The sequence below is a fragment of the Cornus florida genome, unplaced genomic scaffold (assembly GCF_030987335.1).
Source record: "Cornus florida cultivar Cherokee Brave unplaced genomic scaffold, ASM3098733v1 CherokeeBrave_3.0.0_Hap2_Chr09, whole genome shotgun sequence".
Classification (NCBI taxonomy): Eukaryota; Viridiplantae; Streptophyta; class Magnoliopsida; order Cornales; family Cornaceae; genus Cornus; species Cornus florida.
The window spans coordinates 49,066,885-49,138,973 of NW_026775579.1; the positions used below are offsets into that span (position 1 = coordinate 49,066,885).

At 34.3% G+C, this 72,089-nt stretch overlaps 2 protein-coding genes across 2 annotated transcripts; both read right to left on the reverse strand.

The window, feature by feature from the left end:
- Positions 1-12,242: 12,242 nt before the first annotated feature.
- On the reverse strand, positions 12,243-12,887 carry LOC132272585 (uncharacterized). The gene has a single exon (XM_059773705.1). It carries the CDS (start codon positions 12,885-12,887, stop codon positions 12,243-12,245), a length of 645 nt encoding a protein of 214 aa, XP_059629688.1.
- A 21,319-nt stretch (positions 12,888-34,206) lies between these two features.
- Positions 34,207-60,166, reverse strand: LOC132273852 (protein ACCELERATED CELL DEATH 6-like). Its single transcript, XM_059774937.1, has 3 exons — positions 59,470-60,166; positions 57,706-58,229; positions 34,207-34,825 (listed from the first exon to the last, which is right to left on the reverse strand). The coding sequence occupies exons 1-3, from the start codon at positions 60,065-60,067 to the stop codon at positions 34,310-34,312; spliced, it is 1,638 nt and encodes a 545-aa protein (XP_059630920.1). The 5' UTR covers positions 60,068-60,166; the 3' UTR covers positions 34,207-34,309.
- Positions 60,167-72,089: the final 11,923 nt, after the last annotated feature.

The following is a 72,089-nucleotide window of genomic DNA, read 5'->3' on the forward strand; positions in this document are numbered from 1 at the left end:
AAAAATTGGAACTTAATAAAGTCTGTAGACTAAAAAAATCTTTATATGGTCTCAAACAGTCCCTTAGAGCTTGGTTTGAGAGATTTATGAGAGCTGTAAAGAATTGTGGCTACTCTCAAAGCCAAGCTGACTATACCATATTCTACAAACACAATAGAGAAGGCAAGGTTGTAGTCTTAATTATCTATGTGAATGATATAGTCTTGACAGGTAATGACAATGAAGAATTAGAGAGACTAAAAAGGAGACTTGCAGCAGACTTTGAATCAAGGATTTGACTGCATTAAAATACTTTCTTGGAATGGAGTTTGCTAGATCCAAAAAAGGAATATTTGTGAATCAACGTAAATATGTTCTTGATTTACTTAGTGAGACAGGTCTGCTAGGATGTAAACCAGCCGAGACACCCATTAAGCCCAACCTTAAGTTGCAACCTTCTAAAGATGAAGAAGTTCTGAATAGAGAGCAGTATCAAAGACTTGTTGGAAGACTGATCTACTTATCACATACACGTCTAGATATAGCTTTTGCAGTCAGCATGGTTAGCCAGTTCATGCATTCACCTGGACGAGAACACTTTGATGCAGTCTACAGAATTCTCAGATACCTAAAAGGACCCCTAGAAGAGGTCTACTGTTAAAAAACTGTGGGCATTTACAAGTTAAAGCCTATACTGATGCGAATTGGGTTGGCAATGCTATTGATAGACGGTTAACTTCTGGCTACTGCACCTTTGTTGGAGGTAACTCTGTATCCTGGTGGAGTAAAAAACAGAATGTAGTAGCAAGAAGCAGCGCAGAGGCTGAGTTTAGATCAGTTGCTCATGGAATTTGTGAGGTGTTATGGATTAAGAGACTATTTGAAGAATTAAAGGTCTCTAATCCATTGCCTATGAAATTGTACTGTGACAACAAAACTGCTATTTCGATTGCTCACAATCCAGTACTTCATGACAGAACAAAGCACGTGGAGGTAGACAAACACTTCATCAAGGAAAAGCTCGAAAACGGATTGATTTGTATGCCGTATATTCCTACTACAGAGCAAGTTGCAGATGTGCTTACAAAGGGACTTCCTACAAGACAATTCGACACACTAATTGACAAGCTGACTATGGAGGATATCTTCAAACCAGCTTGATGGGGAGTGTTGAAAAGGAAAGATTCGGTAGTAATACTACCAAATATTATTAGCTGTAAATATAATATTTGGAGGATATTTGCTGTAAATGGAATATTGGTCAAATGCTGTAAATTAGGAAATTATTAATTAGGCCAGCTAGTTACTGTAATTAGTTTTCTGATTTTGTGCATGTATTCTTTCTTATAAAGAGAACCCATGTAAACCTGTGAATCGTGAGCTAATATAGAAAAAAATATTTATTCCATATTTCTTTCCTTTCAAGTTGAGCTAATACAGAAAGAAGGTTTATTCCATATTTTGTTTCTCAATGACAAAAACTATTTATGTAAATGAAACCTACATCTTGCAGTCATGAGTTCAAGGTTGGGCTGGTGACGCCTACATCTTTCAAGCCAAAACTCACCTACTGTTCTGAGTTTATAATAATTTCTGAGTTTATATATATATATATATATATATATATATATATTAAAAGTTCTAGTGCTGCAGCTCGTGCTTTTGATTATTTATTTATTTATTCATTATTAATTTTTATGTAATGCATTTCATTTTATTGAGATAATGTAAAAAAAAAAGGTCAAATAGTTTTAGTTTTGTGGATTGTGATTTTTGATCAATATGATCCTTATACTGATTCGAGTGTTCTTTATTCTAAATCAAGTCCCGAAACTTCCTTCACATTGTTGAAAGTACAAAGAATTTCCCCCAATTACAGAGAGAGAAATTTTTCACTCCCAATCTTTCTAACCCCTTTTCGCTCTCGATTTTCCTTATTTATAAACGGTTACAACCTCCTCTGGCCTGGGCCTTATCTGCTCCCTTTTGCCTGGACTCAATTTCTCTCATTTTAATATGGGCTTCTGCAATAACTTTATGGATCTGGGCCCATCCAGCGTGAACTTGCTCCATCCTGTCTATCCATACCCGACCCGTCCTTTGCAATACGGATCATACCAAGCCCGGGTCATTTTGGTGTCCTCATCTGCCCCCAATAATCTCTCCGCTCATTAATGAGGGTGAGATTATTGAAAAGATACGATCTTGGTCTGATGGCTCGGAGCAATGACACGAGGAATCGAATGGCTGGCACAAAAACCCAAGCTTCGAGATCTGCAGCGCCACTTTTTACCTTGACCTTTTGAGTTCCATGTCGCCTTTACTTTTCCTCCTTAAAAATTCCGGTCTTTCAACCTTCACCCTTCTTCTTATATCTCGCTTCTACTCTCCGCTGCCTTCCTGCACATTCCGGCGATCCTTTTTTCAATTTCTCCGGCAAGTTTTTCCTTTTTGATTTTTAGCTACTGTGCCGTTGCTGCGTTCATCACAAACTTTCAAGGTCAGTTTTTTTTTTTTTTTTTTTTTTTTTTTTTTTTTTTTTATTATAAAAAAAAGACACCTTTACTGCCTAGGACTCCTCCCCTTCTCTATGGCTCCCCTTAATCTGAACGCCATTAGATCCAAGAATTGCATTCCTCGCGATGTTTCTCTCAGAGTCTATCCAATAAACTTAGACGGGAGATCCGGTGAGGGTCTCCTTCCTAGGGAAATTTTATTCTCCGCCGTTCACTTGAACGTCATTAGGTTCCCCCTACACCCATTCTTTTGTTATGCTTTCAACAAATTGGGGCTCTACCCCCTGCAAGTTAACCCTAACTTTCTTAGGGTAATTTCAGTCTTCCTGCTCTTAAATCATGACAGGGGTCTCAATCTTGACATTATTGACCTTCTCCTCTGCTATCGGATTAATAAGATTTCACAAAATGATTTGTACTATCACTTCTTCCCTATTGAAAACGGTCGATCTGCACTGATAAGAACTCATTTGAAAAAGGTTGGAGACGAAACTTAACTGTAGTTAGTGGGAATTGGTAGACTCCGCTCAGCCAATCCTTCTCTATCCATTCTTCCTTTGGAACATGTAATAACCCTAATTTTAAAAGGATAGTCTCGGCATTTTTAATATTTATTGTATTGCATTTTTATTTATTTTATTGTCTTTATTGCATTTTTATTTATTTTATTGTTTTTCATTTATTTAATTGGTTATTTGAAATTTGAATTAAATTGGTTTTATGTGCATTATTTGGTTTATTTAAATTCTTAATATTTATTGTATTGCATTTTTATTTATTTTATTGCATTTTTATTTATTTTATTGTTTTTCATTTGTTTAATTGGTTATTTGAAATTTGAATTAAATTGGTTTTATGTGCATTATTTGGTTTATTTAAATTCTTAATTGTTGCGTCTATTTTCGTAAATTATTAATTGTATTATTTGTAATTCATTGTTTTAAACTTAGGAAATTAACTTACTATAATTCTTGTAATGTTAAAATTAAGTTACGTGAGTTTTTAAATACATTAATTGACTCACAGTTTCTTTTGGGCATTAACATAGAATTTAATCATAGGTTTTGTTTATGGGCCGACTAGGATTAAGATTAGGGCTCTGTCTTTAAAATTACAAGAATTAGGGTTTTAGAGTTAAACCTTTAAATACAACCATTATGCTTTAGCCTAGGGTTTACAATCATAATTCAGATTACATAAACGTGAAGTAAGTTTTTAGCACAGAGGGTTGTGAACGGAGGCACTGTAAGAATTGTCAAGGAAAAGAACAGTGAGTACCAAGGGAGGATTTTGGTGGATTAGACCAGAACCAGAGGAGGCTAGAAGGTAGTCTGTGGTTGCCGGAAGTTAGGACGACGGCGACAAGTTTTGAGTCTAAAACTACAGGCAAGTTCTTCTCTTCCTCCTTCCATCTGGCTTGTGTTCTGTGCACCTAGATAATCTCTAGGGTTTAATTAATTATTAAATCAGAACTTAAATGCTTACCATATAAAATATTGATGATCTCTGCATGTTAAAATAAATTCTGTTAAATGTTTGCAAGTCTTGTTTCAGTTCTCTGTTTAAGCATGTTTTGTTGTTAGCAATTTTAGTTTCTGTAATTGTTTTTAACCTCTGTAAATAAATCATGGGGATGATTATGGGGTGTTATAGGACTCTAAAGATCAGTATTGAAGAGGAACAGAGGGGTTGGACTAGAACTGTTATTGCAAAATAGTTGCAAATTTGTTCCTAACGCGTGTTAGTTCGGTAGCCAATTTAATCTCTGTAATTGATTCTAATGGTTATTATCAAACCTTTGGGATGCTCATGGGTGTTAATAAGATGCTTAAAATCTATTTTAGAAACCAACAGAGTGGTAGGAATTGATCAGAGAAGGAGCAGATGGACTGAAACGAAGCAACGGGGACAGAGGCTCTCAAAGGAGGTGAGAGCCGGCTCCATGGATGTGGGAGCCGGCTCCCACAACAAGTAGAGCCGGCTCTAAGGACTCCTAGAGACGGCTCTAGGCTAAAAAATCCTGCTCCCAAAATTTGGAGCAGGCTCCCTTTGCAATATACGATTAATTTTTATTTATTTTTAGTTTTTAAGGCACTGTTTGGTATTCTGGACACTGTTTGAGCCTTGGGATGCTTCTAATGGATTGTGGGGACTTTTCAGAGGATTTAATTACTTGATTCTGAGTGTGATTGAACTAGTTGATGCATGGTTTAAGTCTCTAAGATAAAGGATAAAACAGTATAAAAGCGTATGACTTAATACATTGTTATCGGATGGGACGAAATAAATTGTTTAGGTTAATTTAGCAATTTGTTGGACTATAATGAGATTATAGAATTTGTTCTAAATGCATGATAGAGTCATTGATATATTGGATTGGGTCTATGCATGCTTTGGATGCTAGTTGTGTAAACTATTAAACTGTTTCCTGCAATTACATGGTTTAATTCTGGGATTTAAATTGCTGAAATCTTAAATACTTTTCTGCAATTATTTGGATGGTGGTTTTGGACTGTAAATTACTTGTTCATTATGTATACATTGTAATTTACCTGGATATGGAGGATAGTATGCACCGGTATGGGACGGTGACATACTGGTGACGGTTTAGCTCCAAACACCTAAACCTAACCTAACGGATTTAAGGAATGGATTTATAAATGTTGAATCCTAATTTTGGTTAAGACATGTCAACTGCAACTAAGTTGAGTGGCTTCTTGGATTAATGGACGGAGGTTAAGTCACATCAACTGAATAAGTTGGGTGACTAACCAGTTGGTTTGTTGTATGTCAGTTTATTAAATATTTGAACTACATACCTTGGATTTGGATGGATGTTATATATATGTTTATGGTACCACGAGCTGAGCTTGAGTCTCAGACTCGTTGGTTAGGGTGCATATATGCGGTGGATGCGTAGCTGGTTATAATAGGTTGAGGTGTACCCTGTTAGGTCTAGGTACTTATGCCCACCTTTGGGTGCGTATTCGCATGTTACATTCTATTCAGGTTGAGACCCCTATTATAGACTAGTGAATGTCCCTTAGTGTGGATATATTTATACGTATGGACTAGATAGATATTGTGAGGTGTCTACGGTGTATCTGCGTATCGGGTCATTGTATGAATTGTAGTTAGATTAGAACTTGCTCGTGGGTCTGACTCACTCCTTTATTATTCTTTTCAGGTACAGGACGGTTCCAGCCTTAGAGCTTGATCATGCTTGTCAAGGACAGTCTCACATTCATCTGATTACGTAGGATTTTCTCGATGTTTCTAGCATTTTCTATTTTAAATTTTCAGTTTCAGTTGAACTTTTGGTTAGGGGTCCACCAGTGGATTCCCAAGTTGTAACCTTGAAGTTTTGGGAGGATTGGAGTTTTATTATTTCAGTTATGCATGGAGGGTTTTATAATTAATGTTTCTTTCAGTTCTATTCCATCTTTATTATTTTCATTTTGTCATCTGTGTTCGCTTTAAAATACTTTAATTGTTTGATATTCCCTCGGGTTTGGGCCTGGGCCTGATCAACCCGTGTCTCGGATTCGAGGGGTATCACAGAACATGCTCTGTCTCTGGCTACAAAAAGCTAAAAACACATTCTACTGAATGCCATTGTGAAAGTTGTCTTCTCCATTTTTGCACTTTTCTTTGTAGATGCCTTCAAATTCCCCATGATGAACTGGTTTATAGCGTCTGCAGGGCTAGGTTAGACATTTTGCAAGAAAGTGTGCTGAACAATGTCCCTTCAGCTACTGATTTGCTTACATCTGACATCTTTCTTTTAGGGTCCACAATGGAGAACATTCAGATCACATCTTTCAGCAGGAGGAGGCGTTCTGCTTCCACCCCTTCTAACGCTCCTGCTATCACATCATCATCTACACCTGCTTCCACATCGTCTTCCCTTGCTGTCTCTGCCCCAGAGCAAGTTGTGATTGTTCCAACTGCGACTCAAGTCACAAACTGTTCTGCTGTTGAGTTTCTGAACTCACTCATATTGAGAACCCTATTATGGACCACACTGCTGAGATCCGTCTTGCTGCTCCCATCATTATGCCTTCCAACATCTCGTCTGATACTTCCTCAGAGAGCACTCAGGATGCTGGAAATTCTCAAGGCAATGGAGGGCCAGCTAATGCTGGTCTGTCAGAAAAAAGTTTAGGAAAAAGGCCAATGCCTGAGGGCGGTCATGACCGGAGTGATATCCCACCAGCCTGGAGGATCAGGATGGCTTCCTTCAGGGTTACTGAACCATTGTCTCCTGCCCGGTTCTTCATTCTAGAAGGCGAATTGACCAGAACCTCTGGTTTGACTCCATCCGTTCTTCCATGGCGACCTTTGCTCAGCCGTGAAGATGGATTGACCATTGGCCCCACTGACTCAATATATAAGGACCCCTTCACCTCCTTTGCTTTCTACAAGGGTTTCTGGACCCCCAAGGACCTTGAGATTCAGAATAAGCTATCCTTTGGTGAGATGTTCCAGCGGTTCCCAACTGTTGCTATGTAGGTGACTCTTCTTTTTATTGAAATGCGTTTCTTTTCTGCTATAACTCTTTAGTAGCTAGTCTGACCTGAATTTCCCTTCCTTCATGCAGACTCTATTCGGGATGTTCACTTTCCAAAAAACCATTGAAACTCTGAACAAAAAACTTAAATCTCTCTCTGTGGGCCTTAAAAGGTCTGTTGAAGCAGAGAATCTCCTTAAGGCCAAAGATACTGAGCTGGAGTCTAAGCTGAGCGAGTCAGAGAAGGGGGTTGCTGACTTAAAGGCAGAGAAGGATGGTCTGGCAAATGAGAGGGATTCCCTCAGAGCTGAACGGGATACCCTGAAGACCGAACGGGATTCTCTTCAGGATGAGGTTGATGTCTTGAAAACTGAGAAGAGTGTTGCTCTGACAGAAAGGGACTCTCTCAAAGCTGAGAAGGGAGACCTTTAGTGCTCATTCATTGCTGAACGGTTGTCTCATGCGAACTCACAGGAGAAGCTCTTAAACGAACGGTCTTCCTTGCTGAACATGATTGGCAAAGTCGAAGGGGGTATGAAAGCTCTCCTTGCTCGCTTCACCAGAACCAGTGCCATTCGGTATGCTGAAGGGTACAAAGACGGTTTTATTAACCGTTCTCCCCCTGAAGGCGAATCAAGCTCTTGTGCTGGTCCAGATGAATTAGATGCTTCTCTGGATATCTACACCTCAAATAATTATCAAAACCCACCCTGCGACCCGGCTGAGAATATCTTCATCGAGTGCATAGAGGTTGCATCCTCAGGAATTGTTCCACCCTTTCATCCCCTGAATAGTCTTCCCCTTTCTACCATTGTGCCCTCTTCCTTAGTTGTTACTGACAGACCTATGCCTGCTGAGGGAGTGATTCATCTTGACTCCCCTTCTAAGGATGATAGGGCAGCTGATAATGGAGAAGACCTCAATGGTCCAGAGGATGATGGTGGGGAAAACGACAGGTCACAGCCTGGAGAAGATCATCAGAACTGACATCTTGTAGCAGTTTTTTTTTATTTTTATTTTTATTTTTATTTTTTTTATTTTTTATTTTTATCTTCATGTATCAAGCTATGTACCTCAGGACCTTTTTGTAATGAATGACAATGCTTTTGCTCAGCATGACTTCCATCCTTCAAGTTTTCCATTTTCAGCTTTGCTGTGTATTTTCACAAGTGTTTGGTGTTCGGCCTTGTTACCGTTCTGGCTTTATTTTATTTTAAGCGGCTTTACTTTATTTTGAGCAAGTGTTCGGCGTTCGGCTCGTAGTGCCAGCTTCCACTATCTTTGTTGAGTGCCTGGCGCTCGGCTTGAACGCTTATTGCCACTTGGCTTTATTTTTATTTTTGAGCAAGTGTTTGGCGTTCGGCTTGAAGTGCCAGCTGCCACTAACTTTGCTGAATGCCTGGCGCTCGGCTTGAACGCCACTTACCACTTGGCTTTATTTTTGTTTTTGAGCAAGTGTTTGGCGTTCGGCTTAAAGCGCCAGCTGCCACTAACTTTGCTGAATGCTTGGCGCTCGGCTTGAACGCCACTTGCCACTTGGCTTTATTTTTGTTTTGAACAAGTGTTTGGCGTTCGGCTTAAATTGTCAGCTGCCACTAACTTTGCTGAATGGCTGGCGCTCGGCTTGAACGCCACTTGCCACTTGGCTTTATTTGCTTTTTGAGCAAGTGTTTGGCGTTCAGCTTAAATTGCCAGCTGCCACTAACTTTGCTGAATGGGAAGGATGTCAATTAATTCTTGAGCAAAGAAAAGACATCTTATAAAGCTTGGGAATTTCGTACACTTGCAAGTATGCAATTTAAAACGCGCATATTGTTTGAAATTGAACTTTACTTTTACTGGTAATACCTTTTCAGGGACGTAGCATTCCATGGCTTATTGACCACCCTTCCTGCCATAGTTTCTAGGACGTACGCCTCCTTCCCTATGACCTCTGCAATTCTGTATGGACCTTCCCATGGGGAGAACATCTTTTTGACTATCCCCACCTTTTTTTTCAGAACCAGATCGCCAAGAGCGAAGTCTCTGTGCCTTACCTTCTTGTTATGGCTATTCATAATCGTCTATTGATAAGAGGCAAGCCTTATTGCAGCCGTATCCCTTTTTTCATCCAGCAAATCGAGGTTAAACCTTAGCATTCTATCATTCTGCTCTTGATCCCATGCCAAGCTCCTTACAGTTGGAACTAAGTGCTTAACTGGTATCACCGCCTCGGTGCCGTATGCCATAGCGAATGGGCTCTCTCCGATCAGCCGTCTTGGGGTTGTTCTGTAAGCCCACAAGACGTTCAGAAGCTCATCTAACCATTTTCCTTTTTCATTTTCTAACTTTTTCTTAATGCAGGCAAATATTGTCCTGTTTGTGATTTCGGCTTGACCAGTAGCCTGGGGATGACTGACTGCTGCTAACTTCTGGTTCATTCCATATTCTTCTAGCAGCTCTTTCACTTGCTTGCTATCGAGGTTGGTCCCATTGTCCATCACGATTGACCTTGGTATGCCAAAACGACAGATAATATTATTCCAGATGAAGCGTCTTACTTGAGTTTGGGTGACACTAGGGTACGGCTCTACTTCTACCCATTTGGTTAAGTAATCAGTTGCTAGCAGAACGTACTTATTCTGCGATCTTGCAGTTGGCAAATGGCCAACCACATCCATCCCCCACTTCGCGAAAGGCCATAGGGTGGCCATCACGTGCAGTTCTTCAGGTGGTTGATGGATCAATGACCCGAACCTCTGGCATTTATCGCATCTTCTAGAGAATTCTTCTGCATCTCGTGCCATGTTTAGCCAGAAGTACCCTTGTGTCATTGCCTTGTGTGCTAAAGATCTTCCTCCTGAATGATTTCCCCATACTCCCTCATGAATGGTTCGCATAATCTGTCTAGCTTCTGTTGGGGTAGCACACTTCAAATATGGACCCGAGAAGGAGCGTCTATACAACTGATCACGCACAATGGCATACTTTGCCGCGCTGGACCTAATTTTTCTTGCCTCGTCCTTCTGCTCGGGGAGTGCACCATTACGTATGAAAGCCATGATCAGATCAATCCAGCTCCACTCATATGGTATAACATTAACATGTTGAGCACTCGGATTAGGCAGCTCATCAAAAATGGAAGGTTGGACCAGCACGTCAACTGGGATGACCCTAGCCAAAGTCTCTCCAGAACTGGATGCGCTACAAGCCAAGCGGTCGGCATCTTCGTTATACTCTCTCGGCAATTGGATGAACCTGATCTGATCAAAGCCTTTTGCCTTACGCAGAACCGCAGTTCGGTATGCTTCCATGGTCTTATCCTTGGCCCCATATTCCCCAGTGACTTGCCGAATGACTAGTTATGAATCACTATAAGCAATCAGATTCTTGATCTTCAGTTCTTTAGCCAACTTCAGCCCAGCTATCAACGCCTCGTATTCTGCCTCATTGTTGGTTGCGTTGAACTCAAGTCTTATCGCTTGGCTCAACGTAGTTCCTTCTGGTGTTCGCAATTGGATTATAATCCCTGCCCCCATTTGATTCAAAGAGCTATCCACGAAGAGCTTCCACAAGGAACAATTATAATCCTCCACCAAATCTTCAGCATCGCATTCAAGTAGGAAATCCGCCACCGCTTGACCTTTGATTACTGTCCTGGGCTCATACGCAATATCAAATAAACTCAATTCAATGGCCCACTTGGTCATTCTCCCCGATAGGTCCGGTTTGTGCAGGATCATTCTCAAAGGGAAAGTTGTTAAAACGATAATCGGATGGGATTCGAAATAATGTCTAAGCTTTCTTTTTGCGTTGACTAGCGACAAGATCATTCGTTCGGCCCTTGAGTACCTTCTTTCCGGCTCAGACATTGTTTTGCTAACATAAAACACCGGGAATTGCTTTCCTTCTTTGCAACGGATTAGAACGGCACTGGTCGCTATACTGGATACCCCAAGATACAGAAAGAGCTTCTCATTCGGCTCGGGAGCAGACAGAACCGGAGGGTTACGCATGTATTCTTTCAGGCTGGTTAGCGCCTGTCGTTGTTCATCCCCCCAGGTTTGCCTTCCGTGCCCTCGAATTATATCAAAAAAAGGTTTACAACGGTCCGAAAGCTTGGAAATAAATCGGCTCAGTGCAGTTATTCAACCTGTGAGTACTTGCACCTCCTTAATTGTCTTTGGCTCTGCATTTCTGATCAGGGCTTCTGCCTGTGCTAGGCTGGCCTCAATTCCTCTATGATTGACCACATGTCCCAGAAATTGACCAGAGCTTACGCCGAATGAACATTTGGCCGGATTAAGCTTTATCCCTTACTGGCGCAACACATCGAACACATCCTGCAGGTGCACTAAATGATCGCTCTTCTTCTTACTCTTGACCACCATATCATCAATATAAGCCTCGACAGTGCTTCCCATTTGGCCCTTAAAAATCTTGCTGATTAGCCTCTGATAAGTAGCTTCATCGTTTTTTAATCCGAACGGCATGACTTTGTAGCAATAAGTCCCTCGTTCAGTAACAAATGAAGTTTTCTCTTCGTCAACTAGATCTTTGGGAATTTGATTATAACCGGAATAAGCATCCAGGAAGGTTAATCGCTCGTATCCTGTGGTGGCATCTACCATTTGATCAATCCTTGGCAATAAGAAACTATCCTTTGGGCAAGCTTTATTCAGATTAGTGAAGTCGATACACACTCGCCATTTCCCATTCTTTTTCTGCATTACAACAACATTGGAGAGCCAGGCCGGGTACTGAACTTCTCGGATGAATCCGGCTTCAAGCAGCCGATCAATCTCCTCAGCTATAATCTGATTTCGTTCTGGAGCAAATCTTCTCTGCTTCTGCTTTACTGGCTTTGCATTCGGGTCTACATTGAGGGAATGGCAGGATATAGAAGGATTTATCCTTGGCATATCTGAATGGCTCTATGCGAATACATCTGCATTCCGAGTCAAGAAATCCGTCAACTCTAGTTTTTCCTCTTCAGTAAGTCTGGTTCCCACTCTTGTTGTTCGGTCCGGCTTCTCATGGTCAATCTTTACTTCATGAAAGGGTTCTGTGGTCAGTACTGGTGGCTCCTCCTCCCCCTCTTTGCTGGGAGGAGGTTTCTGTAATTGCTATTTTGGACTGGCAGAACGGATGGGATTTTTCCCTTTTCCAGCAGATTTCAAAGTCACTGAATAACATTCTTTAGCTGTAACCTGGTCCCCATGTATGTCTATCACCTTGGTCCCATCCGGACCCAAGCATCACATCACTTGATGCAAGGTTAATGGAATGCCCTGAACCCGGTGAATCCATCCTCTGCCCATCAAGAAGTTGTAGGATGGATGAATTTCCACGACCACAAAACTTTCAGTCAAAACTCGTTTAGCAGCTTGTACTGTCAATTCCACCATTCCAATGGGTTCCACTCGCTTCCCATCAAATCCGAGCAACGGATTTCCTGTGGGTTTGAGTTTTTCGGGACCAATCTCAAGTCGGTCGAACGTCACCCTGGGCATGACATTCGCACTACTGCCAGGATCAATCAGAACTCTTCGCACAAGGCATTTTACAACTGTCAGACTGACTACTAATGGATCTTCATGAGGAATCTGAACACGTAACAGGTCCGTTCTATCAAACTTTATCGGTGTGGACGCGTTCTGCTGGTGCAAAGCATGTACACTGCCAATCCTCCTTTTTAACTGGGCCTGGCGTAACTGTATTCTGAACAATTCTTCTGACTTCGTCATTTGTTCAGGCCGGCCATGAATTGCATTTATAATCCGAACAGGCTGGGAGTTATGTGGGTTTGGCCTCTGGCTCCGCTTGATCTGCTCAGTCGGGCGGTTCTGCTCTTGCGCCGGACCTTGAACATAGCTTGCAAATTCCCCCTTTGCGATTAGCATCTCTACCTACCTCCTTAGGCTCCTGCATTCGTTAGTCTGATGTCCAAAATCACTATGGAAAGCACAATGTTTAGTTTGATCCCTCTGTTCAAGAGGTTGCCTGATTGGTAAAGGAGGACGAAACTTATCTTTGTTCTCTTGGTATAGCCTTGCTAAAGTGACTCTGAGTGGAGTTACTGATTCCTCCTCCCTGGGCCTTTTCTCCGCCTTTCATGAGGTGTGATGTTGCGGCTGAGCTTGTTTTTGCCGGATCTTGGCTTTGGACTTCTCTTCTGTCGAAATAATTAACGTCTTCCTCGAATTAGCTGCCTCTTCTTCCTCAAGACGAACAAAACCGTCAGCTCTCTCGTTCAGCTCGTCCATGGTCTTTGGCGTATTAACCACCAAGCTGGTGTGGAACGGCGTCCCTCGATTCATTGCGAGTTTAAATGCTTGGACTGCTGTGGACGGATGACACTCCATTACCATACTTTTAAGGAGGTTGAACCAGGTGAGAAAAGCCTGGAGCCGTTCATCCTCATGCTGCTTCATTGTGAAAAGGCTTGATACATCCTTAGCCGGACGTTTATTCCCGTAGTACTGGCTTATGAACTTATCGCATAAGTCCTGGAAACTGGCGATTGAGCCCTGAGCCAGATTCTTGAACCAATTGAGAGCTGGTCCAGCCAAGCTCGGAGGGAAGCATTTGCATATCAAAGGATCATTGTTAGTATTCAGAGCCATTTTCAGCTGAATATGGTAGATGTGATTGACCGGATCGGTTGTTCCGTCAAACAGAATAAAAACTGGCATGGAGAACTTTTTCGGATTCGGCGCGTTCAGAATTTCATCAGTGAACGGAGATGCAACCGTTCTTGCTGATGAGCGCAACGCTTCGTTTTCCCTTGAAAACCGTGACGGAAACCCCTGATCAGCAGATCTCCTTTCTGAACTGTGGTAATCAAATGTTGCTAATGAAGGTTGGTAAGGTGGATCGAACGACTTTTCCTCCGCAAACTCACTTTGCCATGGTGACGCAACCCTATGTTCATATACCGGTGTTTCCTCCATCATAATCCGTTCGCGATGTGGTTCCAGATGAATAAATCCTTCTCGATCCTCTACTCGACGAACATTCGGAGGTAGATCACCGATTATAACTTCATTACGACGTGGATCAACACGATTAACACCTTCTGGATCTCCTTGACGATCAGCTTGGGACGGTAAAGCTCCCTCTCCCTCAGGAGATGGCCTCGGAATTGCAGGAGCCACACGACGCTCCATTCCAGCTCGTAGCTCTGCATTTTCTTTCCTCAAAGCGTTGATCATGTTCATCAGCTCATCGAGCTTCGTCTGCTGGCCGTTCTCCAAAGGATTTGAGTTCGCCTCTCCGATCATCATTCCAGATCGGAGCAAAGTCATCAACTGCAAATTTCTTGACCAGATCGGAGTTCCGCTAACGCGCATACACCAGATCTGAACTCACACTTGCTGAATTCAGTTCGCTACTGGCCGGATTCAATAATCACAATAGATCGCAATTGTGCAGTTCGCCGGATCAAGTACAGATCTGATCTGCTTGGATCGGACGCCAACTTCGCGAAATCAACCGGAGCCTAGACTCATCGAGACAAATCGTATTATTGCCAATGTTGATTTAGCTTTCGCAGATTAATCGTCTTCCTCGCAGAGTGCTTTGAATCGAATCGATCTGGAACAACATCAATGAATCCTTCATGTTCTTCCCACAGACGGCGCCAATTGAAAGTACAAAGAATTTCCCCAATTACAGAGAGAGAAATTTTTCACTCCCAATCTTTCTAACCCCTTTTCCCTCTCGATTTCCCTTATTTATAGACGGTTACAACCTCCTCTGGCCTGGGCCTTATTTGCTCCTTTTTGTCTGGACTCAACTTCTCTCATTTTAATATGGGCTTCTGCAATAACTTTATGGATCTGAGTCCATCCAGTGTAAACTTGCTCCATCCTGCCTATCCATACCCGACCAGTCCTTTGCAATACGGATCATACCAAGCCCGCGTCATTTTGGTGTCCTCAATTGCCTTTGCAAGAAGTTGTCCCATGTGATCCGTAATTTGTTTCAACTCCAAGTTCAAAAAAACTCATCAAAACACTACCGAAATCAAGATCTTGGCAAGGAAAAAGTATAAAATATTTACAGGTATTTTACACATGGAATTTCCGTTCAATGCACGGCCGAACTTTTTTTTTTTTAAGTATCGTTTTTTATGTATCAAGACAAATTAAGAGATTTCATGACTATGTATTAAATGATACCATCCGTACATTTGATGGGTACCACGCGCATAGGTCAGTAGTAATTTGTTTTCCAAAAAGTCCCTCCACACCCCACTTAAACCCGCATCTTATGAACTTCTGAAAGCCTTTAAATGAAAAATAAATAATAAATAATCATAATGGGTGGGTGTGGAGGTGAAAAGCAAATCCCGTATATCTTTTTTCTTAGATAATCAACTTTTCGAGTAAAACGAGTAAAAGAAAATATTACACATCACAAATTATCGTATCACAAAAATAACTTGAAATACATAACTAGTGATATGACAGGTTTGTAACCCATGATATGGCAACTCAATTTTGTGTATTTTAAAAGTGATTTTGTCTAAAGAATACATAATAAGATTGAGAGGAAAAATAGCTAAATATCACAAATTATTGTATAACGAAAATAATTTTGAATTACATGATTAGTGATATGGTAACTTTGTGACGGATGATATGACAAGGTAATTTTTTGTATTTTAAAAGCGATTTTGCCAAACGAATACATGGTTGATTTGAGACAAAAAAAAATAGGAAAAAATTATTTATGGTAAAATTTGAACCCTAACATAACACTTTGATAAACGTTTTAGGAGTTAGCTATTTTTCTTCAATAAAAACCTAAATTTCTCAACCAATTTTTATGTGTGAGTAATTAAATAAATACATAATCCACTTAAAAAATTTTAAAACTATATTTTGAGTCATCTTTCTCTTGAATAAGAATCCTAATTTCTTCAACGATCTACATGTATGAATAATTTGATAAATTGATCGATAATCAACTTAATGTTTATTATGACTTTACAATTATAAAGTCGAGGGTGCATAAGAATGTATATGTGTGTGTGAGAGAGATAAAAGTAGAGAAAAGAAAGTTAAAGAGAGAAACCTAACTTAATGTTCATTCTTAATTCTCCTTCAACAAATAATTCATACGAATGTGTACATACATATATGTGTGTGTGATCAGAATCATTATTCATCTTTGAACTTATCCGCTTCCTTAATTTAAGTATAACTTAAAAACGTTAATTTTTCAACAAGAAGAAAGAAAAAGTGTAATACTTCAAAAAAAAATTAAGGACATATCTGTCTTTCATATTCGAGATACATACCTCGAATTTTCGAGACGTTTAGCATTGCTCGAAAACATACTAGATTTTTATGTAAGAAATCTCAATGAGAAAAAACCACAAAATTAATAATCCATATTAAAACAGTCTACTAGATTGAAGCAAACTCAAACACAACCACGAGACCTCAAACTCACTCCCACCATCTTGCAAATGAGCATCTAACCTAAAAAAAACAATTGCATCGCCAACAACTTACTCCCTTTGTACTGATTCAATACTCTTTCAAAAAATATCAGCGGTCAAAATGCGGATGAATAGATAAGTATTATCTACCAAAAAAAAAAAAAATAGACAAGATTGTCCATAAAGAAATATTCCATAAGTATTTCGCGTCCATCAAGATGAATTGACCCAAAATGATGAAATGTATATCAAGATTGTCCAAGATGACTCCAGCTGTGGCACATTAGGGTAAAAGATTTGATTAAGCTATGTTAGGGACTAGGGAGCACTAATAATTGTTAAGCGTTTCGAAATTGAAATTTGAGGAATTTTATTCAAAATTTGAATTAAATTTTCTTTAATTTCAATTACAAAGTACGGAATTTGTGCTTCAAAATGCAACATTATTTTCGACCATCTTTGCCTATCATGGGATCAAAAAAACAAGGGGGTTACCAATTAATTCAAGCTTTATAAACTCTAGATTATGTTGGCTCATATGATTCATCAGGTTGCCCGAGGAAGGATTGTGATCCACCATCTAATGGCTATGTCACTGTCTGACCCCAAATTAAAATCCATTAAATAGACTTGAAAACTCAATTTTGTATATGTGTGTGTGTATATTTATATATATATCTATATTGCAGTTACTATATATATTATGTAACTTGAGCTGCTCATAATAACGTATCCTGTCCAACTTTCTACCAACTAACTGCCAAATTTATTACTAATTATCATTTTGGCCTTGAAATTGTTCTTAAAAAAAATAAAAAATAAAAATAGATTTAATTGTGTTGGTATTTAATATATATCAGGACAGTGTAAGGCCCAAAAGTTGATGATGCACTAAAGGACTAGGCTTAATTGTGTTGTACTTAAATAAATAAAATTTAAGAACTCAAAAAATGGAAATCAGTTTTGAGAGATTTATAAAAGATAATTCTATAAAAATGAATCAGGATCACCTATTATGTTGATATCTTATGCTTACATAAAACAATACATTGGTTACACAAACAATATATATGTATCAGTTACGAATCAATAATGTAAAGTTGTTACTTAAGCGATGTAAGGTAGTTGTAGTTGTTACATAAGTTATATAAAATTTTTGGGTAAGTTATTGTATTGACAAGATATTCTAAGCTTTACCGACGAATGATGAATGTCATGGTAAAATAGATATATGCGAAGAAAGAAAAAACTATCGAAAAACTGTCAACCAAATTTTGATTTTTAGTTCTCCAAAAAAAATAAAATAACTGAATCAATTAAACATACCAACGTTAAACATTTGTGTTGCTAATTCAAAGTTAAAACTAAATCTGCATGTGTTGGAACAGTTATTTAATACAGTTAAAGGACTGCTAAACACAGTCGCACTTCCGCTGTTCCATAGTTGCACTTCCTATTGGATAGTTTTAAATGGATTTAACTTTCTCCGTAAAATCTTTTTATAGTTGTGTTTTAAATTCTTTTTTTTTTTTTTTTTTTTTTTTTTTAACGGTTGTTTTAAGTCTCGGTTCCAAAAATAATTGAATTGGAAAAAAAGATTCAAGTTTAGGGGAAAAAAAGCACCGAATGCTCACCGGAATTCTCTTGTCTCAGCGGATTGATTTCATTTCTTGTGGTACTCCATTTTTTTTTTTTTTTTTTGACTTGTGTTTTTCCTGTTTTGTTCGCCTGTTTGGGCTTGGGCCTTCTGTTGTACAGACCCAAGTGTAAATATTTACATTATATATACAATTTGCTCTAATTTCTGAATATATATATATATATATCAGTCCAACTTACCCTAATACTAATTGGGCAGATGTATTAAAAGCTAAGTTACCGATTGAATGAAATAGATTTTTTAAATTCAAATTAGTAATATTGAAGTTCCACATACTTGGAGCCAAGGATCCAGTCTTTCTGAATGGGGTGGGTGAATTTTGGACTGGGCTAACTTTGGACAGAGATACCATTACTATTTTTGTTTTTTTTTTGAACTGGGCTTAAAGTAATATGGTAAATTTTTATTTTATTTTATTTTTTTTGGGATGGGCTGAAGCCCAGCTTTGCATCCGCCCTTGCTTGGAGCCAAAATAAATAAATAAATATAAATAATAATAATTGAACCAGCAAAAGTAATCGGTTAGGTTGGGTAATGATGTTATACTCATTTTGTATCGTACACATTGGTTGATTTTTATATAGTATATCAATGCCATATTGAATGATGTTTGGAAAGTAACTCAGAATAATTTTCAAGGATAGTCAAAAAATGAGAACAGATAACAATTTTTACTTTTTTAGTTTTGAAAATTTACTTGGTCGAAAAAATTATAAAACAATTTTCAAAAACAAAAACTCACAAAAACTTTATATATTGTGTTTTGGGAGTTTCTTTAGACTCGGTGAACTTTTGTAATAGAATTTCCTTCTTCTCGAAAGTGGAACGTTTTAAAAGGAAAAGATCCATATTGCCAACCAAAAAATGAATTGAAGCTTAGGTATGAGAAATGGGTTCTAATTAAAAGGTATCATGCAACTTATTGTGTATTTTTTTCATTTTTCAATCTATACCCAACCAAATAAAATAGACGATTATTGAAAGAGGTAGATCACCACTTATTTTTTTTCCTTATTATTGAGTCTTTTCTTGTTAGAGCACATTATTAGTTTTCAATGAAAATCGAGTTTGAATGGCGTTATATCATTAACTAAAAATCTTGTTCTTGTATCCCGCTAAAAAGACAACATTTTACATAATAAACTATATACTGCGGTTGAAAAGGGCATCAATGCATCATTTTGCTTCATATCCTATTCACCCCAATAACTAAACATACTAGTAAAAGGCAACATTGTTTTCAATTCTCTTTCTTTTCCCTTCTTCGCCCTCTATAAATTAATATTTTTTAAACTAACACAAAAGAACGGTCTTTGGTGCTTATCTTTTCGTATGTATTACAAAGTATTTGTTGCTATTTTTCATTTAGCATCTTTTCAAAAACACTAATTAGTTCTTATTTATTTATTTATTATTTTGAATGAGAAAATATTTTGTTTATTTATTTTCAAATTATATATTAATTTCTTTAATTTCATAATCACATAATAAAAAATATTTTCAAACTATATATTAATTCTTTTAATTTCATAATCACATAATAAAAGATGGTTAGCTGATATATATGGAAATTTACAATTTGCCTTTCATATAATGTTTTGAACAACCAGATTCTTTGAATGTATAATATTCAATTGATGTCAATCAACCTAACCAAACTACTATAAGAGGTGTTAGACTTTGGTTTCCATGTAATGATTGATAGATTTATTTTAAGGGTTAATTTTACTAACACCTTCTTAAATTTGGTCAAATATAACACTGCAATAATTTTTGAAAATTACAATTACCCATAATGCAAATATTTGTTCTATTTTTCACTCACATCCTAACCGTCACATACATCTAACACCATGTAAAGTAAATTAACTAAGATACGTTTTGACTTTGTCAAAAGAATTCTTTAACTTACAAAATTAGATTAAAAGACTAAATTATCCCTAAATGGTTTACAATTTATAATTATATTTTATCTATCTATATATATATATATATATATATATATATATAACTTTTGTACAATAGTTTTTATATATATATATATACACATAAATAAAAAAGCTATTGTACAAAAGTACCCTCGCTAAAATTTGTCAGCTCAAAAAAATTATGGGTGTTTCGTAATTTTAAAAAACTAAATCACTCAACTTCTCTCACGCTGCAAACTCTCTGAACCACGCCGACGGTGGAGGCGATGAGAATCGCTGTTTGGAACGTCCTAATCAATTAAATAAGGAATGCCTTTTTCGAATTCGAGGGGTCGCAGTGCTTTTCTAACTAATTACCCCAAATGCCGACTATTTTCATAGTCTGGTTGGAAGACTTCCACCGTTCAGATGAACCCAATTGTGAATTAAAAAAAAAAAAAAAAAAAATTATTGAACACAAACCAATCATTCACAAACAAATTCAAGAAAAGAAGAAATTGAGACCATTCATGAACAAAATTTTGAGTTTTCTCTTCTGGGTTTTTATTTTCTTTCTCTAAAATCTAAATTTCATTTATTTTCGTTGTTTTTCTTTCTCTTTTAGGCTTCTGATTTTATTGAAGAACCTCTCACCATTTTTTAATTTAGAACACTGTGAAATTATTGGGTCACGGCTTGCAGGTGATACATATATGCATACATATATATAAGGGTCATGGTGTATTTTGTTTCAGTAGTTTTGGATGAAGAATGGAGGGTCTTGATATGGCAAATATATATATATATATATTTCCCTATGTAAACGTTGGTGTGTATTAGAGGGAGATAAAAAGATGGATTAAAGAGATGAAAAATAAAAAAATAAAAAATAAATATAATCCCTTCAGCAGAAGAGAGAGACGAGAGGGGAGTGTGGTAGGTGAAGTGGGCCTTGACCTCCTTGTCGTCGATGCGTCTGAAATTGCACTCCGTCGTCGCAGTGGTTGGCCGTCGCCCTCGTTGTTGGAAGGCCGGCCACCGAGCCTATTTGTGGTGGTTGGCCGTAGCCCTCGTTGTTGGAAGGCCACTGAGCCTACTTGTGTGTGTGTATATATCTACACTAGCTAAGAAAAGGCACGTGCGATGTACATGTTAAATATTTTTTGTTGATAATGTGATAGAAATTTATAGAACATAAAATAACCAATTTGTAATAGATTTTATAAAAATTATTTTATTTTTTTTAATTATATTTTCTTTTATTAAAAAAACTCATAATAAATAGATAAATAGGTAATATGTATTAGAATTTTAAAGAAACTCTTCTAAAAACTCTTTTTATGTCAATTAATAAATATTTTTTTATATTAAAAATTCTTGTCTAATTAGATTTCAATAAATAAATAAATAGGTAATTTGTGTTAGAGTTTTATAGAAACTCTTTTAAAACCTCTTTTTATATCAATTAATAAATAATTTTTTTATATTAACAATAGTTGCCTAATTAGATTTCCTTTTATTAAAAAACTCAAAATAAATGGATAAATAGGTAATTTGTGGTAGAGTTTTTTTAGTCTAATTAGATTTTCTTTTATTAAAAAACTTATAATAAATAAATAAATAGGTAATTTGTGTTAGAATTTAATAGAAACTCTTTTGAAAACTGTTTTTATATCAATTAATAAATATTTTTATATAAATAATTTTTGTCTAATAAGATTTCTTTTTATTAAAAAACTCATAATAAATAGGTAAATAGGTAATTTGTACTAGAGTTTTACAGAAACTCTTTTAAAACCTCTTTTTAGATCAATTAATAAATAATTTTTTATATTAATAATACTTGTCTAATTAGATTTCCTTTTATTAAAAACTCTTGATAAATATACAAATAGGTAATTTGTGTTAGAATTTTATAGAAACTCTTTAAATATTATATCTTTGTCTAGTTTGATAGAGTTTTATTGAAAATAAAATATGTAATTTGCAATAGAGTTTTATTAGAATTATTTTATTTTCTTTAAATATATCATTGTCTAATTAGATTTAATTTTATTAAGAAACTCATAATAAAAGTTAATTTGTGATAGAGTTTTAGAAAAATTATTTTATTTTATATATCAATTAATAAATATTTTTATATTAATAATTATTGTCTAATTAGATTTTCTATTATTAAAAAATTCATAATAATAAATAGATATATAGGTTAATTTAAATTTTATTAAATAGATTTTAGATTTTGATAGAATTATTTATTTATTTTATATATAAAAACTCTTTTCATATCAATTAATATATATATATATATATATATATATATATATATATAATATAAATAGATACTTAAATACTGAAACTCTTTGCGCATTTAATAATAGTATTGATAAAACTCTTTTTATATAAATTAATAAATATTTTTTTTATATAAATAAATAAATACTAAAACACTTTCGATTTTATTTTATTATTATGAATTTTTTTAATAATAAACACTTTGGCAGAGCTTTTGTATTTTACTCTAAAAGTTAGATTTTCTTTTATTAAAAAATTCATAATAATAAATGGATAAATAGGTTACTTTGAATTTTATTAGGTAGATTTTAGAGTTTTATAAAGTTTTTTTTTTTTTTTTTTTTTTTTTTTTTTTTTTTTTTTATAAAAATTCTTTTCATATCATTTAACAAATATTTTTTTATATAAATAAATAAATACTGAAACTCTTTACACATTTAATAAATATTTTTTATATAAATAAATAAATACTGAAACTTTAGATTTTCTTTTATTAAAAAATTCATAATAATAAATAGATAAATAGGTTAATTTTAATTTTATTAGATAGATTTTAGAGTTTTACAGTTGTGGAATAAGAAGCCTTCGTATCTTAATGCACGTATGTAATTCATTCGGAGCTATTAGAGCGAGATCCACTTTTTGGGGAATATGAGCTAACAAGAATATTTCTAGTGGGCACAACCTTTACCATTTCTATCTATGAAATTTCTTGCGAGGTCCTTTTCAAGGGCAAAGAAAAAGCTCCTACGGATCAAAAGGAGACGGGCTCTAGAGAAGAAAAGTATGCATGCCCCTTGGTTTTGACTCAATTTCTCTAGTAAGTTGGCCTAACTCTCCCACTAAGGAAAGGCTCCTACCCAGTAAGTACCCCAATGTGCTCCTAAAGTTCAAGTGAAGTAGGTGAAGTGCCTTTGATTGTGACTAAGACCTTTTTCACGAGCCTTTGTATGCGCTCGCCTTTCACGTGCCGAAAAAGAGCCTTGAAAGTGAAAGAGTAGAGGTTCCATGGAGAAAGCGATTCAAAAAGTCCGCCCAGAAAAGGCTATAAAAACTCTTTTCATATCATTTAATAAATATTTTTTATACACATAAATAAATACTGAAATACTAAAACTCCTTACACGTTTAATAAAATTTGTTTCTATAAATAAATAAATATATATTGAATCTATTTGGCAGAGCTTCTATATTCTGTATTTTATATATAAATAAATAAATATTGAAACTCTTTGGCGGAGCTTCTGTAATTCTGGGTCTATGCCCCTCTGAAATTCTCTCTTTATAACAATTAATAAATATTTTATAATAAATAAATAAACAGGTAATTTGTGTTAGAGTTTAATATAAACTTTTTTAAAAACTCATTTTATATCAATTCATAAATATTTTTTAAAACTGATAATAAAAGCTAATTTGTGGTAGAATTTAAAAAAAATAGATAATTTGTGATAGAGTTTTATAGAAATTGTTTTATTTTCTTTAAATATATCCATGTCTAATTTAGTTTAATTTTATTAAGAAAATCATAATAAAAGCTAATTTGTGATAGAGTTTTAGAAAAAATAATTTATTTTATATATCAATTAATAAATATTTTTTATATAAATAATTATTGTCTAATTAGATTTTCTTTTATTAAAAAATTCATAATAATAAATAGATTAATTTGAATTTTATTAGGTGAATTTTAGAGTTAGATAATTTGTGATAGATTTTATAGAAAATTTTTATTTCCTTTAAATAGATTACTGTTTAATTATATTTTTTATTAAAAAAACTCATAATAAATAGATAAATAGGTAATACGTGTTAGAGTTTTATAGAAAATATTTTAAAACCCTTTTTATATGAATTAAAAAATATTTTTATATTTTACTAATTTTGCCAATTTAGATTAGCTTTTATTAAAAAAACTAATAATAAAAGGTAATTTGTGATAGAGTTTTAGGAAAATTATTTTATTTTTTATATCAATTCAAAATATTTTTTATATTAATAATTGTTGCCTAATTAGATTTTCTTTTATTAAAAAACTTATAATAAATAAATAAATAAGTCATTTGTGTTAGAGTTTAATATATACTCCTTTAAAAATTCTTTTTATATCAATTAATAAATATTTTTTATTTTAATAATTTTTCTCTAATTAGATTTGCTTTTATTAAAAAAACTCATAATAAATAGATAAATAGGTAATTTGTGTTGGAGTTTTAAAAAAACTCTTTTGAACCTCTTTTTATGTCAATTAATAAATAATTTTTTACATTAATATTACTTGTCTAGTTGGATTTCCTTTTATTAAAAAGCTCACAATAAATATATAAATAGGTAATTTGTGTTGGAGTTTTATAGAAACTCTTTAAATATATCTGTTAATAAAATAGGTAATTTGTGATAGAGTTTTATAGAAATTATTTTATTTTCTTTAAATATATTCTTATCCAATTAGATTTAATTTTATTAAGAAACTCATAATAAAAGCTAATTTGTGGTAGAGTTTTAGAAAAATTATTTTATTTTACATATCAATTAATAAATATTATATTAAAAAAAATTAATTATTATATGTTTTAAATTTTAGTATAATTTGAATTTTAATTAAACTCTTTATTGATTGTGAGATATAATAATTAAACTCTTTATTGTGAATTAAACTCTTTTTATGAATAGGTTTTTATTAATGAAAGTAGTATAGTATAATTTGAATTGTGAATTAAACTCTTTTTATATTTTGTTAATTAGAATTTTATTAAGTAATTACTGTTATTATAATTTAGTAATTTATTACTGTGAAAGCATGTGGTAAGTTTCAGAGCTTTGGGAGTTCTCAAATTATGAGAGGTTGTGTTGTATTTTGCTTTTCCTGCTTGGTTAGTTATTGCATATTGGTTGGTCTTTGTCGTTTGATGTATTAATTTTGCTTTCCAAGATATCATTTTTAGTGTGGCTTACAGCAATAAACTCACGACTCATTTACATTAACAAGTTTATTAAATAAAAAATATGAAAATTGACAAATAATTTAATATATGGACCATTTGGTCAAGTACAATAGATTATAGATTGAATTTTCAACAGTAACTCTAAAGCTAACTATTCCGAAATGTTCAGATCAAATATGGTACTTAATTTAAATATGTTTGTTCTCAAGTGTGAAAAGAATTATTTGGTCTATTTGGGTTTGGTTTATGTTTTGAATCCCTTCCTGCTGCAATCGTGGGATACAATAATTAATGAGAATAGTATAATATAATTTGTTAATTTGAATTTTATTAGGTATTTACTGTTATTATATTTTGTGTGAGTAGTATAGCATAATTTGAATTTATTATATTTTATGTGAGTGTATACTGTAAAATTTAGTACTACACTTGATCTTAGCCAAAAGGTTGAGAAGGTGTGATTATTATTTCTTTAGCTCTATAATTTTATAAGAGGCTTTTATGTATCCTTTTCACTTAAAACCAATGTAGGACTTTGTAATTTGAATTAAACTCTTTTTATATTTTGTTAATTTAAATTAATTTTAATTTTATTAGGTAATTTTGAGTTTTATAGAATTTTTATCGTGGGATATAATAATTAATGAGAACTCTTTATTGTGAATTAAACTCTTTTATATTAATTTTGAGTTTTATAGAATTTATATTAATTAATAAATAAATACTGAAACTCTTTGCAAAAAGGCCGAGAAAGTAGTACTACACTTGGTCTTAGCCAAAGACCAAGAAAGGTTAGCCAAAAGGTCGAACCAAAAAAATTTAGTACTACACTTGATTTTAGCTAAAAGGCCGAGAAGGTGTGATTACTATTTCTTTAGCTTTATAGTTTATAAGAGGCTTTCATGCAATCCTTTTTACTTAAAACTAATGTGGGACTTTGTAATTTGAATTAAACTCTTTTTATATTTTGTTAATTTGCATTAATTTTAATTTTATTAGGTAATTTTGAGTTTCATAGAATTTATATCAATTAATAAATAAATACTTATTTTGTTAATTTGAATTAATTTTAATTTTATTAGGTAATTTTGAATTTTATAAAATTTATATCGTGGGATATAATAATTAATGAGAGCTCTTTTTTGTGATTTAAACTCTTTTATATTTTGTTAATTTGAATTAATTTAAATTTTTTTAGGTAATTTTGAGTTTTATAGAATTTATATCAATTAATAAATAAATACTGAAACTCTTTGCACAAAGGCCGAGAAAGTAGTATACTACACTTGATATTTCAACCCCCTCCCCCCCCCCCCCCCCCTTTAGAGTCAATACTTGGGCAACAAATTTCTTTTTTTTTTTTTTCGCTGAGAACATATATTGAGCAATTGAAAACATAGGCACATCTCATTTTATTAATCATAGGCATTTCAGTGGTTGTACTACCAGTAGGAGTAGTAATCCTACTCTTTTTCTAATTTCACCTCATTTATCTTCTTTTCTTTTTTCTATTTCTCATTTCAAGTTCTTAATACTATTAGCATACTGATATTAAGAATTGTGTGATACAGTTACCTGCTTGGATTTTGTACCATGGACAACTAGGTGGAGGAAATGTTTAAAAAATTGAAAGTCAACTTGTGACGGGGATTAAAGAACAATGTAAAGGTTGACTTATTGATGTGTTTTTGAGAAATATTAAATTTTCTTTTTTATTTTGGCACATTAAACAATGATGAATTGTTGAATTGTGAAATTGTCTTTTGATATGTATAATGGTGTATTTAGATACGAATTGTTTTGGTTATTGGCATCAAGCAGAAAGTGTTAGTTTTGTGTAATACTATTTAGTTGAAATTGTGATCAATACAAGTTATATGTGGATATTGGGTAGCATTAATTGAATGTGCTTTTATTATATATATATATATATATATATATATATATATATATATGTGTGCGTGTGTGTGTGTTATCTATGGGGGTCTTCATAACCTGTGAATAAAAGCCCATATGGAACAATTCACGGCACACAACAGGGTGTCGTAAAAAGTTTACATTATTTACAAAGAGAGAATCTCCCTGTAAAGCAACACATTGAAAAGTCTCCTATGGCTTGCAGTAGTGTCTCGTAAATATATAGATGTATTAATGAGAAGCTAGTTACATCATAACATTAATTATCAATGAGGTTCGTTACATCGTAAATTAATTATTAACAATAGTCTAAACTCTTTGTGAATTAGTTATTACTGGTAGCTCGTATTTTACTTTTTTATGAGCGTTGTTGTATCCCGTAAAAAGCTAAGAGCATTTAGAAATTCATAATAGATGAGGGACTCATGTGCGCCGTGAAAAGTTTTTACAACGCCTCGTAAAAGATCTTTTTTTCCTTGTAGTGGTGGCAACAACAACTATATTACATCTGTACTAGATTATGTAAGAAAACGTGTCCCATGCAGAATAGATTCATCTCCTATGGATAAATTTAAAAATTATCGGCCATGAGTAAATGTTTATGCAGCTTCTTAAGAATATCTTCATTAAGGATTGTTGTCAACTCATCAAGAAAGAGCCATCTCATACTACAAAATTGCTCACGTGAATGGATATGGTCCTATAGAATTTCATTTTTATTTTTTATTTTTAATTAAAATTTGTCAAAACCAATAGCAAAAAAACTTTAAGCCTGTTATGTTAATTTAGTTTTCTCATAATAACTTTTTTTTAGAAGAACCGAAATTCAAAAACTATAATTAGGTTTCTATTTTGGAGTTATTTGGTTAGGAAAGTTCTCGAAAGGTTAGTCTTGTGGTCTAAGCAATTGTAATCATTGTTCAACGAGGAATTTGGTTTAGGACTATATTAAGGCAACAAGTTATTTTCTCTTAACTACACTATTTAGTAGTGAGAAAATATTTTTGGTCCTTATCTACCTTTTTAGTGACTGCATGGACCAACCGACAAATTAATTTTGCCGTTAAAGGATTTTCGCAATAAAATTTGGGTTTTTGCCACCAATTTTTCTGTAGCAAAAAATCCATTTTCTTGTAGTAGGCCCTGTCTACATTTTGTTGAATTTAAAATCTTATTTTTTAAAATGAGGCCATATTCATACTCTCTTTTTCTACTCCACTTGTTTTTTTCTTTTTAAAGAAAATAATAAGAAAATCCTTGAACTCATGTATCATCTCTAAATTTATAATACCATATCTTCCCATTATAGTATAAACTTCAACTTTTCTTATTCTTCTCTGTCTCTTGGTTAACTTTTTTCCTTTAAAAGAAATAATTTATTTGTAATGACTCAGTCATTTCCTCCCTTTCCCTTTTTCTGAAATTTTACGGATAAATTTTTTTCCCGTTTTATTTTCCTTTCTGAGTTCGGTTTCTCGTCGCTTAGTGTCATCTTGAGTGCTTGGAATTGGTTTCCGAGACTCTTTTGTATGGATTGATAACTTCCTTTGAGAACCGAGTCATTTCCACATTTTCACTTTTCGGACACTATTCACTTTTTATCCTTTTTCCCTATTTCGTCATTTTCTCTATTTTGTCTTATCTCCGTTTGTTAATTTTTGGCATAACCTCACTTTTCGTGCTTGGAGTTAGTTTTTGACTTCACGTGCCTTCATCTTGAGTGGTTTTCTCGAAATACGTATCTTTACTTTTGCAAGAAAGTACTCCGGTTGCTCCTAGTGTCCATAGGGGCATGGATGCACAATTCTTCAGAATCTTTTTCTTTTCTTGAGGTATTTTTTGTAAATATCTTTTGAAGATATTTTATTTCAGAGGCATCTAAGAAGATATCTTTTGAAAGATATTTTCATTCTAGGGCAGTTTCACAGTCCCTTTTTATAGGGGCCATTGTGCAATTAATGAAAGTTATTGCAAAATATTTCGTCTGGAGCTTGGATCCTCGTACGGGATTCATTTTCACATTTCGTTGAGTCATGTACTCTTAAAATTTCCTTCTAGTTGTTTTTCTCCAGTTTCAGAGTTTCTAACCCTAGTTGCCGCCGAACTTGTTCGGGGCATATCTCTCTGCTCGGGACTGGATTTTTGACGCCGTTTTTTTTGTTATTCATATTTTCTCATTTTGAATCTTTTTCATTCATAGAGTTTTGCCGGTTGAGCGCGTCTTCTCAAATTCCAATTTTCCGGACCCGGCGTGGCCCTTTCGGGGCACTTTTTGAGATTTCTATAAATAAGTTGCCATAATTTTTAAAATCAGATTTTCAGACCTTCTTCCTCCTCTTGGCCAGCAGCCATGGGAGCCCAAGGGGCTGCCTTCACTCTTTCTTCTCCTCCACTTGATTTCCTTGGTAGAAAATCTTCGGCCTTAACATTTATTGTTCGCCTTGACGTGCTCTAACTTTCCCCCTTATTAGAATCCATTTCTAACCATTTCTTGAGTTCGGATTTGAAGTCAAGTTGTGATTTGGCATGGGGCTTCCTTGGGATTCTTGTTCACCGTGTTGTCCTCGACAAAACCCCGAAGTATTGTTGGATTCGAAGCCGTTTCGTTTCGGTGGGGATTTGAGATTTTCATCTCAAATTAAGGTAGGGGGTGTTATAGGTTATTATTTTTGTTATATTTCATGCTAGTGATGCTTATGCAACTTATTTACATGCTTTGGTAACAAATCTAGAGATTTTATTATTTATTTTTCTTGTGAAGGATTTCATTTTCCCGGTTGATTGTAGCTTTGTTTAAACATGTGGCATGGAATTATATTATCCCTTGATATGGTCATTGACATATATTAAATTGAGAATTTTTGGACAAGTAATGAAGATTTTATTTAATATTTTTCTTGAGTAAATATTTAATTCATGTAGCCTTATCTATCTTGAAATTAATATATATTAGCATATTATGTTAGGCTTTAATACACTCTTCAACATATGTGAAATTGAAAGTAATCGGAGATGTTTTAAAATCTAGTAATTATTAATTAATTTGATTAATTAATTTGCTCCAAGTTCACTATTCATTTCTTTGAAATTCCGACTTGATATTCTTGATGTGCATACCATATACTTTCACATATATTAAATCTAGAATATTCGATTAGGTTTTGAAACCTTTCATTTAATTAATTTCCTTGTTTGAGATTTAATCCTCATGATGATCTACAACTTGGAATTAAAGTGTGGCATGCTAGTAATTTAGGCCTTGGTATACTCGTTAACAAATATTAAATTGGAATCATTTGAATGAGAATTGTAACTTTTATTTAATATTTATCTTTGGTGAAAGTTAAATTTGCATAGGTGTAACTTGCATGAAATAAGCTTGTAATGTGATATTACAATAGGCTTTGGCATGTTCCCTACCATATGTTAATTTGAGAACATTTAGATGAGTTTAAAAATCTAGAGATTTTAATTAAAAGGATTAATTAAAATCTATTTAATGGTTCCCTTGGCTTAATTAAGTTTTTAACTTGATATTTGTAATGACCATGACTTGTTTACTAGCATATAGTAATTTGGGACCATTTGAAGTTGCTTTAGAATCTTGGGATTTAAATTAGCATGATTCAATTAAAATTCTACTTTATTACTCCAACAACCTAATTGAGTTTTAGAATGGATATAGGTGATGACCATGCTATGTTCTTTAATATGTATTAATTTGAGGTTATTTGGAATTGAATTGGGATCTAGAGAATTTAATTATGTTTATTTAATTAAATTCTATCTAATTGCTCCATGGATTTAATTGCGTCTTGGAAGTTGTTTCTATGTTTAAATCATGAACTTAGACTAGTTGTGTATTCACTTGGTTACATTTGAGCTTTTGATAACATTGTTGTTATATTTAAATTCATGAGCTTATGTTTTCAATGTTGAAAGATATTGTTATAGCGTGTAATGAATCGCACACTGAAGATTCGACATTGGTCATGCCATAGTAGTTGTGGACTTAGTACATGTATTGTATGTGTTTCCAGATTTGGTTGTGCTTGGTAGATAGTTGATATCTTGTATATACATGTTGATATATACGTTGTTGCACAACTTGTTGATTTTGGAAACTTGGGGATATCGTTATTTGGCTAAGGCTAGGACTTGGTTCTAGTACGGGGGATTGTCCCTTTATATAGTCTAGTGCGCACATATGGAGGTTACCCACGGGCTAGTAACCCTAAAGTAACTATGGTGTCTGTCTGATCCGGCGTGACGTCCAAGTATCCACTTTGGTTGATTTCGCATTTCTTTTCAAGTTGATAACTAGATGATATCGTAACTTGTTGTTTTTTTATTTGATTTACCATTTTAAGTTGCAAGATGGTAACTTTGAGAAATCATGCTTTATGTGTTGTATTGGAAGTTCCAATGTTGGTTAAATTGTATCGATATCATGATTTGTGTTTTGATGTTCAAATGTAATTTAGGAATGATCCTATAGATTCATTTTGAACATAGACGTTAGGTGGCATGACCCACTCTTGTTGTTTTCGTATTTTAGGTTTCAAGTTGATGACTTTGAGAATCTATATCTTGTTGCTTGTATAACATGTTTCTATGTTGTTGAGATGCATGAATGATGTGATTTATGCTAGAAACCCTCTAAGGTAGCTTAGGATGCTTCCTGAGTCTCATTTTGATATAGACATTAGGTAGCATGAACCCTTTTAACATGTTTCACCATAAGGTGATAAAATTGTAAAATGTTAGGTCAATGCATGCTCATCTCCTACGAGTAGCTTTATGTTACTCATCCACGTAGTAGGGATATTTTTCAGGTACATGAATCAATGTTGAGATTCTCATTATGCTTGGATGATTTGTGGACTTGAAGATTTCCATTCTTGTGAAAGTTAGCCTGAAATGCCATTTGTAGTCATTTTGTCAAATGTGTATATTTGATTCCAAACTTGTATTACGTGCTTAAGCACACTTTTTGGTATTCATTCTATGTATATGATATGTGGCCAAGGGCCAAACTTCATTTGTAATCCATGTATATTGAAAAATGTAGAATTTTGCCTTTAATGAGAAAAACATGAAAACTTGGGTTTCAATATGTCATTTTCACACTGGTGTGTACATTGTGTATGTAATTCATCCTTTAGCATTTATTTTCCATATGTGAGGTGTGGCCAAAGGCTAAACACCATTTAGTTTTTATTTTTGCATTTTAGTTCACATATTACATTTTTGGGCTAAAATAATAGAAACCGAGCCTTTAAGGGTTCAATTTCAAATCGGGTGATGTAAAGTGTGTTCTGGCACCTCCACTAGGTCTCATATATCTTATATGAAGTGTGGCCAAGGGCCAAACGGTCATTTGAAATCATTTCCTAATTTTGGTTTCCATATTTTCCATTTCAAGTTCATTTTCGCCTTTTTGGCCGTTGGGGGGTCGGATTTTGACTCGGCCATTTCCGGGAGCCGCGGACCATTCCCGTACGCTCAAAATCACCATTTACGTCTACGTGCATGATCATTTCCAGGAAAAACCCTTTCCTTTGTGATTTGAGCCTCCTATGGAATCATTTTTCAATTTTTTTGCATAATCTGATTTTAGGACATTCTGGGGTTTTTCTTCGAGAAATAAATTCCGGTCTTCATATGGTCACTTAGAAAACATGATTTTAGGGGGGGTTTCTTCTATGTGTTTTTTCAGAAAATGTCGTCTTGGTACTAGAAATCTCTCGTGAAGTTTCAGCTTCCAGTTTTCATTTTAGCAGCTTTTTAGCTCTCTTGACCAGATTTCTTGGGAGGGCATTTTGGCCATTTTGTAGCGAGTTTTTTTTTCATTTTCTCCCACGTATCTGGGTAGAAAATTTGATTTCGGGAGGGTTTCTTCTTTGTGTTTTTCCAGAAAAATTCATTTGGTAGCCCGTTTTCAATCTCAGATCCTGTAGCAGCCTTTTGTCCTCTTGTCCAGTTCTGATCTAGGGGCATTTTGGGGATTTTACAGTGAGTTTTTTTCGTTTCCTTTCTTGTGGTCGGGTAGAAAACTCAATTTTAAAGGGGGTTTCTTATTCGTATTTTTCCAAAAAAATCCGTTTCAGACCTCGTTTCGGCTCTCAGTTCTGGCTGAATTTTTCTCTTTCCTAGCATGTCATGGTGCATGCCATTGGACACCGAATGAGGCGCCGGCATGGGGCTTGCCATGGCCTTCGTCGGGCCGCCGCGATGTCACAACTTTAAACACTCGTTTCTCCCTCGTCCGGACTCCAAATCGAGTGAACTTTTTTTGTACTTGACTAATTTTTCGCTGTCTTTCCAACGGTGTGCTCTGTTGCACCCGGTTCTTCCTGGATAATTACCAGTTTACCCTTTTAGCCTTAAGTGCTCGTTTTTCTTCATCATGTCATTTCTCCTTTGTCCGGATTCTGAATCATGCGACTCTTGAGTCCTTATTGATTATTTTTTGTTGTCTTTCCAGCGGTGTGCTCGGTGGCATTCGAATCCATAGTTTTCATAAATGACTATTTTGCTCCTGGGGGCTTATTTGTCATATTTCCGATCTTTTACTTCCGCGTCAGTTTTCTTTGAGTTCCGTGACCTCATGGAAGGTCATCTTTGGGTCTTAGAGGTGTGTTGTGCCTTGGGAGACCATTTTCTTGTTTCTTGCTTCCGCATCGGGATCTGTTACCGGGTAAACTTTTGGGTTACCATTGACGCACCGGGTTGAACTAAACCTGGGTCATTACATTATTCAACAGAGGGTAACTTTCTTTAGTTCCTTTCTTTTTGATACTTACTTCTTTTTTTTTTTTTTTTTTTTTTTTTTTTTTGAGTTTTATCAACATTTTTTTAGTTCCTGTCAAAACACATAATTTATTTATTTAACTCCCATCAAAAGGGATCGAAAACATTAAAGATTAGAGAGAGATGGGGAAGACCAATCATATGTGAAAGGGTAATTGTGTAATTTGGGAAAAAAAATCATTCATATGCATGTACGGTTAGGGTTAATAGATCATTTCCATTTAGATGGGAGAGTAAAATATAAAGAAGGAAAGTGCGAATATCACCTCCCTTTCACAAACATCTTTATATACATTATTTATGGAAACATTCTCCTACAATGGTGTTGTAGGAAAAATTAGGGCCCAAAAGTGTCACTCCACTGTTTCTTTAATACATAATAAAAAATGGGAAAGAAAACGCAACAAATGACGCATACAGTGATTGCAAGACCCAACGAATGCACTAATACAACATAATAGCCAGTCATAAATGTTACCACCATTGCTCCCATAGCAGCTACAGTGAGCACAAAAGCAATGGCTTGGCGATTACTACGCTTATTCGGATCTTTATAACTTGATGCGAAAAAGAGGAGAAATACAGCGATAATGGAGAAGACCATAGCAATAGTATCTGCCAGAACAAATGCTTTAAAAGCTGTTTGTCTTACTAAAACTGCCATGCCTTGACTTGGCCCGTCGTTGCCATCGTAGCCACCTGGTATGGTGAAACCAGCTGCAAAGGTTACGGTCGCTATAAGTGTGGCCACTATCATTTGGATGTCCGCAATTTTTGTTAGGTCTCTTTCTACTTTCTCGGGGACATTGTTTGTGCGCAATTTAAATCTGCTTCGACAACCATAGGATGCTACCTGCATTTTTGTTCTTTTTTTAATTTGAAAAGAGTAGTACTGATATAGATCCCAATATTTCATTGATCATCCATGTCATGAAAATTTGAGCAAGTACACTAATATGAGACACTTTTACCAGGAGCACACGCTTATATCTGTTAGATCAAGAACGTATTTCCCCTCATACTCTTGATCCAACAACTGATGACATAAACCTATGTGAAGCAGTCCTCTTATGAATCTATTGGTTCCCCTATGCCATCTATCATCATATTAAATTTTCATCTTCTTAATATTATAGCAACACATGAATTGAGAACATTTATTTTATGTTATAATATGCTAGAATAGTACTAATGCCTTGCTTGGCATATCATCTGCTTATATTTTTAAAGAACGTAGCAAGAAAAATGATGAGCTAATGCGCAATGGCTTTCACACAACTCAATCCATTGATCGATTGTTACCAAGAATATTTGTTGAAGCTCTTATAACCTGGGAATACTTATTTTGCCATTAATGAAGGATGACTTTTTCAAATGTTTAGCAACATAAGAATCTACGGGTGTCTTTGGGTGCACAAAATCGGAATTGCACTGGTGGACTCTAAGATTGACTAAGTTTCATCTTACTTAAAAGAGTGAACTCCCATGGATGCATGATAGACTTTAATTAATCAATTTACCAAGTGGATAAATAAATTAGAATAATATGAATTGTAGGGAGACACAATTTAGTATTGCCTTATTTCAGTTCATAAACTACAACTGTTGGAAACAAGGTCATTTTGATCCTTAAAAATATATTTTTTTATATTTATTTATTTTGTTTGATAATAGATCATATTAATGTTGGGTTTTGTAAATCAAATTTGGTGTGTGTAGTAGATGGACCAGTTCAAGTTACTTAGCCCAGTTGAACTGGGTAAAGTTTGTAGTTAGGAAGATTTCCCTAAATGGACCAGTCCAAGTTCTTTGCACCAATCCATCTAGATGAAGAACGAAAATTAAAAAGTTCTCCTATTCCAATTTGGGAAGTTAAAACATGGGAAGGATTTGTGATTGATATAGTAACTGTTTGTAGCTAAGGTTGGGAATTCTTGTCCAACAGGAAATTGGGTTTAAAGACTATAAATGAGATAGGTTTGGGTAAAGAGATAGATAGAGGAAAGATGTATAAGGGGTTTAAGGTGAGTGTTGTGAGAAGAGGCCACAGGGAATATTGGTAACTCCCGAGCATAAAAATATAGCCTCACGAGTATGATAAGCGAGAGTAAGTAGGTTTTGACATCTAGTTGTATATTCTCTTTCTTGATTCATAATAATGAAAATATTTCTGTCCATGGACATAACCTTAGAGTTAGGTGAACTGTAATACCCCTAATTTTAAAAAAAGATAGTCCAGGTATTTTGGTTAATATTTAATTGCATTTTTAATAATTTAAAATTGTTTATTTTGCTTGTGTATTTGAATATTTGAATTTATTTGAAATTATTGGTTTGTTTGCTTGTTATTTAGTTAATTGTATGTTAATTTATTTGATTGTTTAGTTAATTGTATTTTAGGTTATTTAATTGTTTAGTTAATTATATTTTAATGTATTCAATTGTTTAGTTAATTGTAATTTTGGTTTTTAATTCTTTTAAATGCTTAATTGGTTTAATTTAGGGTTTTGTTTTAGAAGTTAAGTCTTGGTAGCCGACGTAGATTTTTATTAGGATTCTCTATGGGCCGGTTAGGATTCATTGTAAGGTTTGGCTTTATTTTAGGTTCTGCATAAACCTATAAATACAAGTATTAAGTCTGCTTAGGGTTTTAGGAAAAAAAAACTATTCACGACAGTGGAGGCAGAGAGAGAGAACAGAGGAGGATTTCAGTAGGACGTTGTCGGAGAACGTAGGAAGACGACTGTGCAAGGCTAAAGGCAAGTTCTATACCTAACTCTCTCCCATTTGCTCGTGTTCTTTACAGGTCTAATACAACTCCAGGAACATATAAGGATTAAAATTAAACTAAGTTGCATGTTTAAGATACTGTAACTAGAACATGTTTTCAAGTTCTGTATTTTTGATTTAAATGCTTTCTTGCGTAATTCTTGTTCTAATTCATGTCCATTGATGTGTAAGGAGATTTATTATTCTGGAACACGTTAGGAGAACACTAGACTAAATCTGGTTGCATAATTGAGTTGTTTGAAACAGTGGGATTACAGGAATGCTAGATTTCTCGGATTAAATTCTTTTTACACAGTGCATGTTTATGTTGATGTTAGGAGTTGTATTAAGAATTAAGTTGTCCTATGGACATTCTAGAACCTAGTTTAGACATCTAGGAACCCTGACCATGGAGGACGGAGGTGCTGGAAGTCGCCGAAGATGAAAACGAAGAAGGAAAGCAAGCAGAGAGGGGAACAGGAGGAAGAGGCGGCTCCACACAAGGTGGAGCCGGCTCTAGGGTGTGTGGAGGCGGCTCCACATGGAGTGGAGCTGGCTCCACACAAGGGGGAGGCGGCTCCCCATGTGGGGGAGGCGGCTCCTTCCCCTTTTGATGCAATTTTTGACGAATTTTGCTTCTGGGCTGAGTTTTTGATCTGTTTGGGACATTCAGGGACTATACATGGGAACCTAAATGAGTTTTAAGGTTATATTAAAGCTCCAAAGGGTGTGGGAATGGTAAATAAACCACTTGGGGTTTATTGGTTGAACAATAATCAATTCTAAACAAAGTTGTAAACTATTAGGGAATGCAAGTGGTTTAAGTTGCTTAACTTGTTGTAGAAACTTTCTGTAAATGATTATCAAATTCTAAACATGTATTAATGGTATAAAATAAGCATTGTTAAAATCTATATATTTTTACTATGCTTGTTAAGGAGTAATTGATGTTTAAATTTCAGCATTTATCACATCAATTGTTGGACTGGTGATATAAGCATGATAATTTGTCAATGTTCATTATGCTTGCTATGGAATTAATTGAGGTAGATATTTATTCATGTTCTCTCAATTATATGGATTCTGGGATAAATTGATAATTACATATACTGTTATATTGCCAATTGTTGGATTATGGTTGCGTAGTTTAAAATCAGCATATTAAATTACATAATTTTTGTATGCTCTTTATGGAACAATTGAATGTCTAGTTTAATATTTGTATTTTAAATTGTTGGATTTATGGATCAGTTGATATTTACATGCATGGTCTGTATTATCAATTACTGGATGGATGGAATGTATGCACCGGTATGGGACGGTGGCATACAAGGGGGATTAGCTCAAAAACCTCTAAGTCCTACCTATTCTGGGATTAAGGAAATGGATTGACTAAAGGTTAAATCCTATGGATTTGTAGTGTCAAGGCAACATATAGTTGAGCGGCACTACTATGGATTCTGGATGGATTTTAAATATATTTTTATGGTACCTCGATATGAGCTTGAGTCTCAGGATCGACGGTGAGGGAGCGTATATGCATTGGGATGCATAGCTGGCTATGATGGTTGGAAGTGTACCCTGTTAGGCTTAGGTACACATGCCCACTTTGTGTGCGTTTTGCATGTTGCCTCTATTCAGGTTGAGACTGGCCTATAGTCCAGTGAGAGTCTTTTAGTGTGATTATATATATACATACGGACTATTAGCTATTGTTGAGTTGGTTAGAATGTACATGCGTATCGAGTCTCTGCTTGGATTGTAGTAGGATAGAACTTGTTCGTGGGCCTGAACCACTCCTATTTTTCAGGTGTAGGTCCGTTCCAAGCTTGAGCTTGTTCGTGCTGAGCAGAGACGATTTTCCATTTCACCGACGATGTAGGACTTCCTTCCAGATATTGGGTTTGGATTTTTATCTTCAGTTTTATTTTCATTTAGTTTGGGATTTTTGAATAGGGGTCCACTAGAGATGGATTCCCGAGTTGTAATCATGGAGGTTTGGAAATTGGATTTTGTTAAGTGTTATCAGTTGAGGATTTTATATTCGTATTCTTTTTAGCTTATAATATTTATTCTTATTCAATTTTGTATTCTGTGTTCGGTTATATATTAATTGTTTGATATCCCTCGGGTTTGGGCGTGGGCCTGATCAACCCGTGTCTAGGATCCGAGGGGTATCACATGAACCATATAAAATATTATGGTGTACATAAATGTATATGATTGTTATCTCCATATATATTTGTTGATTGTTGTGATGTTGATTGTAGTGTCCCAGACTTTTCATCGATTTTATTAATTTTGTTATTTATTATTTTGAGCCTTGATTTGTATGCCATGAGTGTTCCGAGGGTCATTTAGGGCATTTCATTGAGTTTAGAACTCTTTGAAATGTATTTTACTCAATTTCGCCATTTTTGGATTTTTGGACTCGGGAAGTCCCGTGTGGGCCCAAGGCTGAGTTTCCATGCTCGAGATTTTTTTTGACATCATATTATTTCATTGTTTTTATTATTGGTGCACTGTATATATGTATATTTAGGTGGTCAGATATTATTGTGGTATTGATGTGGTTATGATTAAGCTAGAAGGGCTTTGTAGTAACTCTAGCATGCATGTGGGGTCCACCTTTGACCAAAGACATATACACCTGGGTTTAGTCACTTTTTGAGCCACAAAATCATATTACTCTATCTCTAAACCGTGACCTTCTTCTATCTCCTCTTTTCTTCTTCATTTTTTACACCATTTTTGCATACTTTGAGCTTGGATTCAACCTACCTAGGGTGGGATTTAGGAAAAGAGTTAGAAGTTAAGTTTAACGAGCGCAATGAGAGTTAAACACCGGTGGTCTCGGATTTAAATTTGGAGTACATTGCACTTAAACCCATTTTAGGGGTTTGCTTGAAATTTGAGGTAGGGGTGTTTAACCCACTTTACTTTGCCTCTTTGTAGGTTTGTTTGACTTTGATTTCATATGTGAGTATGTTTAGTTAAGGAAATCATGAAATTTTTTCCCTAATTTCATCTTTAGTATAGCAAACTATGTCTTTAGTTGATGGTTGTGTACTTGAATGCTTAATTATTATATTATTAGGTTATGTGTGGAATTGCTAACTTAGAAATGCCTATATGATCATTGTGTTCTTGTAAGAATGAAGAGTATGCCAAATTTGTCAATTTGCAATGTCAAACCATGTTTTATGTTCATATATTATTAGTTTTTTTCATGCCAATCAATTGTGTGATTAAATGCCACGATGATAATGTTCTTTAATTGAAGTAAGAATACTTGATTCATGTTGTATGGTTTCATACATATACATATCTATAGAGTTGAGGGTATTGTATGATTCATTCATGGCATTGGCATGATAGAAGGTTTGTGTCGGTTTGGTTAGGGAAAAAATATGATTTTCAAAGAATTTATGAAAAAGAATTTCTAGAAAGGAAAGGTTAAAAGTCGTGAATCTGGTGCTAACTTAACCTAGAGGGAGCACTTATCGGTTTAGGATGTGTATAGTTAAATTAACTAGGCCCCAAATGGTTGTTAGTGAAAGGCCATGGATAGTTATTCAATTTCGCCTCGGTAAAGTTGGTTAACAGTTTTCGGTATGAGCTGTGTGAGTTCGGTTTGGAGTCGGGAGTGCGTTCCATTTTCATTGCCATTGTTTATCCCGTTATTGAAAGCTAGTTTCTAAGAAAGCTTACATTGTCTATGTTTCATGATCTCCCCTCCAAGAATGATCCATATTCCTTAATTGCCCCTTTCAATTGGGTGTTTAGCTTAGGGGGGGTCAAGGTTTATGTTTTAAGCATTTCATTTTGAGCCGTCATGCTCATCCTTTATTTTAATAATTTCAGGAACCGGGAAGGAAGTAAAGGGCGACACACCTCCACAAGCTTAGGAGTGAACATGTGTTTCTTTTGGCTCCGTTTTTGTAATGACAGGGTAAAGACTTGACTCGTAGGGTTACATTTTTGTATCTTTAGATGTTCAAGCCATGTAACTATATTATTGTATTTTGAAATGTTGTAATTTTATCATTTTGATAACTTTCATTCAATGGTCATATAATAAAACTTAGTATTGTTTTGTATATGGATGAAATGGATGGAAGATTGTAAGGAAATTTCTAAATTAATTTCTATATCTAAGTAAATGCGGTATTTCAATGTATTACGTATATTATTCATCTTTATATGCATTTGGGACATGTATGGATGGCTTCCATGTTAAAGGAATATGCATTTTGAACTATGATGTTTAAGGATGGAGTTGGTTATATTTCTCCTTAATTTCAAATGCCTTACCATTGCCCTAGTTGTGGATGATTGATGAAATGCATGTTAGTCATTTATATATATTTATGTTTGGGGGAGGTTTTGGGGCAAAGTGGAACCTTAAGACAGTTTCTCTAGCTCATCCATAGCTTTAAGCATCCAAACCAACCATTTTAGGGTTATTCGGGGTTATTTGAGTTCATTTGGACACCCCACGATTAATCCTAACCTTAAGAATTAATTTTATAGGTGTTGATTATTACTGTTCACCAGAATGCATATCAAAACAGGCCTCGGGCATTCGAATGCAAACCCCCCCCCCCCCTCTCCCCTGAATTTGTTTTAAAAATTCATTCATTATTGAAACAGTCATAAATCATTCATCTTAAATCCAAATTAAGTCATTCTTGAGTCCGAACTGACCGGCTTGATCAATTAATGCAACTGATCTCGATGTTGAATTCTCAAATCCATTATATAAGAATGGAAGATAACGGTTTCTTTTTCAAAAATGAATTTAACTTTATCTACCACGCCAGAATGTCGACCACAATTCCACCTGCTTACTCATATATAGTAGCACTCTTATGGAGATGAGGTCAATCATTTGTAAGACCTAATTCAAGGATTGATTTAACTTTCCCCTTTAAAGGGGTCTTTCTACGTGTTCAATCAGCTTCGCAAGTACCAATTATAGCATTTAGTCATATTTCCAATGATACCAATCATATTTCAAAACTAAAAACTTAGAGGGAGTTATGACCATTTTAATGCTGACTGTTCTAGAAATCTCCTAAACCGAAGAGGCCTATTTGTGGGAAACCATGAGTATAGCCATTGAAACCTTATGAAATGGGTTTAGTTGATTAATGTGATTAGAATTAATTCATCATCCATCTTTAGTATGAAATGATCATTTTAGGAGAAATGGCTTATTTAGAGTCAACTCATCATCCATCTTTAGTATGAAATGATCATTTTACCCCTACTACGTTTTCGGGGTTCGGGTAAGGATCCCGAGATTAAATCACAGCCAGTTGACGATTCGGATCCATCTAATTTGGTTTGTTATAATGATGTTTCAACTATTTGTGATTAAGGAAAGATTTAGCTCTCAACAATAACCGACCTTTCAATGGGTTCTAGGGAGTTAATATCCTTAACAACTGGTATCAGAGCTGATGGTGGGTAAGAGCTTGTGGTTGGTTCTGAAGGTCAGAACTGAAGGTTGGTATAAAGTTTGTTAAAGTAAAAGGTTGATCATGAGTTGATACGGAGATTCATGTAATATTTCTCATTTTTTCATTTTTCGGACATTTTTTTTTTATTTTTTAGATTATTTTATTTTCTTGCCTCATTTTACGTGCCACGCACCGGTTAGCATGCCACGTTGGTTCCGATAGTGGTTTGGGACATTTCTTTGAATTTAGGACTCTTACAAATGTATTTAGGGTTATTTTGATAATTTTTTAATTTTTGGACCAAGGGGTCCCTGGTAGGTCCCGCACCCAGATTTTTCGTGTTTGGGGCTACTTTTTGGAATCTTTGCACTCCATTACTTTTATTTGATGCATATTTATGTGATTAAATGCTTATGTGTATAATTATATCATGTTTAGTGGGTGTATGCACAAAAAGGTGACATTTTAGATATTTTTTGGGTTAACGGGACCCACGATTAACCAAGCATGATACAAAGGACCACATGATCATTTTGGGATCATTTTCCTTATTCCTTTTAGCCGAATCAACCCTCTATCTCTCTCTAAACCTACAACCTTCAAGCCTCTAATTCATCTTCTTCCATCAAGATTTGGACTTTGCCATTGAAGGTAAAGTTAACGAGCACGACAAGGGCTATGCTTTGATCAGAGTTGATCTTTATTTGGGTGACTTTGGGATTTCAAAATTTGGGAAAAATTTGGGGCTTTTGCTCAATCTTTGAGGTAGGGAATTCTAAAACTCAAATTCTTTGATCCTTGTGAATTAATTCTTTCATATGTATTATGATTATGTGTAAAATGTGAACATGAAGCTTATTGGTTAGGGTCATTGTAGCAAGTGATGATATACATGTTTTAAGTGCTATATATGTGTTAAATTTCATGCCTATGTCAATAATTGTGAAATGATATGCTTAAAGGATATTATTGCATGAATTACTTGTCTAAGTGCCATGAATATGAAGTTAATTATATGAAAATTGATGTATTAATTGTCTCTCAAACATGCAAGCATGATTATGTTTTAATGTATGAGATTGCATGTTGGCATAATGATGGCATTATTGAGACACCCATGCATTGCCATTAGGTGAAGAACAAGGGAAATTAACTTTTGCAATGAAAAAAAAAAAAAAAAAGACTTTGGGAAAGGATTTGAAAATTTGAAAAGATGTTTGTGAAAACCGGACGGTAAGGAGTCGCCATGTGTCTATGGTATTAATGGAACCTAGAAGGAACGTACAGAGACTGCCCTATGCGTGGTTGAGCTACCTAGGCCCCAAATGACGCTAAGAAGTTGCCTTAGGTCAAGGATAGTTAGCCAATCCTTCTCTCGTGGCGCCGTGGATTTGCCATGGGCCGGGTTACATTAATGGCTTGATAGTTGTTGTGATTGGTAAAGGTTTTGGAAATAGAGAGTAACACTACATTGCATTTACATTGCACAACATTGCATTTATAATGCTTGAATTGTATGTGATGAGTATGTGATTTTTTTTTTTCCCTAAAAATTAAGCATGATCCCCTTCTCTATATTTTATACTTTGTGTGTGATTAACTGGATCATTAAGAGGTGTATTTTAGGCACCTCCTACTGAGTCATTGTGCTCATCCCTTTATTATTATTTTTACCAGGAAAGAAGTCACGGATGACCCACCACCTCAAATGTGATGACAATGAGGATTTTCTTTTCTCTACTTTATGCTTTGTCTTTTGAGACTTGTAAAATTGACGTTTTGGACAAATGTAATATACGTGTATTTATTTTGTCCCAAACTTGTACGTAATGTTGTAATAGAATTCGTTTTGGTGTTAAATGATGTAACGGGATCCATTTTATTATATGTAATGTGTTAAGCTCATTTAATGTATATATGAATGATTGAATGTCAAATGGTGGTCATATTAGATTATATGAGTGTGGTTCGGACAGGTTTAAATCATACTTAAGCTCACAAATGAATCCGGATGCATTAAAGACCTTGAGAACCCAATGAAAGCCACATTTTTAACCTCCAAGGGCCTATCGGTAAGCTGGTGATATAAGCCAGCGACCGACAGTGCATTTTGAGTCCGGACAAAGAGTTAGGAAATTTGGTTCATCGTTTCGGCTGTCTGACTATCACTATCAGCTGATCGACCCTCTTGTTTCAACTGACCAATGCAGGGCTGTCAACCAACTAACGCAACCCAGTCCACTTACCCTTGTAACCCTTCCTATTTAATGATTCCATGGTGCACTGTAAAGCATAGTATGGCATATTAATTGTATTCCAACATTAGAAATGACCCTAATGCCCTTAGATGACCTCGTGTTCAAGTAAGGACTCGGATAATGATTCGGACCCTGGGTTAGGGTCGTTACAAACTTGGTATCAGAACAATGGATCGAAAACCATTATGACGATGGGTAGAGGCTTACCCAAGGTTGTGTGGAAGTTGATTTGCATTGCTTACATGCTTATATGTTAACGTGTTACTAATTGCAAAGCTTGCTTATTTGCTTATGTGACTACGTGTTTAATTTCTTAAGTTAACATATTTGTTGCATGGCCATGCATATTAAGTGTTTAAAGGTCTTCATTTCTTGTTAAGTTATTTGTGTGAGGACGTCGTTCTCGGGCGGACTTTTGTGTCATTAGTATTGGTTCATTTTCTCATCTTATAGCGTTATGCCATCACGAAGGGACACACGAGGAGTTGGATCTAGAGCGACAAGGGAGTTGAGTTTGCCATTGATTTGATACCCGGTACCGTGCCAATTTCTATCGAACCAGTAGAATTGAAAAAGTTGAATAAGCAGCTTGACGACTTAAAGATGAAAGGTTTCATCCAACTAAGTGTTTCACCGTGGGGAACACCGGTCCTATTTGCTAAGAATAAAGATGGTTCTTTGAGGTTGTGCATTAATTATCAGGAGTTAAATCAGACCACCATCAATAATAAATATCCTTTACCAAGAATAAATGATTTGTTTGACCAGTTTAGGGGAGCTTACTATTTTTCATAGATTGATTTGAGGTCAGACTATTATCAGTTGCAGGTTAGGGATTAGGATATCCCAAAGATGGCATTCCGTACACGGTATGGAAATTATAAGTTCCTTGTTATGCCTTTTTAGTTTGATTAAGCACTAACTGCATTCATGTGATACCTGAGCATGGCTTGGGTTATGTGACCTGTTGTGACGCTTCGCGTGATGGGTTGGGATGTATGTTGATGCAAGATGATAGATTAGTTGCTTATAGGTCTTGACAGTTAAAGACTCACGAGCATAACTACCCTACTCATGACTTGGAGTTAGCGGTAGTTGTTTTTGCCTTGAAATGTTGGAGACACTATTTATATGGTGAGAGATTCAATATGTTCTTGGATCACAAGAGCCTCAAGTACCTTTTCTCCTAAAAGGACTTGAATATGAGGCAGAGCCAATGGGTTGTGTTCATAGAGGACTACAATTTTGACTTGCAGTATTTTCTGGGCAAGATAAATATAGTAGTTAATGCCTTAAGCTGGAAATCTCGTGGGACTTTGGCTAGCTTAGCCATTCGAAAATGAAAGATGTTGAAAGATTTAGCTGAGATGGGATTGCATTGTTATGATGACGATGATGGCAATGAATCAACATTTTTATTTAATCTTGTTGGTCAGGTGATTGAATCACAGAAATAGGATCCGGATTTGGATGTCATTCACATGTTGATTTTTAGTAGTGAGATAGTGAAAGATTGGACCTTACATGCAGATGGAGGTCTACGGTTCAGGGGTTTGATGGTTGTTCCCATAGTTTTTTTTGGAGGATGTTCTACGGGAGTTTCATATTTCCCACTTTACAGTTCATCCAGGTAGTACTAAGATGTATCACAATTTGAAGCGTCAATATTGGTGGAGTGGAATGAAGAAAGATGTAGAATAGTTTGTGGCTAGATGCCTCACTTGTCAGTAGGTAAAGACTGAGCACCAGAGGCCCGCTGGTTTGTTGCTGTAACGACCCGGTCATTTGCCTTCCTTTTCTTTTTCCTAAAATTTTACGAATGAAATTTTTTTTTTTTCGTTTAATTTTCTTTTCTGAGCTCTGTTTCGTGTCGCTTAGTGTCATCTCGGGTGCTCAGAATTGGTTTCTGAGACTCTTTCATGTGAATTGACAACTTCCTTTGAGGACCTAGTCATTTTCGCATTTTTCGTTTTTCGGACACTATGCGCTATTTTGTCTTTTCCCTATTATGTCATTTTCCCTATTTCGTCTTATCTCCGTTTGTCAGTTTTTGGCACAACCTCACTTCTCATGCTCGGAGTTGGTTTTTGACTTCACGTGCCTTCATCTTGAGTGGTTTCCTCGAAATACGTATCTTTACTTTTGCAAGAAAGTACTCTGGTTGCTTCCGGTGTCCACGGAGGCATAGATGCACAATTCTTCAGAATCTTTTTCATTTCTTGGGGTGTTTTTCGTAGATATCTTTTGAAGATATTTTATTTCAGGGGCATCTAAGAAAATATCTTTTGGAAGATATTTTCATTCTGGGGCAGTTTCGCAGTTAACCCTTTTTGTAGGGATCATTGTGCAATTAACGAAAGTTATTGCAAAATGTCTCGTCTGGAGCCTGGATCCTCGTACAGGATTCATTTTCACATTTCATCGAGTCGTGGACTCTTAGAATTCCGTTCTGGTCATTTTTCTCCAGTTTCAGAGTTTCTGGACCCAGTTGCCACCGAACTTGTTCGGGGCATAACTTTCTGCTCGGGACTCAGTGTTCAATGCCATTTCTTTTGTTATTCTTATTTTCTCATTTTGAATCTATTTTGTTCATGGAGTTTTGCCGTTTGAGTGCGTCTGCTCAAAATCCACTTTTCCAGACCCGGCAGGGCCCTTTCGGGGCAGTTTTTGAGACTTACTATAAATATGGGACTTAAGAACAAAAAAATTAGATTTCTTCTTCTTCTTCCTCTCCCATGGCCGGCCAAGCTCCCTCCCACGGCTGCCACTTTCTCTCTCCTCCTTTGATCCACTTTTCTTTGATGAAAAGTCTTCGGCCTTAACATTTGTTGTTCGCCTCGTCGTGCTCTACCATTACCCCTTATTAGAAACCATTTCTGACCAAATTTTGAGTTCGGGATTGAGGTCAAGTTTGGATTTTCATGGGGCTTCTTCGGATTCTTGTTCACAGTGTTGTCCCCGACAAAACCTCTCGGTATCGTCAAATTCGGAGCACTTTTTTTTTGTGGGCCTTTGAGATTTCATCTCAAATTGAGGTAGGGGATGTTCTAGGTTTAAATTCTTGTTATATAGCATGCTTCTGATGCTTATACAACTTGTTGGCATGATTAAATATAAAACTTAGAGATTTTATTATTTATTTTTCTGTTACGGGATCTGATTTTCCCGGTTGCTCATGACTTAGTTTGAACATGTAGCATGATTTTATATTGTCCCTTGATATGCTCATTGTCGTGTATAAAAATTGAAACATTTGAATAAGTATTAAAGATTTTATTTAATATTTATCTTAAGTGAAAGATTAATTCACATGGCCTTAACTAACTTGAAATTAATATGTGTTAGCATATTATATTAGGCCTTAGCATGCTCTTCAACATAGTTGAATTTGAAAGTAATTCGAGGTGTTTTGAAAATTAGTAATTATTAATTAATTTGATTAATTAATTTGCCCCGAGTGCACTATTCACTCTATTTAAATTCCGACTTGATATTCTTGATTTACATGCCATATAACTTCACATATATTTGATTTAGAATATTCGGTTAGGTTTTGAAACCTTTTATTTAATTAAATTCCATGTTTAAGATTTAATCCTCATGGTGATATACAATTTGGAATTGTATTGTGGCATGCTAGAAAATTAAGCTTAGGTATAATTGTTCACATATATTAAATTGAGATTAATTGCATGAGAATTGCAACTTTTAATTTATATTTAACTTTAGTGAAAGTTTAATTCACATAGTCTTAAATTGAATGAAATAAACTTGTAATGTAATATTACATTAGTTCTTAGCATGTTTTCCAACATAGGTTAATTTGAGAGCATTTGGTTAAGTTTGAAAATCAAGGGATTTTAATTAAAAGAATTAATTAAAATTTATTTCGTGGTCCCATTAGCTTAATTAAGGTTTTAACTTGATATTTGTATTGGCCATGACTTGTTTACTATATATATTAATTTGGGACTATTTGAAGTTGTTTTAGAACCTTGGGATTAAATTAGCATGATTTAATTAAAGTTCTACTTTGTTGTTCTAACAACCTAATTGAGTTTTAGAATGGATATAGGTGATGACCTTGCCATGCCCTTTAACATGTATTAAATTGAGATTAATTGAAATTGAATCGAAAATCTAGAGAATTTAATTGTGTTTATCTATTTAAATTCTATCAATTTGCTCCATGATCTAGTTGTGTTTTAGAAGCGGTTTCTATATTCAAATCATGGACTTAGACTTGTTGTATATTCATTTGGTTATGTTTTGAACATTGGATAACATAGTTGTTATGTTTGTATTCATGAGAATATGTTTTCCTTATTGAATATATTGTTACTTTGTGTAATGATTTGCACACTTCGTGTTTAACATCTTTCATGCATAGCGTGTAATGAATCGCACACTGAAGATTCGACATTCATCATATTATATTAGTTGTGGATTTAGAGCATGTATTGTATAGGTTTCCAAATTTGGTTGTGCTTAGTAGATATTTGATTATCTTGCATATTCCTATTGATATATGCGTTGTTGCACAACTTGTTGATTTTGGAAACTTGGGGATGTCGTTGTTTGACTATGGCTAGGACATGGTTCTAGTACGGGGGATAGTCCCTCTATATAGTCTAGTGCGCACATAGGGAGGTTACCCATGGGCTAGTAACCCTAAAGTAACTATGTTGTCGGTTTGATCCGGCGTGACGTCCGAGTATCCACTTTGTTTGATTTTGCATTTCATTTTCAAGTTGATAACTAGATGATGTTGTAACTTCTTGTTCCTTATTTGTCGTTCCATTTTAAGTTACATGATGTTAACTTTGTGAAACTGTGTTTTATGCGTTGTATTGGAAGTTCCAATGTTGGTTAAATTGCATCGATATTGAAAATTGTGTTTTGACGTTCTAACAAAGCTTAGAATTGATCCTATTGATTCATTTAGAACTTAGACGTTAGGTGACATGAACCACTACTGTTATTTTGTGCTTTAGATTTTAAGTTGATGGCTTTGAGAACTTATACCTTGTTGCATTGTATAACATGCTCTTTTGTTGTTGAATTGCATGGATAATGTGATTCTTATTAACTTGTATTCAAATATGCTTTTGTCATGTTATATGGATTACTCTAGACCTAGTTCAATTGTATTGAAAACGCAATTCATGTTAATCTATGCTCAAGCATTTTTCTTGTCGTGTTCTTTAGATTATCCCAACCATGATTCGTTTCATACACGTATGTATATCATGATTCTTGTTACTTAGACTTTAAGATAGCTTAGGATGCTCCCCGAGTCTCATTTGGACATAGACGTTAGGTGGCATGAGCCCCTTTAACATGTTTCACTTTAAGGTGATAAATTTGTGAAATGCTAGGTCGATACATGTTCATCTCCTACGAATAGATTTATGTTACTCACCCTTACGATACTGGGGCATATTTCAGGTATAAGAATCAAAGTTAAGGTCTTCATTATACTTGGATGGTTTGTGGACTTGGAGACTTCCATTTTTGTGAAGGTTGGCTCGGAATGCCAATTGTAATCTTATATGTCAAAATATGTATATTTGATTCCGTGTATGTAATGTATACTTAAGTACACTCCTTTCAATGTATTTGATATGTATGAGATGAGGCCGGAGGCCAATGACCATTATATTGTATTCTATATACTTTTTAACTTCATGAAATATTGTGAAAATCTTGAAAAATCGCAAGTCATTGCTTCACCATGGTTGCATCGGGTGTGGGAATTCCATTCTCATTCTTTCATAGGGTCTCATTAATCTTGTATGAAGTGTGGCCAAGGGCCAAACGGTCAATTGACTCCATTTTGTATTTTTGGATTCCATGTTTTCCATTCCAAGTCCATTTTTGCCTTTTTGCCCGTTGTGGGGGTCGGATTTTGCATCGGCTATGTATTTAAGCCATGGACCATTGTAGCGCATCTAAATAGGTAAGTTACATTTGCGTGCATAGTCGTTTCCGAGCAAAACCTCATCGTTTGTGTTTTGAGCCTCCAACGGACTCATTTTGAGTTTTTGTTGCATATTCTGATCTAGGGGCATTCTAAACTTTTAAATTCAGTTTTATTTCCTTCTTTAAACATGGTTGAATAGAAAACATGATTTTAGGGGGGGTTTCTTTTTCGTGTTTTTCCAGAAAATGTCGTCTTGGTATCAGAAATCGCATACGAAGTTCAGCTCTTAGTTTTTAAATTTAGCAGCTTTTTGGACCCTCTGGACCAGTTTTCCTGGGAGGGCATTTTGGGTGTTTCACATTGTGTATTTTTCGATTTTTCTTATTTATTATGTAGAAAACTCGATTTTGAGGGGGGTTTCTTCTTTGTGTTTTTCCAGAAAATGTCATCTAGGCCCTCAAATTTCCATTTTTTCCGGAAAAACCCCTGCTGCCAGGTTTTTGGGTCGCACCCTTACTGCCCCTTCACATCTAAACGGTTACGAGGGGTTTTGTAACCGGTTAGATGAGTGTGGGCAGCGTTTTTGTCACTGTTTTTGGCCTTCTAACCGGTTAGATAGGCCATCTAACCGGTTAGATGTTCTTGGTTGTCCCCTTTTTGATCGTTTTGCCCATTCTTCTTCCGGAAGCCATATCTTCTTCATCCGGACTCTGAATCAAGTGATTTTTGAGTCTAAGTTCATTAATTTTTTGTTTTCTTTCCAATGGTGTGCTCGGTGGCACCCACTTTTAAGCTAGAAATAACAAATTTGCCCCTAGGTTCAATCTTGTTTGTTTTTGAAACGTTGCTTCCCCATTTGATTCCTTTGGGTTCCGTGACCTCGTTGAGGGTCATAATGGTGTCTTAGAGTAATGTTGTATCTCTAGAGACCGTTGTTTTGTCTTTTGCTTCCGCACTTCGGATCCGTTATCGGGTCATCTTTCGGTTCATCACTGACGCACCGGCTTGAAAAATCCAGGGTCGTTACAGTTGTAGCCATTGCTGGTAGCACAGTGAAAATGAGAATGTATTGCCATGGATTTTGTAACAGGGCTTCCCAGGTCACAGAAGGGGAATGAGGCTGTATGGGTTATCATTGATAGATTGACCAAGACGGCTCACTTTTTGCCCATTAAAGCGATAGATGATGCAGAGGCACTTGGTAGATTGTCTATGAAAGAGATAGTGAGGTTACATGGAGTTCCGTTTTCTATTGTTTTAAATAATGATGCCAAGTTCACATCGAAGTTTTGGGAAGGACTTCACGCAACGTTTAGCTCACAGTTGCATTTTAGTACGACATTTCATTCATAAACGGATGGTCAGTCGGAGCATACCATCCAGATTTTGGAGGACATGCTTCGGGCCTGTGTATTTGACTTCGGTGGTAGTTAGGAGGATCATTTACCACTTGTTGAGTTTGCCTACAGCAACAGTTATCAGGCGAGCATTGAAATGACTCCATTTGAGGTGTTATATGGTAGGCCTTGTCGGTCTCCTATTTGATGAACTGAGGTGGGCGAGATAGCCGCCTTAGGACCTGACATTATACTTTAGACTACCGAGTAAATCAAGTTGATTAGACAGAGATTGCTTATAGCACAGAGCCGATAAAAAGGTTATGCAGATAGGCGAAGACGACCGTTATCCTTTGTGGTGGAGGACTACGTTTTTCTTTGGGTTACTCCAAGGAAGGGATTAATGAGATTCGGGAAGGCTGGCAAGTTGTCGCCACGATTTATCGGGCTTTTTGAGATTCTAGAGTGTATAGGAGAGGTTGCTTACGCATTTGCATTACCACCACAGATGGACAGAGTCCATAATGTTTTTCATGCATTGCTACGAAAGTATGAACCATATCTATGTCACATTCTGAGTTGGGTTGATATGGATATTGATGAGGATGTTTCTTACGAGGAGGGACTAGTTCAGATCCTTAACATGTAAAAGAAGGTCTTGAAGGACATGACAATACCGTTAATAAAGGTTTTTTGGAGACATCACGGAATTGAGAAGGCTACTTGGGAACGGGAGGAGGAAGTTCGTTCCAAGTACCCAGAGTTATTTTCTTCCCCAGGTATGGCTTGATTTCGGGGATGAAATCCTTTTAAGTTGGGGAGATTGTAATGTTTCTCGTTATTCCAATTTTTTTTGACATTTTTTCATTTTTCGGATTATTTTATTTTCTCGCCTCATTTTACGTACCACGCACCAGTTAGCATGCCACGTAGGTTCCGAGAGTGGTTTAGGATATTTCTTTGAGTTTAGGGTCTTAGAAATGTATTTGGAGGTCATTTTGATATTTTAAAGATTTTTGGACCGGGATTTTTCGTGTTCGAGGCTACTTTTTGAGATCATTGCACTCCTTTATTTTTATTTAATGCATATTTATGTGATTCGGTGCTTATATGTATAATTATATCATGTTTAGTAGGTGTATGCACAAAAAGGTAACATTTAGATATTTTTGGGGTTAACAGGACTCACGATTGACCAAACATGATATAAAGGACCAGATGATCATTTTGTGATCATTTTCCTTCTTTTTTTTTTAGTTAAAGCAGCCCCCCCTCTCTCTCTCTCTCAAACATTTTCTCTCTCTAAATCTACTACCTTCAAGCCTCTGATTCATCTTCTTCCATCAAGATTTGGACTTTGCCTTTGAAGACAAAGTTAACGAGCTCGGCAAGGGCACTTTAGGATTTTGAAATTTGGGGAAAATTTGGGGCTTTTGCTCAATCTTTGAGGTAGGGGTTTCTAAAACTCAGATTCGTTGATCCTTGTGAATTAATTCTTTTATATGTGCTATGATTATATGTAAAATGTGAACATAAAGCTTGTTAGTTAGGGTAATTGTAGCAAGTGATGATATACATGCTTTTAGTGCCATATATATGTGTTAAATTTCATGCCTATGTTAACTATTATGAAATGATATGCTTGAAGGATATTGTTGCATGAATTACTTGTCTAAATGCCATGAATGTGAAGTTAATAATATGAAAATTGATGTGTAAATTGTCTCTCAAGCATGCAAGTATGATTATATTTTAATGTATGAGATTCCATGTTGGCATAATGATGACATTATTGAGACACTCATGTACTGGCATTGGGTGAGGAACAAGGAAATTGACTTTTGAAATGAAAAAATATATATTGACTTTGGGAAATGTTTTGAAAAGATGTTTGCGAAAACCAGACGGTAAGGAGTCGTCTTATGTCTGTGGTGTTAATGGAATCTAAAGGGAACTTAGGGAGACTGCCCTATGCATGGTTGACCTAACTAGGCCCCAAATGACGCTAGGGAGTTGCCTTAGGTCAGGATAGTTAGCCAATCCTTCTCTCATGGCTCCATGGAGTTGCCATGGGCCGGGTTACATTAACGGTTTGATAGTTGTTGTGATTAGTAAATGTTTTGGAAATAGAGAATGACATTACATTGCACTGGCATTGCATTTATAGCGCTTGGATTGTATAATGATGAGTATGTGATTATTTTTTCCCAAAAATTAAGCAAAATCCCCTTATCTATATTCTATGCTTTGTGTGTGATTCACTGGATCATTAAGAGATTTGTTTTGAGCACCTCCTACTAAGCCGTTGTGCTTACCACTTTATTATTATTTTCAGAAACCGGGAAAGAAGTCATAGAGGACCCACTATCTCAAATGTGATGACATTGAGGATTTTCTTTTGTCTACTTCATGCTTTGCCATTTGAGACTTGTAAAATTGACGTTTTAGACAAATGTAATATATGTGTATCTATTTTGTCCCAAACTTGTATGTAATGGTGTAATAGAACTTGTTTTGGCCATAAATGATATAACCGGATCCATTTTATTACATGTAATGTGTTAAGCTCATTTAATGTTTATATGACTGCATGAATGTCAAATAGTGGTCGTATTCGATTATATGAGTGTGGTTGGGATAGGTTTACATCATACTTAAGCTCACAAATGAACCCGAATGCTTTTAAGACCTTGAGAACCCAATAACAGCCACATTTTTCACCTCCCAGGGCCAGTCGACCGGCTGGTGATATAAGCCAGTCGACCGATAGTGCATTTTGAGCCCAGACAGAGAGTTGAGAAGTTTGGATCATCATTTCAGGCGACTGACCATCACTGCCAGCCAACCGACCCTCTTATTTCGGCCAGCCGATGCAGGGCTGTTAGTTGACCAACGAAGCCCAGTCCGCCTACCCTTGTAACCCTTCCCATTTAATGATGCCACAGTGCATTGTAAAGCATAATATGACATATTAATTGTATTCCAACATTGGAAATGACCCTATTTCCCTTATATGACCTCGGGTTCGGATAAGGACCCGAATAATGATCCAAACCCCCGAGTTTAGGTCATTACAATTCAATTAGGGTTGATGATGAAATGGAGGTAGTCGGTGTAAAGACACAAGCCCATGAAAAGTAAGTTTTGAGACAAGCTAGAGGATGTTCGTTTTCAAGATAGGGTGAAGGTAATGGTATAAAGAAGTGTGGTTCGTTGTTTTAAGTAAGAAAATAAATTGATGATAATGAGTTGATTGATTGGTGGGTTGCCATGCGTGAAAAATTCAACACCAATAGGGATGATGAATGGCGTTTGATTCGAGGTAAAGAGATCTTCAATCGAGATAGAGTTATGGAAGAGCATGTGAAAACGAATTTCAAGCTAGGGTGGAGATTGTTGGGTTTTGTGCCTTGAATTCGGTATAATTGTTGGGTAATGGGCAAGGCAAGACCCGTCAGTCGATCTATCTCTCTATTTTCAATATTTTTATTTTTTAACCAAATCCCTTATCTTTGTCACTTGAAGGCATGGTTTTCAACCAAAGTTATAATACATACACATGATAAGCGCTGAATATTGCACATTCTAGCCCTTAGATTTGCATATTTTAATACCTTAGTAATGTTTATTTTATATTACTTATGTTATTTTCTTCATTTTTTTTTTTTAAGTAATCTTTAGAAATTCAGTCAATTATGTTACTTTTAAGGTCTATGAGTTCAATCAACGGATGGAGACCGCGAGAGTTAGAGTATCTAAGGTGATCCAATGACTAAGTTGATTCAAGGATAATTTTAGAAGACTTTTAAATGAGCTTCTAGCTAGTCAAATTCATTTTTGGGTCCTTATATGAAGAAAAGAAGGTTTCCTAGTCCAATAAGAAAAGAACTTGAGCAGGAAAGTCTGGACCCGCTTTAGTATTTTGAGCATAACGTTTTACCCAAAACTCGAAATTGGGCAAACTCAATGACTTTAGAAATAGAACTTAAGCCCATCCTTTTTATTTCTAATAGTAATTTCAAGATTCGTACTTCAAATAGGTCAAAACAGCTTTTTAAACTGACAAAAATATAGAAGCCTATATTGGCTTATTTCCTTTACTGACCTTTTCTATTTCCTTTCTTTAGAAGGAAAGCCTACAACATGTGGATATAAAAAGGAGATGTTCAGCAGAAAAAAATGGAGATTACAGAGGATACAAGAGAGACCTTATGGCAGCTTTTAGTGTTTTGAAGATTAAAGAAAAAGATCTAAAGGAGTTTTTGGTGGTCCATGGATATGGCTTGTATAACATCAATGATGACATATTTCCTCTCCATGAGTAGCTAAACTCCATCTTAGGGCCTTGATGTAACCCGAATCCAAATAATATGGTTTTATTGTCTTTTAACTTTGGGGATTTTCATTACTTATGTATTTTGATTGCATGATTAAGAGCAACTGACTTAGGATTTTTTAGCAATTGGAGTTTTAATGAATAAAATTGGTTTTTAATGAATTTTGTCTTAGAATTTATTTTACTTTAATCAAATCCGAACTATTCTTATTATTTAAGATTGGTGATTAAGAGATTCTCATAACGATCTGAATAGTGATCATGCAATAGTGTTTAAACTGTTTTATGAATGATTGTTTTGATAATCTATGCTTAGGAAAGACAAATTGTACTGCACCCTATATTAAAGTAGTTAAGTAGACAATTTGTGCCAACCGAATATATGTTATTTCTTTACGTAAATTCATGATTTATCTTCTTGAAATTAAATTAAATTGAATTTTACTTCATTTAATTCTTGATCATGCATAAATATTGAAATCCCTAAAGTTGAATCAATTGACTATATTATAAGGTTCGTGGTGAAGTTAAGCCATAAGTATTTCTTCTCTTGATCTCAATCCTTATTTCATTGCTTATTTTTATTTTTATATTATTTAGATATAAACAAACAGAAAAATCTTTTATCTAAATTAATTTTATACTTGACAATTCACCACAGTCCTTGATGTTCGACACCCTCAATATAGCCCTATCCTACAAGGATTCGTTCTATTGCGAGTGATTTTTACAGTTAAAAAATAGACACATCAACACACACATATATATGCATACATATATGTATTTACATATACTTTGTAGAACACTAGAACTTTAGAGAATTACATATATTCTTATAGATCCTTGTAGACAGTTACAATTTATTTATTTATTTATTTTTGATCTTTTAAATTTTGTGGGTATCTTTATTTTCTTTTATTTTTGAAAGTTTTTAGATTATTAGATCTTTTAGTAGAATATAAATATATTTTCATAAATATCACAACATATATTTATGGTTATTGATTAATTATATTTAGATGATTTATTTCTTTTATGGTTATTGTGGATTTGTGACTTGTGTCAATTTAAATAAAATGACAATCTATTTTATTATTTGTAATCTTTTCTTATTTATTTTATTATTTGTTACATATTTTTTTATTATATATAATAATAAAATAATAAGATGTGTATAGTCAAATTTTTAATCCCGAATTTTTAACCTATACAATGTATTATATACTTACCTATTTGAACCTAATTTTTGTAACCTGCTTTTAAAATAAACAGAATTATACTAGTACGTTTTCGAATCTGGCTTTTTGTTTTTTGCATTTTACTAACTGGTCAATCTAGATCTGTATAATCATTGGATATCATCGTAAAAGTCAAAAACCTAATATTCTTTGAATTTTATGTACCAGTGATCATTTAATAGTTGGATAGGAATTCAAATTATAGAACTCATCATTATAATGACGCTGACAGTCATCATCTAATGATTTCCAAACTCAGCCTTTTCAAGTTATACATCATTCTGCATGATTTATGCATACAACTAGAGTTAGTCTTTTCGTTTTATTGTGTGCGTATATATTTGGCATGTATTCATGTAATAAAATTTAAAAAAATGCTAATAGACAAGGTAGATAGACATTCTTACCTGGGATGGATTCATGTCAGTGGTTACTGCTTCGAATGGAGTCATGTTTTTGTTGTTGACAGCCATATGATCCACTCTACTGTGATAAACAAATTCGTAAATCCGTTCCCCAGTTTTAGCAGAATACAGATGATAAGGTGTGTTTCCATCCATGTCTTTCTGATTTAGAAGGCTTCCGAGTATGGAGGAATATTGCAGGAAAAAACAGATTACATTATTTTGGTAATACTCTATTGCAATGTGAAGGATATTTTGGCCTTTACTGTTGGTCATTTCCCAACAATCTGGACATGTAAATAAAAGCTTTTTCATAACATCGATGTGACCTTGACTAGCTGCTATGTGAAAAGGCGTCATATTGTTATTGTCAGCACCGAGGTACACCACGGATTTATCTAGATCAAGGAGTTGTTCAACCACCGATACATCGCCATGCCATGCAGCGTAGTGAAGTGGTCTCCATCCAAATACATCTTCTTCCTTGGTTAGTGATGACTTCCAATCGTGTAAAAATTTTATGCATTCTGAAGAAGAACATTATATTGACAGTTCATACTAAAAAGTGAAAATAAATCATTGCTATATAACATATAACAGTAAAAAAAAAAAAAAAAAAAAGTAAAAATATTAGGAATGGCATGCTTTTTCGTTTTTAAAACATGATAATTAGGATTTCTTATTAATATGGTAAATGAAAAATATCACAAATCGAATCTTGTGATATTTATCAGGTCATTCGTGATCATTTTGGCGTCTGTGCTTAAACACGGTTTATATATGATATATTCCCATGTAATACATATATTTCACCATATTTATAATTAACCATAGAGAGTATGATATTCATCAAAAGGTAAACAATGTTTGATGCAAAACCTATGCCTACAAAGGATAATTCCTATATCTTGTCCTGAAACTATAACTTCTATGATACTCCCAATTTGAGATTACGTTTGTATCTCTTCTCCATATTAGTGTTTGGGATTATGGGGGTGACTATCAAAAAGTTTCAAGGCATCAATAAGAGGGATTGAAAAGACCAGTAAACCGATTGCATCTTCACCTCCCTGGCATCTGATAATTCCTTTATTGATTAACATGGACGCTTAAAGTTTTTTATAATTAAATTTTGATTGATATTTTTTTTACTACAGTTAAATTTTAAAAACATGCATAATTATACAGAAATTAAAAGAGTGAAGAAGATAATATATATATATATATATATATATATATATATATATATATATATTTATATAATAAAATCATTAGTAGAGAAAAGTATATTATAGATGGAGAAAGAAACATTGTGAAATTGTTCTTTTTATCTTTTTCTTTAATTGTTCATATGTTTAATTTGTTAAAATATGAAATATAAAAAAATAAGTGTAATATGAATTAAAATAGAGGACATTCATATTTTTTTAGTTATCATCACATTAAAATTCGAGATATGCAACGCTGCTCACCATAAAAAAATTTTATTACATGAGGTTTGATATATGAGCTATTGGTTTGTGTGTGAGTGGTTTTTTTTTTTTTTTTTTTTTTTTTTTTTTTTTTTTTTTTTTTTCATCTCCAAGTGAGCTAGGAAAAACTTATGGAGAAAATATTTAGTTAGTAACTACTTTGTTCTTACATGAGGTTTGACATATGCGGTATTAGTTTGTGTGGCTGTTAGTTTTTTTTTTTTTTTTTTTTTTCAATTCTTTCTTCAAGTGCGCTAGGAAAAACTTATGGAGAAAAGATTTAGTTAGTAATTACCTTTGTTACGGCGAATCGTTGCCGCGTGCGTAGCTGTTCTTACATTTGGACCAATGTAAACCGGTGAAATGCAATTATTCCGAATTTCAGACACAATAACTAGATAATCTCTCTCAGCGGCCAAGTAAAGTGGACTCTCCGTGGCATTATTGGGAAAATGCAAAAATTGAGGGTCTTCTGTAGTCAGAATCTCAACCACATCACGATGATTATTACGCACAGCTCCGAACAAGGCCGTGTCACCCTCTACATTCCTCATCCTCAGCAGGATCTCCTTGGTAACTCTAGTCCCGCTTTCTAGGTCGTCTTCGTCGCTTTCTGTTTTCGCATATTCAATGAGTGCTTGTACTATGTCGGTGTGACCTTCCCTTGCTGAAATGTGTAGTGAAGTCTCACCTTTGATATTCACTGAACAAATCAGTGATCGACCGCACTTCTGTAAGATCTCCTTCACACACTGTGTTTTGCCGTATTGAGCTGCGACGTGAAGGACTGTGTTTTTGTTGGGGGTCAGTTGGACTTTAAGTTGATCAGCATTTAGCCCAATCAGGAGATCAACTCTTTCCCTAAACACAGTCCAGAATAAGCCTGAATTCATTGTTTCTGTTGGGCTTCGGGAATTAGGCTGCCTTATCCTTCAGAATCTCATGAAGCTTTGTACATATATATATATATATATATAGATAGATAGAGGGGGGGGGGGGGGTTGAAAATGTCCTCCCCCCTTAATTTGTAAAACTTTTAAAGATACCCCCATCTCAATTGATAAAAATATTACACTTCACATTCTTGTCCAAATTGATTTTTTGGATCCAATAAATAATCATCTCTTGTTCACTCGCCCGCCACATTCATGATTCACTCTCACACACTTTGATATTCTCACTCAATTTTTAAAAATACTCACTATATATATTCTTACATTCTAGATCAAAAGAAAATAAAGTAAATCGACTTTCTTATTTCTTTCCATCCCGCAGGTAATCTAGAAAGCAGAAACCCGATTAAAAGATCAAAGAATCTGTGTCAGATAAGTCACAAAAAATTAAATTTTTATATTTATTATTTTATTTTGAAAAGTTATCTTTAAATTTTTTTTTTAATCATCAACAACATCCCCTTGCAAAAAAAAAAAAATTACTTGATCCATTACTATCTATCTATATATATATTTCGAGCGACCAAGATTTGAGATCACGCCAATATCTATCTATCTATCTATTTATATATATATATATATATATGCAACTGAATTGACTTTGGACGACTTTTAGCGTGATCTCAAATCTTGGTTGCTCGAAAGATGCCTTCACATGGATATAAAAAATAATAATAATAATAAAAAAATGCCTTTACATAATTATCTAATTGTTAGGTAAACTAAAATGACATCACTGACGACACCAAACTTACGTAAAAGATTTCGTACCTTTTTTTTTTTTTCCTTTGTGAAGATTATGTGTTGTGACACTACCTCCATTTCTTATTAATTGTCCATCTTTAATTTTATAACTTTTTAAAAGGACATGTAATTAATGCATTGTTCCCTTTTAAAATTACCAAATTGTCTTTTTTAATTTAATTATATATAGTTACAAAGTTTAAATTTTTTTAAAAAGATAAAGGATAATTATGGAAATATAAAGAAAATATGCTTTGACTTTTCAAAAAGGATAATTAATTTGTGACATAAAAAAAAAAAAAAAAAAATGAACAACTAATAAGGGACGGAGAGAGTATTATACATGGAGAGCTTTATTGACTTGTTAAGTGGGATTCTATAATACTACATCCGAGATGGTGCCAATGAAGGTTTGGGCTACATGTCCCTGAGTTGGCCGGTACTTTGTAATTCATGTGATAATTTTTTTAATTTTTTTTTTTATATTTAAAAAAAATTATATAATATACCCTAAATTTTGTAGTTCCTAAAATTATTTTTTTATTTTCTGTTTTACTCTTCAAATTCTTTAAATTTCCTTAATAGAAAAAAATTAAAATTTCCTTCCTCAATTGAAAATTTTTAACTTTATCCTTTTAAAGTTCTCTCATTTTTGTTTTTCTACATCTACTCTTAAAATTCTTCTTTTTATCGTGGATATTTGAATAATTTTCTTTTCTTTGTCTTTTGAATTTTATAGTTTTATATATGTGTGTGTGTGTGTGTGTGTGTGTGTGTATATATATATATATATATATATTTACACTCCATATTTTTTTTTTTTTTTATTAGCAGCGTTCCCCCCCCCCCCCCCCCCAAAAAAAAAAAAAAAACTTGAAATCCTGGCTCCGTCCCTGACTATATCTATATGGGTGGAAAATCCTCTCCGGTTAAACAGTGTTCAGTTTTCTCTATTTTAAAATAAGTGGAGAAGAAGTGTCTACGTCACTTAAAAAATGGAGTTAAACAATTTTAACTGCTCCTATTTTAGTTGTATTACATGGGTATAAAATTTTCAACCATTATATAATAAATACGATATAAGTTATAATAATACATATGGTGGACCCAGAAATATGATGTGTCAATGTATTGTTTGGAATTCTCAATTTAGCCCTTACTTCATTTTCTATGAAGAATAAGGGAAGGTCTGTGCTGAGGCTTGCTTCGCCCTTCCTCTCTCGTTTTTATGGTTGGTTTGAAATTAAGGTTGTATAAGTTCAATTGGTGTTGATTTCGTAAAATTTCTTCCATTTTCTGTATAATTCTTGCTTTGTTTATTCATTCATAGTTGGTTGTTGTTTATCCAATCTCAAAATCACACGGTTAGTGGGGTGGATACCACAGTTATTGTCTTTCAAATTATGGCTTTGTTGGGTTCATTAAATTTGTTGGTGGAAATCGAAGAAGTTGGGTCACTATATTTTTTAGGGTTTGAAATGGTTAGGATGAAGATTATAGCTCATAAGAAATCAAATGAAAAAAAGAAAATTGTACATCTTCGAAAGAAGAAAACCATCCCTGATCCTTCTCCTACTAAAAAATGTACTATTAATATCAATGCAAATAATACTTATTAGGTTAGTCAGAGTTCTAAAATGGCCTCTGACAATGATTCAGATTATGAGCCACCTGAAGAAGCAGATGAAAATGAAGAAGAATTTCACCGCAAGGAATATAGTACGACATCTGCAAAGAGCAAAGAAACCGTTTCACGACGTCCTTGTAGAGTGTTCATTTTGTTTAAGTATGTATTAATATTCAGTTTCTCATTGAAATTTGGTTTCAATTTTAGTTTCCTTTATCTTATCATTAGAATGAAATATATTATGTTAGCAGGACAATTAGTTTTTCATAATTCCCAACTTGAAATAATTATATGAATTGGTCATTAATTTAGAATTGTAAAATCATGAAAATGTAGAAACAAATTGAGAAGTTATATTAATTTCACACTCGAGAACATAAAAAGTAGGGCTGCAACACGGACGGGTTAGGCAGGTTTAAGATATAACTTGAGCCTAACCCACTATATGAAATACTAAATCCAAGCCCAACCCTAACCCTATCCTCAACCTTAACTACTCAATACAAGCCCAACCCAGCATTTTTCTTTTAACGGTTAATTTCACTCACACTCCTTCAAGTTTGACCATTTTTCATCCTCAAATATCTTTCGAAAATAACTATCACTTACATTATAAACTTTTGTTCCATTTTTCACTAACACCCCAACCGCTACTTCAATAGTTTTGACATAATGCAAAATGACTAAAATAGCCTTTGACTTTGTCAAAACAACATTTTGCCCTTAAAAATATAGATTAAAAGACTAAAATAACCCTAATTTTTCTGTAAATTTACAAATTATTTACACACACACACACACACATATATTTACATACACATAGCGCATAACACCGTCGATAAGCACCACACCACCGGTCCACAGACCAACACCAGTGGCCACCTCAACACCACCAGACCTACCCTCACCCCCACAACCACCACCACCAGCCCCATGCTCACCCCCACTAGACCCACCACCAAAATAGTCGTCAAACCCTACCATCCTTGTCGTCGCTGCTCGTTACCGAAGCGATAACTATTACAGTCGTTACTCTTTAATTTGTTCACACCCAGTTCAAAGTCATCCTCTCCGTCAACGTTGTTCTCCGTCGCCGGTAACAACAGACCCACTTCTCTGGTCCTTCATTTCATCGAAGATCGCAAAATCCCCATGGTCATCATTCTGAAAACTCATCGGAGTAGTTGGGTCTTCATGTCATGTGTTGATCCCCGTCACCTTCTTTGGCAAGAGTAAGCAAAGAAAATGATATATCTAATTGAGTCACATAACACCACCAACAAAACCTTACTGTATCCACTCTTTTGGTTCAGTTTTATTGAGGGTCACCCTGCCCAGTGCATTTCTGATTAAATAAGTCTATTTATTGAGTTCATCACCACCGGCATATTTGATCTTCTGTGTTCGTCCCTTTTGGGTTTAATACACCGCTATGAGTTTGATTTGGGGTTACGATTTGAGGGTCGTGGTGGTGGCTATCAGCGTTGGCGACTCCAGTCGTGGTGGTGATGGCATAGGTGTGTCGGTGGCTGTAGGATGAGTATGCCAGTGGCTGTCATCGGTTATGGTGATGGCGGCACCGGTGGCGCAGATGGTGGTGGTGGTGGTAGGTGGGTGTAGGGGGTATTATGGTCATTTAAGCATGGGATTAAAAAATTAAGGGTAAAGTTGTCTTTTCCGATGTATTTAATGGAGTCATTAATAGAAAAACAGAAATGGACCTAACTAATAGTTATTTTCAAAAGAAATTTGAGAGTGAAAATTGGCTAAACCTGAGGGGGTCTTAGTGAAATTAACCGTACTTTTAAATTCAGGCTTGCAACTAGGGTTTTGATTCAGAGTAAAAATTCTGGATTAATTTGGGTTACTCATATGACTAATCTTTACATCAAAAATTTAATATGATCTTGAATTAGTTTTAGAATAAATTACTCTTAAACAAGAAAAAGTTTAAAGACTTTTTGTAAATTGTTAATAAATTACAAACAAATTTTTAGAAAATTAATTCTCCTAAATATTAACATTCAATAAGTTAAGATTTAATAAAACAAGTTGAAAAGAAAAAAAGTAATCATAGTTTAAATATTATATATATAATGTATTTAAAAGTAAAAATATACATGAAAAAAATATTAGAATTCAGGGTCGGATTAGCTCGGGTTACTAGTACTTCAACCTAAGCCTAACCCTAATTAAATTTGAATTGAGATTTTTCAACTAAAGCCTAAACCTAATTGTAAAAATGATTGCCTAAGCCCGTAAAAAAATCGGGTGGGCTCCGATTTGATCCGGATTACCCAACCCAAGTTGCATCCCTAATAAAAAGTAACTTGTGATTTGTATATATAATTCCCAACTTCAAATAAATCAAACAAAAAAAATGAAGGGGCAGATCGACTTGGGTTATGTTAGCAAGACGGTATGTATATTTATAATTCCCAACTTCAAATTATTATATGAATCATGAAAATATAAGAACAAATTGGGAAGTTATATTAATTTCATACCGGAGAATATAAAAAATAACTTATGGTGTATATGTATAATTTACAACTTCAAATAAATTTAACAAAAAATGAAGGAGCAGACTTGGGTTATGTTAGCAAGACAATTACTATATGTATAATTCTCAACTTTAAATAATTATATGAATTGCCTATTAGAATTGATCATCAATTTAGAATTGTAAAATCTTGAAAATGTAGGAACAAATTGAGAAGTTATATGAATTTCACAGTGGAGAACATAAAAAGTAGCTTCTGATGTATATGTATTTAAATCCTTATGCTTAGTTTTTCATGGTTTATTAGACCTACATTTGTGAAGAGATACCGAAAAGGGCATGGTTTGACAGGAAAAATTAAGATACCTTTAAAAGGACAAATAGAGAGTAAAATTAGGAATGCATGGAAGTCAATGAGTAGTGAAGAGAAGGCTTCTTATTTTGAGGGAAAAAGGATTTGAAATAGAGTTCTGAAGGTTTGGAAATAAAAATGAAAATAAATTAAGAAAAAAAATAATGTGTTAAATTGAATTGTTTGTAGTTATTACAAATAATATACATGTGAAAATTCAATGTTTATGTTTTTTTTTTTTAAAAAAAATTAGAATGCAACTGTAGAAAATAGGGAGTAAAAATATGGCCGCCATGTATCAATTGTCACGGTCCATAGAAACAGAATGAGCCAACCAACATTTAATGTGCCAACTAACATTTGGAAGAGTGATACCCAAGTGAATTATCTATATTTTTTATTAATTATTTATGTAAAATAAAAATAAGTGAAACGGCTATCGATTCCTTTATTTCTTATATGAATAACCGGAGCCTAAACCACCACCAAATATTAGTTGGCACATTAAATATTAGTTGGCTCAAATTTTTTTTAATAAAATATGTAGCTTTGTCCACGTATATATTATGTGATAGTTGGAAAGCCTTTGAGAACTCTTGACAGAGTCACGTTCTAGATTACTGGGACCAGTTATAAGTGGTCTATTGCTATATGTGGTCTATTTTATTCGACAGGAATTAATTGAGCAACGTTATGGACAGCGACAATTATACATGGGCGATCATATTTTTACTCCCTATTTTCTACAATTACATTCTAATTTTTTACTGAATAATATTTTTAATTTTAATCCTATAAATAAATAATTAATTTTTTAAAATTTCAAAATTATCATTTACTTGTGAAAATATTTTTTTGTCTTCTGTCTACTCATTTTAAGTCTTGCATGTTTTTTTAACCGTTCTCTTGAGTTTGGAACTATAGCCTCTCTCAACTCTTTTTCTACTTCGTGTTAATTATCTCATCACTCTTTCTTTGTAGTTTGTAATATATCTTTGTAAGCATTGACAACGCAAAACTATATTTTGAAGTGAGATAATATATTTTGAGATGGACTAATATTACAAATATATATATTTTTAACTGGGCTAAAGGGAGGCTTAACACCCCTTGCATCCACCCCTGTATGTAAGTAACGATGAATATGTCTCACAAATGATGAAATGACAACGTTGATAGAAGTTATTGACATTGTTAACAATGAATAATTTGTTGATAATGATAAAAAAAAATAATAAAAATAAAAATAAAAATCACAACAATGGACCACATGTAACAATAGATCACTTATAACTGGTCCCACTTTATGATGACATTAGTGGAATCTACAAGATATAGATAATTCACTATTAAATGGGTATCACGCTCTTCCAAATATTAGTTGGCTCATTTTTTTTATTTATAAAAAATGTAGCTTTATCCATTTATATAATCTGAGGTAGTTGGAAAGCCTTCATATAAACATCGACATTAATTGCTGATTAATTCATCTGCCAGCTAGCTCCTAGTACATCTTGGCTGCAAGAATTTGAGAACTCTTGACAGAGTCACGTTCTAGATTCCATTAATGTCCACCCATAAAGTGGGACCAGTTATAAGTGGTCTATTGTTATATGTGGTCTATTTTATTCGACAGGAATTAATTGAGCAACATTATGGACAGCGACAATTATACATAGGCGATCATATTTTTACTCCCTATTTTCTACAATTACATTCTAATTTTTTACTTAAATAATATTTTTAATTTTAATCTTATAAATAATTAATTAATTTTTTTAAATTTCAAAACTATCATTTACTTGTGAAAATATTTTTTTGTCTTCTGTCTATCTATTTTAAGTCTCGCATGTGTTCTTAACCGTTCTCTTCAACTTAAACCTACAGCCTCTCTCAACTCTTTCTCTACTTTGTGTAAACTATCTCATCACTCTCTCTTTGTAGTTTGTAATATATCTTTGTAAGCATTGACAACGCAGAAATATATTCAGGAGTAAGGTAATATATTTTGATGTGGACTAATATCACTAATATATATATTTTTAACTGGGCTAAAGGGAGGCTCAAGACCCCTTGCATCCGCCCTGTATGTAAGTAACGATGAATATATCTCACAAATGATGAAATGACAACTTTGATAGCAGTTATTGACCGTGTTACTGATGAATAATTTGTTGGTGATAAAATAATAATAATAATAATAATAATTAAAAAAAAAAAAAAAACTCACAGCAATGGACCACATGTAACAATAGACCACTTACAACTGGTCCCACTTTTTGGGTGACGTTAATGGAATCTACAAGATATAGATAATTCACTATTAAATGGGTATCACACTCTTCCAAATATTAGTTGGCTCATTTTTTTTTTATTTTAAATGTAGCTTAATCCATTTATATATTCTGAGGTAGTTGGAAAGCCTTTATATAAACATCGACATTAGTTGCTGATTAATTCATCTGCCAGCTACCTCCTAGTACATCTTGGCTGCATTTTTGAATTTTAGGACTCGTTTGATATAACTTTTGCTTCTGCTTTTATTCTGAAGAGGAAGAGAAGCAGAAATTAGCACTTCTATCTAACTTATAATTAGTGTTGGAAACTGTATTTTAAAAGAGTTTTTATGGATACAAAACTTTTTTTGTTTGTTTGGCATAACATTTGGTAAAGTTCTTTTATTATTGAAATAACGATTTTGTCCTTAAAAATGATACATTGCTGGTCACATCTTCAACTGTGAAGAGATATTGAGATAATTAATAAATCATCAAAATAAATATACAAAGCAGAATCGTTAGGAGAGTTGTTTAAATAAGTTATTCACACCATAATCAAAAATTGATATTTGGGATACAACTTATCATTAATTTTATATTTTTAGAATACAATCTTAATGTTGTAATGATAAATAAGGAAGCATCCACATTCAACTTAAATCGGCCAAAGGCATGAATGAGGCTGCCAATGTTGAGTCTGAATACAAGCACTAGGATCTAACAAAGTTGCAGCAAACATGTTAGCTAGATGGAACTCATGTAAATGAAAATTTGCTCTATCCATTATAGCAACTGGATCCCATAAAAGTCCATATAAAACCTCTGATAAACTGTTATATCCATTATATTCCTACTTTTCCAAATCTACCAAGAAATAGAATATGCAAGACTACACAATTTGGTAGATGCTGGAACACCACTCCATATTATTACTCAACCATTCCCACCTTTGATATCAAGCACCATCACAACTGACATCATTTAGCCTAAGTGGTGTGAATCTAAAACTATAATGAAAAGAAAATCAATTCACTCTTCTTTCTTCTAATGGTTATTTCTTCAAACAGGTGGTGGGAAGTGAAAAGAAAATCAATTCACTCTTCTTTCTGTTATAGTTATTTTAATCAAACAGGTGGTGGGAAGTGAAAAGAAAAATAAATTCACTCTTTTTTTCTATTATATCTCCTTCATCACCGGAATCATTAGAAATAGTCGGGTGATAAAATCATTTACGTCTTCAAGAGAGAATCGTGAGAAACTAGGCAGCGTGAGCAAAACGTTGACGTCTTCAAGAGAGAATCGCCGAAATTAAACAAAAAAGCATTGCCGAAGTTGGTGACAGGATGTTCTCCCAGATATGTGGTTGTGGATGGTCATCCGTCCAAGTGAATGCCGCCGGTGGATGTGAGGGTTGATGCTATCGTCGGAAAAAACTTAAAACTGAAGATTAAAAGAAATTACCGGAGAAGACAAGAGTAGCAACCTAGAAGATACATTCGTGAATTGGCATGAATGGCAAGGGTTTTGCTTGGGACATGATTGGAATAAACATTTGTTTACTCATAAAACAAAGGGCACGATGAGAATTATGAAAGTTTCATTAAAATAAGAAACGGCTTCCCGTGTCTCTCTTGGAAGGGTGTTTTCCAAAAGCTGCCCCTACTTGCTTCACCTAGACGAGCTTAAAAATGTCAAAAGCTCTTTTAGTACTCTTGCCAAAGTCAGGTTTTAGATTCCATTAATGTCACCCATAAAGTGGGACCAGTTATCAGTGGTCTATTTTGTTCAACAGGGATTAATTGAGCAACATTGTGGACCGCGACAATTGATACAGGGGACCATATTTTTACTATTTTTAATGTTAATTTTATAAATAAATAATTATATTTTTTAAATATCAAAACTATTCTTCACTTATGAAAAGAAATTTTTTTTTTTGGTCTCATGTGGACCCATTTTAAGTCTAACATGGTTTCGTAACCCCTTTGCAAGGGCCGCTGTTTGTAAGTAATGATGAAGATATCCCACAAATGATAAAATGACAGCGTTGAAAGAAGTGATTGACCTTATTAACAAGAAAAGTATTAAAAACTATGAAAATTTTATGAGTCATTCAATTCCTTCAAAAGTAATGGTGATGGTATTTTTTTTTTTTTTTCGTTTTTTCTTTTTCATTATATGCTTTGAGTTTAGTTTGGATTTTTTCTTGATGCAATTTTTAAAAATTAATTTGTTGATGATAAAAAAAACCTAAATAAAATCACAACAATGGAAATTTTGTTATTAAAAAAGAAAAAAAAGAATGATGAGTATTGTATACAACTATGACAGGGTATGATTCATTTTAAGATATCTACAAAGAACTATTCTCCATTTAGAAACAAAGACCCACAATGTTTAGCAAATATCTCATGTATGTGTTTGTATGTGTGTGTTAACAGGAATCATTCAATGTTTAGAAAATATTACTTCTTTGAAAAAGAAAAGAGAAAGAGAATGAGAGAGTCAATAATGGTCAGGTAAGTGCATGATCTCTTCTTGGTTTTCTAAAAAATGGGAATGAAAAATATTGGAGACAATCTATCCAAACTCCCCTCCGCCTCTTTGATTTTTCTATTTAATTGAAAAAGAGCACCTACTACAAAGAATAGAGTGTTGCTTTCTTTTTGACGTGTTTTTTCCTAGGATTTTTACTAATATATAGGCTTAAGGCCCAAATATTTTAATATAATGAGGTCAAAGTATGGATTTATCAAGAAAATGGAAGAACTACACAAACTTTTTCTTCAAGATGGAAGGACCACACAATTATTTCTCTAAAATGGATTTATATTCTATTTGTGACCACACAACAATCTATTTACTATAATGACCCAAAGCAATATATTGTTATAACATAAAAGTCTTAAACATGAAATAATCTTACGGAAAGATCCTTGAACAAACTTTTAAATATTTTTCTTTTTCTTTTTCTTTTAAAATAAATTAAAATTTCACAGTAGATTAATATGGACTTATAGACTTCGTTAAACAAAATATTTTATATATAAATTAAATTTAACGAAACAGTATAGGCTTTGATACCAAAAATTAAGTTGGATCCGATCGGATAGAAGCATGCAAAATTACATAGAATAAATCTAACAATTAAATCACATAAATGACTGTCGAACCTGATAACGCTCTGATAATGCCCTGTAAAAACGCCTGAACACCGGCAGAGAACGGGCCAACAAGTCAACAGTTCGAGTCAATTCACAGAAAGATTGTTAAATTAAAACTAAGGCTGCTTGTACTGGTTGGATTCAAGAAAATTCTAGGATCTACACTGTTTGGCTAAATAAAATCTGTATATTTGATCTTTTTGTCGACAGAAATCTTTTGCCCGAAGGTACTGAAAGTACTAAATAAGGAAAAGAAATTTATTGAACAGGAGCAAACTGGATGATTTATTTCATGAAAAACATATACATGGATATACACTGTTTATACATGGATACACTCTCACACTATATTTTACAAAGAAATATACTGAAAGAAGTCACAAAAGAAAACACACTGGAAACTGAAGGCTGGGATGCTTGATGGTTCTAGACTTGATGGCTCTAAAACTCGATGATCCTTGCTTGTGCAGAAAGGCTCTTTTTATAGGGAAATGAGGGAGATGATTCATCGGTTAAGATTGCAGATGCTGCATAGACGGTTGAGATGCAAGATGCCTTAAGGAAAAGATGGCTTGAATTATTGATGAACTATTGATGTCGGCTTCTAGAGAGTCTTATCAACTTTTACTATTGAGAATCTGCTTTTTGTGGATCTGCTTTATCTGTACACTGTTGAACGTTTACTTTTTCTTAGATACTAAAGCTGCCTTTATCTTTTCACTGTAGCGAATCTGCTTTTTCTCTAGTATTCTTACATATTGGACAAATTTCTGTCGGTTGTACTATCTGGTCGGTTGTCATCTCTGTGCATGCGGGCCAAATATGCATCAACGCTGTCTGGTGAGCTAGTTTCTTCATTTCTATAGGAGAGTTCAATTTGTTCCAACAACATTTTTTCTTCATTTATTATTTCTTTAACTTTAGAAGATATCTCAATCTCTGGAGGAGATTTGATGACATGGGGAATTCTGTTTTTGATGAAAATTTTCATATTTATATTATGATCGTAGAGTCTGAAACCTGGATTGTAGCTTGAGTTAACTTGACGGTAGGCTTTATAGTATACCAAATGGTTAAGGGTAGCTGGTTCTATCTCTTTTCGAAAATTGTTTGCAAAATCGACATCTCTTGTTAGAACCTTGACTTCAGTTGGATCGGAATGAATATAGATTCAATGTTATTCGAGAACTATAGCTCCATCTTTTACCCATTCTGGAGGAGTACAATGGATTTGAAGGAAAATTGGACTTTCTGGTATGAAATCTTAGGTTAATTTCTATTCGAAGGCAATGG

Bases quoted from the DNA above. Each gene is read 5' to 3' on its own strand.
- LOC132273852 (XM_059774937.1), bottom strand. From the start codon at position 60,067: ATGAATTCAGGCTTATTCTGGACTGTGTTTAGGGAAAGAGTTGATCTC. The intron at 58,230-59,469 runs GTAATTACTAAC...GTTCTTCTTCAG, and splicing joins AACGATTCGCCGTAACAAAG to AATGCATAAAATTTTTACAC. The intron at 34,826-57,705 runs GTAAGAATGTCT...ACAAAAATGCAG, and splicing joins CTGACATGAATCCATCCCAG to GTAGCATCCTATGGTTGTCG.
- LOC132272585 (XM_059773705.1), bottom strand. From the start codon at position 12,887: ATGCTAATCGCAAAGGGGGAATTTGCAAGCTATGTTCAAGGTCCGGCG.